The 72,089-nt window shown below is 38.8% G+C and overlaps 1 long non-coding RNA gene across 1 annotated transcript; it reads right to left on the bottom strand.

Moving 5' to 3' along the window:
* Positions 1–12,897: 12,897 nt before the first annotated feature.
* LOC121072319 lies at positions 12,898–25,742 on the bottom strand. The gene is made up of 3 exons (XR_005821120.1): positions 25,541–25,742; positions 18,568–18,731; positions 12,898–13,757 (listed from the first exon to the last, which is right to left on the bottom strand). It is a non-coding gene; the product is annotated as an uncharacterized LOC121072319 (long non-coding RNA).
* Between the last annotated feature and the right edge of the window lie 46,347 nt (positions 25,743–72,089).

Raw genomic sequence — 72,089 nt, forward strand, 5'->3', positions numbered from 1 at the left:
AGAAATTGATATATATATATTTTTTTTAACCTACTCTGTATACTCAAGAATTTTTTTTGTATAACCGATTTCCCAACACAAGAAATCTGTCGGGAGGTTCCCAAGATAACAGCACTAGAAATGTAACTGATATTCAGCTATGTATACACAAATAAATACACACACTTAAGCACAAGAGAGCACTGAAGCATCTCTGAGGGTAGAAGTCCATGGGCTAACTCAAAAGCACTTTTTCCTCTAGTGTTTAGAGAGAGAGAAGCTCTTTGAAGCCTGCAGAAGGTAGCATACAAGGAGGTGCCTCCAGTGCTGCGGACCCAGCACTGGAGGCAGCCCCGCAGTGCCCTTCCCTGCCCTTGGGCAGGGTCTGGCCCTGCCTCGGATGGGTTTCATCGCACTTTCCGAGGAGAGAAAAGTAAAGTTACACTGAGTGCCTGCAGTGACTCTGCTCCTCCCTTCCCCTGCTCGCCAAGTTTATCAGTAAGTGTCATTGCAGCAAGTTTTTCAAGAAAGATCCTATCTTTTTCTCCTGCAGACCATATTGATTTTTTTCTAAATTCTCATTAAAAATACATTTGTAATGGAAGCTGCAATAAATCTATAAGCATGAAATATAGTTTGATACCATCATTTTGGCTAGTTTTGAATTCCTCATTTGTTACTTTAAAAAAATAAATAAATAAAAAATCACACAATATTTTCCAGAACTTTTTTTGAAGCAAGTTTAGAAGTGTAGTTCAAATGATAGGTCCATCTGGCTCCAAGTTTACTACTCCAGGACAACAGTTTTAATACAAATATCATAGGGGAAAAGGCAAAGAAACGTGAATTACTGGTGTTCAGAGGGAACCAGACCATCTGCTCTTCTCATGATGGCAATACAGTATCATTTGCATGCAGTGGCATATGGACAAAGGGTACTAAGAACTACACAAATTTCTTAATCACCTTTCACTGTATATATACACACACACACATACACATGCACAGAAAGTCTGAAATCTTAAAACTTGGATTCTGCCACAGGCAGGATGCTGCCTGATGACACCACTGGGATGAAGAATAGTGCGTGTGGTCTATGGTTGTTTTAGTCTACTAACACATGCAGCGATTGAAAAAGGAGACAGATGTGTCTATTCATACAATAACAAGGTTTCCACTTTGTTTTCATGCATTCCCATTTTCTTAATATATATAGATAGGTAGATAGATAATTACAAAGAAACTAGAAACTTTCAGCTATTGTCTATAGTATTTTTTGTAAACTTCATGACTTGGCTCACATGTCTAGCTTCAGATGTGAAAAAAAGCTCAATTCCAATTGTGTGAATGTGATCAGAAGCAAAAAAAAAAACTAATACAAGCTCCAGTGAATGTTGTGTTTATACAAGTAATAAAGAAAGAAATCCTTGACAAGAGAAATCGAACATAAACAATATCTCCTGTTCAGCTGGGACAGAACAGGTAGGTTAAACGCCAGCATGGAATTTCCTTTGCATAACAGGAAAGCTTTCTTACACAAAATCCAATTCACATTTCACCAATTCACATTTCCAATATACTCTAGACATAGTAGAAAAGAAAGTTTGATTGTTTCCGACTCAATATACTCTGAATGAGATGATCTTGTTTCATGTAGAGAAATAACATTTTAGGACTTTTTTTCATCTCTGAATTACTTACAAAAGTTATTTTTGAAGGGTCTAGGATGTTGTCAGTTCCCTACTTCAGGAAGTAACCAAATCTTATTCTCCAGCTGAGTAACATAAATTTTCTATTAGAGATTTCCCTGCTAGCAGGAGCATGGCATTCAGAAATCGAAGACCCAGAAAGACAGTCCACATTGCCAATACTACAAAACCACAAAAATGTGGATTCCAGAAAATTTCCAGTTAGCATCGAAGCAGAAACAGGTGGTTTTGTTGTTGTTTTTTTTAAGTACATGACTGAAATTCAAAATTGGACTACAACGTAAAATTGTGGTGGAATCAAAGACAAACTTAAGAAAAAGAAAGAGCAATCCTAACAGAAGGGCACTCACTAAAAAATGACAAATTATAATGTTGCTTTGCGAAACAGGACAGAAAAGCACAAAGCAACGTCTATGATTCAAACACATGGAAAGCAAGAGTCAGACCTCCCAGCAACGCACTGAAGTCAACCACGAAAAACCAGCCCTTCTGCAAGTGCCTCTCAACCCAACGCGCTGACGTGGTGTTCACCCCTTCAGTGCAACCATAGCTATTGACACCACAGACATGCAGAAACCCTGAAAAAGGGTCACTTGCTAAACTATTTACAAACACCTGGCAAGTAGCAAGGCAATGAAGAGCTGGCCAGGTTTGAGAACAGGCCAGGCCTGAAAAAGTGGAAAAAAAGATTCCAAACCAAAGCAAGAAAAGTTAAATGAAGACACACTTAGAGTAAAATGCTTAGAAAATAAAAGGCCTATACAGAGATACAAAACGGAAAATAAAATTACTGACCAAAAGGGACTAAAAATTATCATTGATCACAAACTCATTGACAAATGGTTGAAAAAGAGTGCCTGGCAAAATTCACATAGATGGCCAATGCCCATTTTTTTGGTAGTAGTTTCTAAGCAGATTTCTTATTGAGTTCAGAGGATCAAGAAAAGGAAAAGTTGGAAAACACAATTTGAAGAAGAGCTGAAGGAAAGCAGCTTTCTGTCAAAGAGGAGACGGTGAATGTTACATGGCTTTCAAAGACAACAAGGGCTGCTGATTGCTGAGGACAGCAATCATTTTCCTTTTCCACTGGAAGAAAGGACCAATTAGCTCAATTTGGACACAAATAAAAAATAAAAAAATCATGTAAACTGTCAGAAACTGTGCCAAACGTGAAGGACTTAAAAGACCCCTGCAGTTACCTGCTGACTTGTGGAATTCCCTTCATCAGACTTCTTCAAAGCATTTTACATCTATCAGAAACGTCTGGGCACATTTAACACCCCCCTCAGAGACACGAGATGGATTAGGTGATCCTTTGAAGTCCCTTCTGGCTGTCCCTTGCAGTGATGTCTCGGAAATCCAGTGCAGACTTCAGTACCATGACTGATTTTGTGTGGAAGGTGCTAGCAATACAATCGCAGCAATGTAATGTGCTGATAGAAAGAGATTCATTAATTCACTTTCTGTACCTGCAGGGCTGTTTAGCTTGCTCAAATGATCTGCAAAATGATATTTTTAATATAAATGAATCCAGGTGATATATGAAAGAAACAATTAGCAAATAATATGACAGGTTCATGGGTATTTTTAAGCCTGCTGCAACTACATGAGCATAGTTATGAAGCACTGAAGATTATTTTCCTCCAGAATGTTACAGCTCAATCTGGAAACCTCTTCTTCTGATGCTAGATATTCTGCCTTTAAAACTAATGAATTAATATGAAGGAAAACCCCACATAGTCACTCTAGGGAATGCTTAATGGGGATGCATGGATTAAATTGTAAGTATCGAGAGGAAAACAACCTACAAACAAGGCCATGGGCTTGCACTTCAGCAATTGATACAAAACTACTTATAAAATGAGTTATGCAAACAGCAGCTTAAGAACAGGGAGGATAAAAATCTGCATTAAGGAAACATAATGCCAAGAAACAGCCTGTTTAGAATAGTCTGTCTGATTATGTGGGTGAGTATAAAGGAAGCAGTTTATTGAAAGAACCTGTTCGAAATCACCATTTCCCCTGCATGGAAGAGTTCAGCACTTTTTTATTTCTACAGCCTTTGGGGAACATAATAACCAGTAAGACTGGTGGGATAGTGCTGCTTTATAAGCTCCCAAGCGAAAGAGAGAGAGTTTGAGGCCCTGTGCTGCCCCTGTCTCTGGTCCAAAAGTTAAACCCACATCTGTACCTCTATGTTCACAGGTAGGGTGATGTGCTCAGCACATAACTACTCCATGAGATGGTTACTGCTGAGGGCTTTGGGGCAGGTGGGAGGGAAAGAAGAATGACACCGGGTGACTCCTAGTGCCGGGGGCCGAGCTGAATGCCCGACGGCAGTTGAAGGGCACTGGGGGCTCCCAGAGCACACTTCCCAGCTTTGTGCCACACAGAGAATTTAGGTTTTTTGGTTTAAACCAGTTTGGGTGCTCTGAGGGCACTGTGCTGCCTGTGAGGGATTGTAAAATTCATTGCACAAGCACCCTCCTGCTGCAGACACCTCCCCAGTCTGCCTCCCCAGTCTGCCTCCAGATACACAGCAGTGATCAAGCTCTACCTTAACCAGCTTTGGGAATCAAAGAAAGAAGAAAAAAAAATCAGCACCGCTCTATTATATTTGCTACAATGTTTGGGTAATTTCCTTTCATATTAAAAATCCTATTAAAACACAAATTGTGCAATAAAAGTTCTGCCAGCTATTTTTATTTTTAATGGCAACTGCTAATCATACACTATGTTATTACAACTTAGAAAATAGCATTGTTCTGGCCTGGAATTGATGGAAACCAATTTGTTTCCTTTCTGATCAGGAAATAATGGGAGCTAGGGGGTGCCCTAGTAATATACACTTCAAGACGCAGTGATTCAAATTCAGAATATTTTTTGCATTCAAAAGACAGTAAATGAGTCTTATTCATAAGGTTTATACACTACCTTTATACATCCATTGTCTTCTATATTTTCAAGAAGAAAGCAGACTCCAATATCTTCAGATTGATTTACTTGAACAATAAACTGGAAATACACATACAGGATTATATTTTTCTGTACAGCCAGGATGAGCTCAGTGAAACTCTCTTTGATAGGATGGAGAACCCAATAGTGAGGGAAAAATTATCTAAACCACATCTCTTACACCTAACTCATCAAAAGTAAATAACAATAGGCTTTTACAAAGATCTTTTGCTGTTCCTTATTTTACAAATTCTTTATTTTCTTCCCTTTCACTTTTAATGGCATGTCAGCACTAGATTAAATTTACATTTACAAGCCCAGGGGGCTCTCTGAGAAAAAGAAAACAAAATGAGTACTTGATAACCCTGCCTGCTCAGTGAATGCCAGGCAAACTGAGAAATGCATTAGCCAGATGTCATGTTGAATGCTCCCCCCTAGAAACAGGCAGCATTATGCAGAGGAGTCTTTTTGGTGATCTCAGCTGATCCAACAGCAGAAGAAAATATCTTGTCAATAAAAGCACTTTGTTTCCCTTCAAGTTGTAAATAGTAATAAATAATATATTTTTATACATCTTTATATATATTAATATATATTAATATTATAATAATATTATAATAAATAAATATATGAATATATTTATATATAAATATATAAATAATAAAATTAATAAAATGATATAAGTTAAAAAAAATGGGAGCATCTTTATAAGCAATATACCTTCTTGCAGGGATTTTGTACAATTTTCACTTGGGGATCTTTTGGTATTAAGGCTGCTAGTGGAAGGCTGCTCAGCTCTGCTCAGCAGCTCAGGTTTTGTGTGTGAAACTGCTGGAAGTGTTGATCAACAGAGATGTTGGAAGTTTCTCTTGAAGCACTGATCATCAAAGAAATTACTATTAGCCTGTTGGTTCTCCAGCCACATCAGTCATTTGGGGAGGATTTAAACAATGAAGCAGAACTGGTCACTTTGCTAGAGTGAAAATTTTAAAAGAAACACGTGTCAACCTTCTCACTACCACAAAGGTTTTAATATTCCCAATCTGGGGCATACATTTTTGGGGTGACAGTGGATGTTACTTCTCATCAAAAACATTGTTAAAAGGATATGTTCCACTTTTAGAAATGAATTTATCCTAAAAATGCTCATAAATTTTATCTGATTTGTAATTAGAGGAAAAAATGCCCTAATACTTTAAAACAAATTCAATTTGAAAACCCTTAAGATCATCTCTTTCATGAAACCGAGGAAGGGATTCTTTCTTTGACTACCTATATCAAAGAGGAAATTGCCAAGTAATCTAAAAGTTGTATAGTTATCAGGCAGACAGCAAGTCCGTCAATACAGAAGAAACACCCATTTCGCACAGCAGGTGTAAGGTCGTCAATAATTTTCTGTTGAGTAATTCTGTTACTGTGTTTGCTGTAGTAAGTGTATCTATTTATAATCATAAAAGTTGACTGGAGAAAACCTAAGCTGATCACTTTTCTTCTTACAAGCTTTCTGCTTCCCTCTGGATTGCTCAAATTCTTCTCCACACATTTCCCTTGCTGCTGCCCACAGCACAGCTGCCCTGTGTGTAGCTATGGTGTTCCAGTACCAGCCTGTCCCAAAGACACTAAATTCAACATCAGACCATTCCTTTGCACAACCTAGGGAGTGGAGAAAACCCCATGCAACTCCCACTCCAGTGATGGCAGGAGACATCCACTGGCCCTGGCGCACCCCCTGCATGGGCTGTGCACTGCAGCGCTGGCAGCAGGGTGCCAAGGATAGGTGAAAGGTGGATGTAAATGTAAATAATATACCTGAAAACACTTCTGGAGAAAATAAAAAATGAACACTTTTGGTGGAAAATCCTAACCTCTTCCTTGAGCTTAGCTTTTAATCTTATAATTTTCTGCCTTCTCAGTAGCAGTTAACTGAGAGGTGAATCTAGATTAGCAGCACCAAAACTTGTGGGATCAGGTCATACAGAAATAAAATCTGCCTTGCTGGAAGGATTCTAGCCCCAGGCAAGCTCTGGTAAGGTTTTTAAGAGCAGGCTGCACCAGCCTCCAGCAGCGGCTCCTCACCCATCTCGGCTTCCTGGTGGTTGTACATTGCAAGAGTTGCAGTGTTCCGGTCTCAATGCCTCTGGTCCTTAAACAATGAATAATTTTGCACCCATGTTGAACCCAAATGAAGATATTTTACATCAAGTGAAAGGGGAAAAAAAAGACCAAAGAGGACAGGGTTTTCAGAGGAAATGCAAGAGTCACTTCACTTCCATCTAAATGTAAAAACAAACAAAAAAAACTAACAACCTCCTTTAAGAAGAATATTATTTTTTAAAACCTCCCATCAAAACTGTAGAGCGCCCTTTCTATCTTGAATTAAGCATTAGGATATATGGATTAAAGTGTTCCTATTATTTTGCTAGGCAAATTACTTGTATTACTTTATGTTTATTAACTGCTACTTCTTCAAATTAACAAGGCTAGATTATGCCTGTAAATCTATTACTGGCTTTGTGACAGCACATACGCTATAAATATCATACATAACACAGGAACTATTGTGGTTCCTACACTGCTGAAAACAAATCTTCTCTCAGCTGCCCCCTTGTACCAACTTCTCACTCCATGCCAGAGAGACTCACAATAACAGGAATTACTGGAGCAGCCAAAAACTGTTTTGTGGATTTGCATCATCCTATGCATTCAAAGTTAGTCACTGTATTACAAATACTTAAAAATTGATGCCTGATTAGTTACCTCTAGGAAAATAAGATTTTTTTTTTTTTTTTATTTTTGTATTTTGGGTTTAATTGCAGACTGAAATTGCTACATGGGAAGCACTTGAAAATGTTGAGAAGTTTGGAATACAAGCAAATGAAAAACTGAAGTCATTAACAAACCGTTTGTTGTACCTTATTCTGATTGTTCCGTGGTGAAGGATTTTAAGTTACTTTTGTAGTATAGTTTGGAAGTTTACAGAGGAGCTGATCTGATTCTGGCATGCCTTACTATCTAGAGTCAGATTTTAGGTATTTTATACTTGACTTACTTTCAGTGTCAAACTGATGGCTCATGTTAATACCCTCCAAAACCAGCAAAGGCCCTACATAAATACTGTTATGGGAAAGACAAGAAAAACACCAAAGAGAAAACATCTTCAGCCTTGCTTCTCTACTTTAGCGCAAATCCCTGTCACCCATGTAAACTACAGCAAAACAGGTTTGCCAGTCCAGAAAATAATTATTTTCTGGAAGTAACAGTGCCAGCAGTCACTCAGGATGTGATTTCAATGGTATTTCAGTGGCAGAGCAAACAAGTTTGGTCATTCTTGGATAGGAACTGTGTACATGCTTAAATCTGAGTAAGTCCACTGAATTTTTAGACTGGGGGGCCGTGCACTTGAAAAGCTTCTGCACCATAATAAGTAGCTAGAGGTAAGTAATAGCACAATCTGAACTCTGATTCAGTTCAGAAGGACACAGGTGGCAGCAGAGATTAATACAGGGTACTGCACCAAAGCACTTTCTTTCCTCACCTGACTGTAAGCGCTCAGGCTTTTAGCTTTCCTTCCACAACACTGCTGGTTCCTGGTAGTGTCTTTATCTTTAGATCAACACTTACCAGTAACTTTTTTTCCTGCATTTATTTTTAAAAACACCTTAAAATTCACTTGCAAACCTTTTTCTCCAAGAAAACAGATTTAAAAAAATAAAAAATAAAAGAGACAGAGAGAAATTGCTTGTACATAAATTTGCTGAGAGTAGCCAGAGACAAGCTAGGAGCTTTTTGTCACTTTCTCAAGATGCCTGCCTGCCATTTTCTCTTGCTCTGTAGCAATCAATGAAAGTTAAAAATAAATTCAAGGGTAAAATACAGAGCAGGAAGGAAGGCTTTTTTAATTATTATTATTAACAAAACAAAAACAAGCAAAAACAAGAGAAAGTTAACCAAAACAGGTTAGGAGTTTATTGCTTAGAGTAACCCTAACAGCTCTGACAGCCATCAGCTGTTCCAGGGCCTCTGCGATTAACCTGGGGAGACTCACAATATTTCACTCCTGCAGCCAACTTGTTACTGAAGTGAAAGCTCAAACAAAGATTTTAGCTTGTGCTTCTTTACTTTTAGGTCCTATGGCAGTGCTGCATGTACATACTGATATCTTTGTCCTTATTCAGCTAAATGCAAATTAGTCATGACCTGTAGTGATCTAAACCATCACAGTGAGCAATGCAAAAAATAAAAAGCATGTTTTCAGTATTGGACTTGAAAGCCTTAATGCTGACAATTGTTTCATGGCTGTGCAAGTGCATTCATATAAACAAAACATTTGAAATCTAATTTGTGGGCTTCTCCTAAGAGCACATGAGATTCTTCCTTTAAAACAAAACTGATTGAACCATGATTTCTGAAAGTGATTGCTAACTAAATGTGGTTGGGTGCAAGAGGTGGACACAGTGCTACAGAAGTGTTCAGGTGACATCAAGGCAGCAAAGAGGCCAAAGAGGATTTTTTTTTTCTTTTTTTCTTTTCCCCCAGATTTTCCACTGAAGCCCAAAGAATCAGATTCAAGATTCACATTCTTGATCCAAACCAAGGCATCTTAACTCAGTCAGGGAACAAAGCTATGACACTAAATCAATATTGCTCTGTTATGTTTGCTAGACCTGTGCTATTGGTAGGAACTTAGTAGTTAGCCTAAAACAATCACAGTCAATTCATTTAGGATATCAGTGACTTAACTGGAGTATTACAGACATTCAGAGCACATCTATACTGCATTAATTCCAGCCGTGAACAAATCAGAAGAAATCACTATCTGACATGCATTCCTAAGAAGTAAATCCAATTTATATTAGTATGCATTGCAATAACATGCATTTACTATGTATTAATAGTACAGTATATAGTGCTGTGTATATATAAGAAGTTCTAAATATCATGCTTGAAGGTATCAGATCTTCATGAACAACACATACGCAGATAGAAAGTTAAGTTAATACTAAGTTTCCCCTGCACTTGTCAGTGACAAACAAACAAAAAGAAAAAGAAAAAGAAAAAAAATCTCCAGCCTGGCAAACCTTGGCTGTGTTTTGATTCTATGACTTTAAAAGGTGAACTAATTTCAGTAGGTGGGCTGTGTTTTTATTTATTTATTTATCGACAATTTTTTTTTTTGGTGTGCTGTAAATAACTGTTGGAAATAGCCACAACAATAGGTGACACATTAACAGTGAATCAATTTGCTGCTGAGAACCAGTGAACAAGAGTTTGTAAAACTGCCCAGAGCGATACGAAAATGTTTTCAATTAATATTCAGTTGTCTGAGGACAAGTTTTTCTTACAAAATCTTGGATGCTGTAGCACACGTTTAGATCATAGGAATGCTCATGGATATGTGTTGCCTTGCACCAACACAACTTTTATGCAAGGACTGAACCTCAAATCAAAATTTCATGTCAGTAGTGACATTTGCATATGAAGGTTAATTTTAACTTGAACCATCGTGTCAACATTTGCATCAGAGTGTTAACAAAAGCCTTTTCAAAAGTTGATCAAGAAAAGATTGTTCGTTGTTTATTCTTGTTAAAACAAAGGGAATTATGTTTACAGGGCTATAAATACCAGCAGTCTGGAGAGTTCACTGTAAAGTTTAAATAATTACAGCATAGGAATGTGATGGGGAAAAGTTTATTTCCCAAAACAGATGGCAAAATAATATATTCTATACATTTAGCACATTCTAAGGCTCTCTGGGAATTAGTTCAAACAAACTTGGAAAACAAGAACGTAAGTGCAGCCAGGGAGAGGAGGTATAACGTTGCCCTAATTTGGGAAAAAGGATTGATTGGATAAGAGATCTGGGTCAGTATTACCTACTGCAAAGACCAGAGAAGTGAAAGAAATTAGAAACGCACGGAGAACTTTGCTAACCTGTAGTATACATACTGCTGTAAGAGGCAGAGGCTCTCTCTTCATCAGAAAGGATTCATGTTTGACAGTGCAAACATAACTAGTATTTTGTTCTAAACATTATCTTCTCTCCCTCTTTGGTGGGGAGAGGTTAGGAAAAATTTAAGTGGAGATATAAATACTTTGGCATTTTAAATCCATTTTGAGGCCTCCTAAGATGCACAAAGGAATTAACCCTGTCATAAACAGTTTTCTTCATACATATTTATATAGCATACGAAAAGCTGCTTCAAAGCTTCTCTGCTATATGTGGGCAAAACTGAATTTTCCTGCATAAAGATAAGTGGAAAACAACTTAGAATCACTGCACAGCCCCGTTCAGAAGGGACCTCTACAGATTATCAGGTCCAACCTGATGAAAGCAAAGGGAGTCTAGATGAGGTTATCTCGCACCCTTTCCAACTGCACCTTGAAAACCTCCAGCATCACGGCGATTATTCATTCACAGTCCCCATTTCTCTCATTGTTTTCCTTTTTTAGCTGGTGCTGGTCTGCTAGAATCTGGGTAGAGAGGTGTCTTCTGTACCATGCTCAATGGCTGAGAGGACAGCAGGTAGTCCAAGTGCCAGTTTATTCAAAATCCAGAGGATGAGAAGAGCAGCTCTTCCCAGGCACAGTAGTTGACCCTGAATTTATAGTTATTCAGGAGAACAGAAAGCTCTGAATGAAGACCTGGATGTTCCCCCAAAATGAAAAATTAATAGAAGAAGGAAGGGGTTGCATCTTTTCTTTTCCCTTTACAATCTGAGTTTGAGATGTTTGGCAAAATCTGATGGCTGTTATTTTAGCTCAATTTATACTTGTTCTCTTTTTGCAGTTCCCTGTCAGTTACTGCAGTAAATGCTCTTTTAATTTGCAGAAGCAAATGTCTCTCCCCAGCAGCACAACCCTGCTTTTTCTTCTTTTTTTGAAAACACTATAATGTCCAAACACTTCAGCCTTAGAACAAGTAACTCAGCAAACTCAGTTTCATCTTTGCCATCTCCAGATCCAGAAATACAAAAAAAAAAAAAGTTTCATTTTCTGGGGGGGAGGAAACTTGGCCTTGTAGCCAGAAACATCCCAAAAGACCCATTTTTACTGATTTTGCCTTATGCTCAAAATCCTTTTTCTTGACAAGTTAACCATGTCATTTGAATTGTGTACATAGCACATGAGACATGTTCCTTTACTTCCAGAACTGTGTTATAACTGCTGCCAACCAAACATCTGTGGAATAATTGTCTAGTTCATCAACTAGTTCGATTTTCTTTTATGAAATAAAATTTGGACATACGAGTGATTCTGCTCCAGCACCACATTCACAAGTTTTATGCTTCCTAAAGTAGGATGCCATGACTTACAAGCTAGTCTTTTTTTTTTTTCTTCTGCAGTGACAGCTGTTGCATAATTATTCATGTTCCTTTCTGATTTGTCCCCAAGTCAAAATTAAGTTGTCAAGGAGTAGTGGATTTGACTTACCAGTCCAGCTCTGGGCAGGAAAGCAGCTCCAGCAAGCCTGACCTACTATTAAATGTTTGTGGCCAAGAGCCAAAAGGTATGATTCTCTGAAAGTTAATCACGAGGTGTTGTTTTTCCTCCCAACAAATTGCTCAGCAGCTCTTCCCCCCCAGGATCACTTAAATAGCAGGCTCAGTTCATGCAGAGATGAAATTTCGTTTCCCTGTGCAAGAGCTGCTCCTTTGGAAGATGAGATTCACCCTATTCCTGTCCAAGAGAAGCATTAAAGGTTTGTATCATCAACAACCCAGGGATTACAGGTTTTCAGAAGACGTGTGGTGAGTTGCTAATCCTACAGGACAGATTAGGGCCTAGGCAGTCACAGAAAACAGCAAAGTCCATCTTTTTCCCCTGTTCAGTGGCAAGCTTAACTACTTTTCCCCTGGAATTTCAAAGAAAAATCAAAGCCAATCCAAAATCCCAGCTGATCAAGATATGGTTTCACTTGGTAACTTGTTCCCACCGAAAGAAGGGTGCTCTCCTCTTTTCTTTCTTTTCTGCAGGTCCTGTGCCTTGCTGTACTGACCCTGGCTCCTACAGAGACAAGTCGGTTCACTTCAATTCACCACACTATGACAGTCCTGCGAAGGGAGGAATACAGAGCTAGAAGCAGGAGAAAGATGGAAAGAGTCTGAACTCCAGCACAAAATACACATGCATGTGGCTCCAAAACCAACTGATGCGTTATTTCTAAATGGTCATTGTGAAGTTGCTCATAAAACATAAAAACTCCATTTAAGGATTTTCCTTAGAAGCTCCAAAGCCAAGGAATTATTTCCTCTTATTCCATGTAAAACATCTACTATGATTTCCTCTGGAAGTTTTAATAAAATTAAACAGATCAAGGCAGCCATACAAATCACAGCAAGTAGCTTTGGTGTGTGTATAGCTTTCCCAAACTGGCTTGCAGACCACTGCAGATTCACAGAGAGCAGATGACCGAATTATCTCAGGCTACCCCAACTTTAAAAGAAAAAAAAGAAAAGATTTTTCTGCCCCTCTACCGGTCCCAACTCATTCAATCTTCTTGGACCCCATCTTGCTTTGCAAGTTCCAGTAACATGTGGTAGCACATTAACAGGGTTTGGGAAGAGATCTGCTCAGCACGTCTTTTTCAGGTCTGCTTTTCTTTCCCTTAGATGGTGAAAGGTAGATTGATTTGTGCTGGTACTTTGGCCAGTCCCTGGCTTCCCATTTGCTTCTTCACAGATTTTATGAAGGACACGAACTGTGTGGCTGCCAGACTTTTATGACTTCATCTGTAACATTTACCGTGTGCCTTCCCCAGTTTGAGCTTGTTTACTGCAGTGTCAGTCTCCGCCAGAAAAGGTGAAGGTTATTTTATGACTATGCAGACGATTGCCTTGCTCTCAGTACTGTCTGTAATGTTCCCTGATTTGCCACACAGCTTCCCGAAATACACTTTCCAGGGACTCCTGATGACTTCCCATGCTGTTCGCACTTTGCCATCTGCTGCCCTGATACCACTGTCACAAGGCATGGGTCTTTTGGAGAGATGGAGCGAGAAAGTCCTTTTTTGCATTCAGTATCCCCGTTGTCTGCCTCTGAAGCCATCATTTTTCATGTTCTGGAGCCTTTCAGAGGGTGCGATGCAGAAAATAGCTCCTGTGTCTACAGTGGATGCTGCCCAAGTTGTAATATTGTGTCCAGCTCACAGAAAAGAAAAAAAAAAAAAAAAAAAAAAAAAAGCATGACAAGAATCCAGGCAAGAACGTGAGATAAGAAACATCCCCCTGTACGCTCTATCATGACATCAGTAACTTTGCAATAAAGACTGGGGTATATAGCAGGAGGCAGCAGCACTTGCAGCAGAAGAGAGCCTTTTGATGCAAGGAGCCACCAGGACCAATGAGGTGGAAAAACAGTTACTAACCTAAGCAATTTGGATGGATTTCAATGACTGCAAAACAATAATTTGCAGAGCATCACGGAGACCGCGGCTCCTCGAAATTTCCTTGGTATTTTAATTAAACTGAATGTGATAGTTCCCTCTCCTAACACCCCACCTGAGTTGCTTTTTCAGAGAAAAAAAATCCTTCAGCATTTCAGAGAAATGATGTGCGGGTCCGTTAGAAATGCCCCGAAGGGCTTATAATTCATTTGGAAATAAATATGGCCTCCAGATCCTAGGGTAGGACATTAAGCAAAAACATACTTAAATTTGTTAATTGTTTCATACAGTATTGAAGTGCGTGGGAGAATACTGGAGTTTTCCAGACATTATTTAAGCCTGCATCCCCACTGCTCTTTGAAAGTGATTATCAACTTATTTCTCCCAAAACTGTTATCATTGTCACAGCTTCCTTGTCACACGCTGCTCAAATCTGACATGAATGGAAAGATATTGTTTGCAAAGTGGAACATTTTAACCTCAAAATAGTGTGCATGTATTACACGTTAGCATATGTATTTAGAAGCACATCAAAAAAAATCTGGCATAATATGCTATATTATTTCCTACGCATCCTGTACAATTGAGTAGAAGAAGTTTGTCCAAATCTCATATTTTAGGGGTTATTAAATAGGGAGTCAAAAAACACTGAACATTTATGACCAACCATTCTCAGAAATAGTTCAAGGAAAGTAATTGCCAAAGGATATGAACAAAGTATTTTCTGATGTGCAGTCCTGCCTGCTTTCAAGTGTATTGTATTTCTTCCCTCACCTGTTGCTGAGCCACACCTTTATCATCTCAACTGTTTGATTTCATGACTGTTATAAAAATATATAGCAAATTAGTGGACTTGACTGCTATCTGTGAGGAAATTGCAGCTGCTCGACAAAATACCATCTTTATGATTAAATTTTGTCCAATTCTTTTGTAAAAAAAAAAAAAGGAAGTCACATCAAGAAGAGACAACACCTTTGCTTGTGGGCATATACTGAGGTGAGCGGTCTTGGGATTTCTTCAGTAACCTTTGGGTGAGGATCATCATTTATACGACACTTGCAAATTCCATAAACAATTTTATAGCTAGAATGGTTTTTCCAGCAGTACTTTAATACCATTAAAATGCAGCTATCTTCAGTGCTTTTCTGTTCCCCCTGCAATAAGCCCCAGTACACCTCTGAAAGAGACCCCAGTATATTCTTTTCTATGCACCCCATGCCTGAGCAGTAATATCTTTTGTTATAACCTATTACCTCTGGAAGGAGTTTCATCTTTCTCCCTTCATACGACAATGACGAAGAGGGAATGACAATTCCCACTTCCTCCTGATGAGTATCATGTTACAGGAATCTATCCCAGAGACCTAACAAACCAGAAATATATGATTTTTGAAAGTTTTTTGGGCTAAATTGGAGAATTTATTAAGCCCATACCTAAACTAAGTAAAGAAAACATTTTATACACAGAAATTTGATTTTTATGCCTGGCAAGTTGCTTTTTGCTTCTCTTTCTATGTATTTTGAAGTACGTGGAACCGATCTTAAATTTCAAAATAAAAAACATTGCTACTCCACTACATACAACAACCTCAGTGTTACTGTCCAGCTATCAGTGAATATTTAACTTTTTTTTTTTTAATTTTAATAGAAAACTAATGCTTCAAGATCAAATGGGGAAGAAACCTACACCAAGTTTCCAAGAAACAGAGAGTAAATATTTCTGTCATGACTGAACATGAAAACTGTCTCAATATTGTTTTCAAGCACTCAAGAGTAATGGACACAGACTCTGAACTACTTTCTCTTTTCTGAAGAGCAGCCCATTAGGAGAGACCCTTGATGGGGAACTTTTTAAAGTTTTAATGAACATGGCTTTCCCCTTGGAGCAAAGAGAAGGAAGGAAAGCAATTTAAAAGAATGAATGCAAAGCATAAAACCAGAGAAGGAGCATCTTTCAAGTTAACCCTCACTCACATTAACACTGGTCCATCCACCTCCTATTCTCATATTAAGAGGAAACCTGGCGAGGGCAGAGTTTTGCTGTCAGACATTCCTGACAGCACTACAAAAGTGCACAGGCAGCCCCAGGAGCTGCCCAAGCCAGCAGAGGATGCTTAACCATCCTCTTCAATAAAATAAGGACAGAAATGTGACCACTTGCGATAGAAAAACATGGAAGCATGAATGCCTGCAGGCTCAGGTGTTTAACACATGAAAATGTTGATTTTGATTGTATGCAGGTAAGTCTCCGTATCATTGGCTAGAACTGCCTGTCGTCTTCAGCAAGAATCACTCGACACTGGCTGTCCCTACAAAACCAGTATAATTTGTGAAAGCTATAAAATGTGTATTTTTTTTTTTTTATCTTCCCTCACTCTCTGGAATGAGATTTTAGTATTTGTTATGAAATCATTATTACCAGGAAAAAGATATATAACACCTTCTCCTCTCATAATAATTGATAGCATAATAACTGTCATCGTTGTGAATGGCAGAAATAGGAGTGACAGACAAATAGGATTTGCACCTGGAAATTCTTTCTTGAGCATGTTACAGCTACTCCTCTCACAACAGGGGTGGAAAGCACAGTGGAAGAAGTATAGCTGTATGTGTGTGCACTGCACAAAGCTCAGTGCTGAGGATCTTTGGTACCTCGAAGCACAGGGGTTCCTGTGTTAACAATTCTGACATCAGATACTTACCTTTTGTTGAGAGCATCAGATAGCTAAAGAGGAAAGGGTTGTTTTGTACTGGAAAACATGAACTCTGGTATTTATTCCTGTTACAAGTTTCCTGTATCATTCGGGAAATACACCATTTAATGTCCATCTCATTTCCTGGCCTGGGAAATGGATACCGACATTTGGCTATGGCTGTAGTTTTTATGTGCCCACGAGTACATTTCAGTTCATTTATGAAATATGTAGTTAAGTGATCACTGAATAACAGCTCAAATACACAAAAATCAAGCTTTGCTAATACAGCAATTGCGAATACATAATGTCGCCTGAAAAAAATCATCTGGAAATCTACAGAGCTGATTCCACTGAGAACAACTAGGGCTTCCCCTCTGCTTTCAGCTTCTGAAGGACTTCTCGTCAGCGTCATAGAAAAGCTCTCATGGTTTCAATGTGTTTACTTCCCTTCTCACTTTAGTATTTAGTCAGCCATTTTCAGAGAAGTCATGGACAACTGAATCAGGTATTTGTGTATTTTAACTTTTCTCCAAAGCCTGGAGAGGACTAAATAAAATTAAAAATGGAATACAAGAAAGGTCCATGTGAGCATTCCAGTATACATTGCCTGAGATTATCACCTAAGGAAATGACATTTTTAAATCACGCTGCTTGCACAGGTTGGAAATATTTCAGAACAAAACCGCTTACTCAAATTATACTACCTTTCTTTGAAGTTTTAGCTTAGAAATAAGAGTTCTTGCAGTTGATAATACATCCTTAAACTCATGCATAAACATTTAGCTAATTCCTGGAGTCGTATGTGAAGACAGGATAGTTTGCAGCTGTGAATTGTGAATGCTTTAAAAAAAATTCAGTATTTCCTCAGATCAAACCCTAAATTGACTTGTTATGCTCTACTGTGGTGCATATACAGCTGTTAAATTCATTACTACATTTGGTGCAGTTTCATTATAGCAGCAACAATTTAACACCCCATAGTGGCAACTCTAAACAGAAAATTAAATTCAGCATTTGCTTAGTTCAAGCTATGAAAACTATCTGTATATGCACAAACATAAAATCTCTTTGAATAATAAGTTTACATTGATATGATTTTTTTTCCCACAGGTATTAAAACAGATCAACTAGAGCAAGGCAAAAGAGGGAGGGAGAAAAGTCATGTACTGTGCAGTTATTGAACCTGATAGGTAAAGTACTGTCCAAGGGCAATTGTATGAACAACAGGAGTGATTAAGGAAATGGAGAACTGCAGTGAAAAGACTCAAACAGCTCCTGATTGATTACTTCAGAGATGAGGTTGATTGCTTCAGAAAGGAGATTTGAGAGAGCTGTGTTGAAAACATACAAAATAATGAGCAGAACATGGGGAACGGGTTGTAGGTTTCCATCCTCCTTTGCTCTCCAAGCAGGGACAAGGGGAAGGAGCAATGCTATGCTGCAGGGCTGGGGGGCACAGTGGCCCCCCACTGCCCCTGTGGGGCCTGAGCCTCCACAGCCCCCAGCTGCAGCCCGGGGCATGGGGTAGGCAACCCCAGAGAGCCTGATTACATGCCTGAAGGATGGCCTCCACCTGCTGCATGCTTTCTTGCGCCTTGCTCAAAAATTTGTATGAGCTGGAAGCATCCTTCTGGAGACAAATACTTAAAATGGTGGCAACAAGTTTGATTCTGTGTGATTATTCCCATCTACTGACAGATAAAAGCAGCAAGAATATATGGCTCTCTCCTACTTGAGACAAAAGAAATAGAGTAGCAATTAAACATGGCACAGCACGGAGCAATGCAGACAGCAAAGCCAGGCAGTCCCAAAGCCCTCCCCAGACTTGCTGTGAAGAGGTCACTCACCTCTCCCGGGTGGTGCGGCTGCTTTCATTCCACTGCATCCTTAATTATACTCATGTTTGTAGGGCAACGGCAGGGACTTCAGGCTTCATCTCCACTCAACCACAGCCAGCAGGGGTTGCATTAATACCACTGGTGCCAAGGTCTTTTAAAGATAGAAGACCCCACTGCAAGTCAAGAAAGGATTTTATTTTAGGGAAAAAAAAATCCTTTGGATGGCTTCTAACCCATAGAATGAGATAGGGCTCAAATTCTGCAGCTGGAGTTTTTATCCAGTTTAACAAAAGTTACCAATAGCATGTCACAGAGGGAGCAAAATATTATTTAATTTGGTATTCTTTCTAATGCAAAAGCATAAACAAAGAGACCTTTTTAGCAATCGATCACGCAGTAAAAGCAGCAAGTGTGCTCATGGTAATACTTCCCTGGCATCATGCTATGATGTTTACAACAATCTTCATCAAGCTCTTCCAAATCACTCTCAAAATGAGGCTAACAGATACCCTGGCAGGTTAATAGGACAGCTCTGCTTTCAGATGCTCATGCCAAAATAGGTCATTCATGGATATTAACAGCTAAGAACAGCGCTATTAGATTAAATTGCATATTTACCAGAAACATATTAAACATCTTGCCCTTAGTAACGTGTTTTTTTCCTCTTCTCTCTCTCTTAAAAAGGACAATTATTTTATAAAACATTTATGGGAACTCAGAAACTAAAGTCAAAGAGGTTGTTAGGCTGCTTGTGAGCATGCCTTTTCCTGGATCTTGTTCTGAGCATTTGATTAAGGACAATGACTGAAATTACAGGAATAAGACATTTCCCTATGCTGGTGAGACTCACAGATCTTTCACGACAGGAGGGAAAATTGCATTATTTTATCTAACCTCCTGTTAAATGCAACTAAAAGAATACTGGTCTAATCCTGAAGCTTCTGAACAAAACTGATCACCTCCTGGTGTTCAGGGTGGAAGTCGCAGGACAAAGCACTGCTGTGCAAAAGCAGGGGGACTTCTGCAAAGAGCAGGAGATGCAGTAGCGCAGTGGTCCTCAGCTCAGCAGGATGGAGCACTCTGCTTCCCTCGCAGACACAGGGAGACAGCAAGGAGGCCACCTCCCTTAATGCTGCTGGCATGGAGTTGAGACAGAGCATCGCAGGGTACCAAGACATACACATTCACAGAGGAAAACAAGACGAGCATTGCTTCCTTCCTCTGCAAGTCCAAAACGGACAGCAGCCACGTCTATCCTAACATGTCATCTCGAGTCCTGACTGAACCGAGCCCCTTTTCCACACCATTTTAGTTGAATGGTGGTTTCTGATTAAACAAAGGAGGAAAACAGTGGAGCTAAAAATAAAAGTCAGCATTTACTGGCCTAAAGACCTGCTTCCAAGCTTGTGGCAAACATCCAGCTGGGCTCCTATGTGGCAAAGCTGAGGCATGTGAGCACTATAAAAAAATTGAGCAGTGACATTTTTATGCTTCTCCTAAACATTCCCCCCTCTCAATATTGTTACTGCAGAATAGCAGCCGAGGTAAAAAGTTATGGGCAATCTTATGCGTATGGAGCCTCACCCTATACTGAACTCTGCGTGAATGCCACGAACATGTGCAGAACTTCACTGATTTCTACAGGCATGTGGGATAGTAAGAAATAAAATACCTATTAAAGATATGAATAGATGGTGGTGGCATGTCGCTCTTTGCAATGCACAGAAGTGCACACGCGCAATGCATGTTCTTTATGGCAAACAGGCTTGCAGGTGGGGTAACGTGGAGGTGGAAGACAGAAGAAGGGAGAGCCTCAGTGCTGCCAAGCTTTTCACATGCCACTACAGAATTAGTAAGGCTGGGAAAAAAAAAGAGCCATAGGTGAGGAAATATCTAGATATCGACTCCACTAACAACCTGCCTATTCTCGCACTTTAGGCCTCTTCAAGACAATACTCAAGAAGAAATTAACTCTGGATGACTCAACCACCCGCCTAAGTGCTGCTCTACATAATAGCCGTTCTGCCTGACGTGGGCAGCAGTTCAAAAAAGTAACAGGGAAATGATTCTGTATCTGCAAATACAAAGACTTGATGCTATTACTTCAGAAGTGCTTACTTCCCCTTGCCCATCACAGTGTAAAACATCACAAAAGCCATTTTGCCCTCAAGAAACAAACTTTAAAAATCAGAATTTGTCACAGGCAATTTATTTGAAACAGCTGAAAGAAAAGCTATGTGGGAGATGGTAAATGATCTTGTTAAGAGCCTCTGGAAAAGTACTGGAAGACGCTTGTGTCTGCACGAAAGAAAATTCTCATCAGGTGCAAGTTTACTTCCCAAAAAGTCAAGCTGAAAGCTTATCGGATTGGCAAAGGATTACCTTACTTACAGCCATGTAAGTAATTTAGTGACACAGTGTTGAAATAAGATAAGACTGGGAGTAATTAGATACTTATTTAACAGACAAAACAGCAGAATACTGTGCGAACACAGACTTCCCACCATCTGCTGCAGGCCCTTTAAAGGTCGTCTAGATCACCTGAAGTGCACTTGTGCCTGGTAAGCTTAATTAAGAGCTCAGTGTAGAGTTTCACAAAGAAACAAATTACTAATCCTCCAGTCAAAAACAGGCAAATACATATGAGTTTAGAGTAATGCTTTGCAAAGCTGCTCCTGACCAGAGCATTTTGCCTTGTTATGTTTGTGCAAAAGAGTTTGCACACTGGAATATGCCAGGGCATTACCTCTGTCTGCAGGTATTGGGAAAAAAATTAAGTCAGCACTCTGAGATCTCAGTTAATATTTCTGGAAATCTCTTCTCTTTGAGAGAAAAAAGCTTGCATATTTCTAATAGTGTTTCCTGTAAAATCTGGATTGACTGCCACTATGCCAACAAAAGCATGTTCCTGGTCTGTGTTTTAGCAGGTTTTGTTAATTCATTTTCCTCTGACCTCCAGCAGCCCTTCCTTTCTACACCAAGAACATAGAGCAGGTTATCGAACCAAACCAGTAAAATGCCTCCCTTCCGCTCGATGCCTTTTAGGAAAGTAGCCTCCTCCTGCCTGCAGAAGCATTGGCAGCTTTGGGAAGCAAAGTCAAATTCTTGCATTCAAACCAGAAGTGAACTGTATCAATTTGGCCAAGCCTGAAGAAAAAGAGCCCACACCACCCACCCAGCTGTAGAGCAACTACTCTTGGACAAGGTGGCACGGGGCCAGCCCTGCTCCTACTGCAGTGGTGCTGATGAGGCACCTTGGCTGCAGGCTACATATTATGTGAAACCTTAGTGCAGCAACCTGCTGGACCTCAGCCCTTTGGAAATAAGTAAACACACCTCTTCTCACGGATGACTTTGTCCCTCGATGCACAACTGAGAAGGGGGAAGCACAAGTCTGTGCTCTGTGGAGCCATCAGCACATCTCCCGTTGGTGGCAAAGGTCAGAGACATACAAGACAACTGGAAAACACTGCTGTTCTGCCAAGTATATTTCCACCAACACAAAGAGGATATCATCATCTAACATTATCAGCTTCTGATATTTCCTTCTCTTTTTCCAGTTAATCTTTCCACAGGCATTGCCAAGTAGAAATAATTTTAGGTTCTGTTAGTGCCAGTGAAGCTTCTCTGAATTCCCTCTCTGCAATACACCTATCTGATGAAGGAATTGTTTGTTTGCCAACTTTTTCAGTGAGCGTGGAGCTCAGGTCCTCCTATACTGTGTGAAATACGAATGTGTGTCACATTGTGTTACTATCATTGCAGTCACTAACAGAAGTGGAAAAAAAAATCACATCCAGTTCAAACATTTATTCTTCAAAATAGCCCCTTCTCAGTAAATTTCAAAGTTGGTTCAAAATAGCATTTGTCTAAATTCCAGAGGCAGAATTAACACCATATACTGCATGCAGCTGGACAGAGTAACATGCTCAGAAACGAAGAATCCATCCGCATCTCCCTCAAACAAGAGGAGAGCCACTGGAATGTACTGGAATCATTTTTCTACTTCCCTGAGTCATAGAAAAGTTTTTCCAATTTCTCTCCTTATGAAGTCTCAGAAGTGACCAAGCATTCTTCTTAAAACTTAAAACTATACACATATATTTAAGAATTTGCTTGAATTTATGACATTTTAAAGTACTCAAATTACAGTGTACCAATATTAAAATATAAGACGTTAAAAAATTTCAAAATAAGCAAAAGGTATCAATGATGTTTCTAGTAGAGAGAAATGGCCTTAATCAATATAAAACTAACACCTAACATTATTCTTTCAGATCCTTCTTGACTTTAAAGCAAACATGAAGTTACTTTTGGGATTGAGCCTGAGGTAGCTTGAGATCTGTCACCGTGACAGGAAGAATAGCTGGTAAATTAAGAAAAACAATTCTCCTGTTGAAGTAGGTAAATGTTCTGTATCTGAAAGCAGTAACCAGCTCTAAATAAAAGGGCAAAAAAGCTTTTTGTAACCATGCAAAGCAGACATGCAAAAACTGATTGCAACAACTGTAGTGTGTCACAGCATCTATAACTAACAAGGCTAAGCTACCTGGTACAGATCTGTGCATGCCATGAAATACTGTAGCAAAGTAGGGGTTTTATTCTGTACCTTCTTCTTCTTTTCTACTTCTACCTTCGGTTTTGTAACTTGATAAACATTACCTCCCCACACAGCAATCAGCACTTTCATAAAGTGGGGAGAAAGGAATCAGATTCATCCCCTTTCATTGTATATAAAAAGGTTTATCTTTAAAAAATATCTTTTTAACTTAGTCCAGTTTTTCTTTTGTCATCCCCAATAGCTTTTACAGCATATTACATACATTGTGTACACTAACTCTTAGAGAGAGATCATTGTGTTTTATTCTTTGCTGTAGGGTAACGTTCAAGTATCCTCTCCGGGTATTAATAGCCAGAATAGTTGTTAATGAAATTACATCTTGTGTTCATTGTGTTAGATAAATGAGAACTTACCTATGATGTTACTGGGTTTTAAGAGACTCTTGTGAGTGCTTTCACACACAGGCTTGTTCTAGACTATAATACTGCTTATGGTTTTAGATACTTATTTTATTAATGGAAATATTCAGGTTAATAAAATAAGCCCCCAAAGATTTCCACTTCCTACAGTTCAGGACAAGCTACGCATCAAAGAAATGCACGCCTTCAATTTGCTCTTAGCCTGCTTTCAGTGCCAGACATTTCTCTATGCAACCTGTCGTTATGCTATGTTGTTCCAAAAGATGCAGAAAAGCATTGACTGACTCATTTGTTTTACACTGTAAAGTATGCAAGCTGCAAACATAGAGCAAACGATGAACCATAAATGCAAATCCCTTGCTCAAAAGGAAAGTCAAACCAAGGGATCTTAAGAGACAGAACTCATCTCTTTCACTAGATGTTAAGCATGAAACCCATATGAAGAAAGTTATGCCAAAATTCTCTTGAAAGAGTTACTAATAACATTTACATATGAGCAGATATACCTTTGGATTCAGCCAGCAAACACAGGGTTATCCACAGTATTACGCTATGGGCAGCAAAATACTGATGCTCATGTGCTCAGGATGCGTGAGCACGTAAGAGCCTGTCCTTACAGGGCCTTCTGGTGAGAAGAAACCTTCACACAGTGCCCAGGGACAACAACAAAGCAAAACGTGCATACAAGACAGCCTAAACGGGCTGATATCTGAAAAGCCCTGGCACTGAAAATTTGCATTTTATAAAGTGATTTAGCTTTTTAAGATACGTAAAAAGACATACACAGTTGTAGGTTATGACAGTTTGTGGGCCAGATAGGACTTCTTTCCTCTTTTCTGAATAGCTATTTAATAGGTTCAATATTCAAGTTATTGAATCAAAAAGAACGAAACAAACACACACCAAAACAAGAGACACACCACAAACCACCTGAAGACTCTGATAGCTATGACACAGAAAATGTTGTCTACAGCACACTCCTGACAAGCTACAAATGAGCATTTGCAGTATGTTTTGGAATATACCCCACCTCCTTCAGAGATGCTTGTCAAGTTCTTCCCTACTGTTGATGGTATGTAAAGGCATAAAGCACTTCACATGCCAAAATAAAGTAGTTTATTTTGGTTTTACTACATAAGTAAAACTATCCAAGAAAGATTTATAAAAATAGTTAGGAAAATCTTCAGCCTACCAAATTATGTCCTTGCTACATTTAGAAAGCTAGAATCCAGCTCTTCCAAAAGCTTTTAAGAAGGCTCTCTTGTATGCCTTGAGAACGAGCTGCAAAGAGACTCTTTTCATAAAGAAAGGGCTTTCATCACCCAAGCAATGACATAGAGGTATTCAAAGCAAATTACCATTTGCATTAAATGGAAACAAGTTTTACTAGGGAAAAACAACCAAAAATAACTAATTAAAGCTAGCATTGAGAGTGTCCTCAGAGCTCTCACCACAAAGTCAAAGCAATATATCTGTAAAGATGGGATGAAATTACAGCCCCTCTGCAGGCAGGAACAGACTGGCTGTTCATGAGCCGAAGCTGCTAACAAGACAGCAGCAGTACCACAAAAGTGCCGAGACAAGGAAAGGAAGACAGCGGCTAATTCGAAGTCTAGCCAAGCTTGAAAGAGATGTTTTCCCCCGCCCTCTAAGAAGTTATGGAAAGAGGGATTAATAAAAGCACTTTGAATTGTTCAGGCATCTCTCTCCGCTCCCTTCGGTTTTATGGCACTCATCACAGCTTTTTTTTTACACCCTTGCAGGCTCAAGTTGCCGCAGACAGCAATGAAGGAACAGACCAGTGCTTCTGCAAAACTGAAAACACCACTCAGATGTTGCAGGTCAAAGGAATCAGAGAATCTCTTTTCTTTGGCTATTTTAAGGATAATGAAATGCTATTGTAGTGTAAGATTACAGTTTCTCCTATTAATTGCCTGACTGTTCAGCCTATGTATTCTTGCAGAAGGTCACATAGGTTTAAACTGAGAAATAGAGCACTTACATTTTGATCAAAGACAAAGAATTACAGTCACCTCTTCGCAGCTTCTGGAAAAATTCTTGGTACCTCCTCTTTCTCCAGAGAAAGAGCCATCTTCCTGAAGGCAGGATCACTCAGTTTTGTGTTGCCACTGAAAGCTGCTAACAAATAGTGGAAGAATCAGGTTTGAAGGAAAGGTGGTCTGTTCTGGTTGTGGTTTTGTTTGTTTTTCTTCAAGGATATAAATAATAAAAGAGTTAGTAGCAATATTTTGTCTTTTTGTCTTAGTCGTAGCATCTCCATGATAAAGAACCTCAGGTAAACTGGAAAAACCCGTGTAAAACATTCATTGCTATTTTAACTTGGTCTTTTCTACACCTGGTAAATGATGGGGGAAAGCTGTAGCAAATTCATCTCAGTATTTATAGCTTAATACTTTTCTAAAATTAACATTTTCTGAAACAAAGGATAAATTCCTAATATATCTGTACGTAAAATAAATAAATCATGTAATTGTAACCCTCCAAGTTTACAGAATTGTTTTTCGCATCTATTGTCTTTGCTGATGCTATCAACACAGTTTTTGCTTACAAAGAATGCCTGCAACAATGATCAGCCTTTTTTCCCCTCTTATTAATTACAATTAAAACATTCCTCCAAAAATGTTTCTTGAACAAACAGAGCAATTTATCATTTGTGCATGGTTAGAAATTCAGATTCAAAAATGTTTGTTCCAGCAGGCAACACTTAGTCAAGGAAAACTAAAAAATAATAAAAAATAATAAAAAATGGGCAAACAGGAGGTCAGTCTCCACAGAGATTCAGCTGGAATGATAAATGAAGCTCACACACTTCACGCCTGGACTATTTGGAAAACAAAATTACCTGCTGGCACTTGTTTCCTTTTCAGCCCTGCTGTCCATAAAACACAAAAAGCAGTACAAGTCCCACAAAGTTCTTGACAGCCGTACGTGCATTAGGCATGGACTTATTTGCTTCATGAAGCCGCTGCGAGATTTTTCAGCTCCCACTGTGGACCAGACCAGAAACAAAAGTGAGATGTAAACTGTGAGAAGGCCCCAGACACCGAGCAGCCATCCCAGCTCTGCCGAGTGCCATTCAACTGACGTGAGAGTGGTTCGTCTCCCATGTTGTCAGTCACAGCAGGTGAAGCATCACTCATTAGCAAGGCTGTAAGCAAGTAACAGCGAGTTCTCCTTAGCTTCTCCACCTGCTCCAACAGAGGCCCATCCTGGTGCTTCCAAGGCCTGAGGACATCCTTCTCCTCCCTGCCACGTCTGGTGGAGCCCGGAGATGGGAACTGGGGCCTGTCCACACTCCCCTCCTGCTCCCAAACAGTTGCCCGATTCACCACTCATGGAGCCACCACATTAGGAGAGATGGGGTCAAAGTCCAGAAAGAAGAAGCCTGGGAGGAAGTACAGGACCTCAGCAGGGAAAAGCAGGAGAAAATAATGGCAGGGAGTAGGAAAAAGGTGGTGGAAAAAGGAAGGTTGCACAGGAGGAAAGCAAGCAGCTAAAAGGACTTGGAAAGACTGGAGATGGAATCCAGTTGCTTAGCACTGTGGTTAAGATCTGGACAGCAGGATTCCTCACTTTTGGTACTATCTTCCCTGCATTTCCCTACGTACTCTTGAAAAAAAAAACGATATGGGTCCCTCTTAAAAGATGCTTAACAATATTGTCTGAGGAAGGCAAAGACATCTAAAGCAAGACAGCATTAAAATTAAAAAAAAAAAAAAAGTTTTAAGAAACTGGTGATATTTTATGGATGCAAAATGGTGCTATTTTCAGCTACTTAACCCTACACACAATACTTCCTTTGCAGAACTGAATACAAATAATCTCTTTTGATTTTTAAAAGCACATTAAAAAAGAGGAAACATAAAACCAGGAAATGACTTTCCCCAGCATTTATTCTTCTTAAATTTACCAAGTGATATATTAGACAAGTATTTTGGGTCACAGTCGTACTGCTACAGCTTCAAGGCCAACCTTGTGGCACAGCTGCAAGAATTTACTATCTTCTCAAAGCAACCTGGTGACAAAAGCAGATGACTACAGCAGACTGGTTAGGACCCCCTTGCCCCATCACTGGCACTGGAGGGAACTCTGGCGAGCCCTCTGGCTGCTGGCTGCTGGCGCCCATCCCATAGCACTCAACACCACAGAACTTTTATGTGGCTTCTGCTGCCACCATAAATCTTTCTGATAGTTTATTGTGCAAGATATCAGCCCCAGTAAATGCCAGTTCTGTTTTACGATACAAGAAGGAAAAAAAAAAGTCTGTAATGATCTGCCTAATGATTGCATCTCATGAGAAATTTTATATTACAACAATAAAGCGCCTGTTTGTTTTAATCTTTTATTACTCTCTAAGGCCTCATTGACACTGTACTGCACAGAATTCACACATACCCTATGAAGGTTTCATATCTGATGGCCCTAAATTATTATTTAATAGATTTTTCTTTTAAAAAGTACTTTGTAGATTGAATTTTTCCCCTTTTTCCCATGATACTGTGCAACAGTGTTAAAAACCCCAGGCAAAAGAAGAGAGACATCTTTTACACTCAAATATCAAGGGGATGAAGTTCCAAGCAGCAGCATCCATTATCTGCAGATAAGATGCTTTTCAGTCTTGGCTAACACAGGCAGTGGAAGTGGTTACTTGTACCTCAGTTTGAAATGATCAAAGTGAGGAAAAAGGATTAGATGTCAAAATACTTGAAGTGTATCCCTTTGATCAGGATCAAAAATCAAGGCTGAACTTTGAATATAATGTGCTAGTACATTTCAGTGGTCCTTTGAAGAGGAAAAACCCTAAATTCATGAACGTGTAATACCGTTGCTATGAATGGGATTATAGAGCTGATGTCTTACTCTCTTTTCTTAATTTGGTAAACCCACCATGCTTACGACTTTCAGCTCTTGCTTGGGAAGCTGAATTCCTGCTTTGTAACAGGGTCGCATCACACACATGCTCCTCATAACCGGCGGTGCTGGGACTGGCACCTGATTCCTCACCGCCACATGTCTATCAGAAATGAATTCAATGACACAGGTAAAAAAGCATGGTTTTCTTTTACTTTTATCCATTGCTTAAGGTAGACTCCACTCTGTATCATGCTCCACTGTCTTAGATGTTATAAAAATATATTAGGACAATGTCCTTTCCCCTTGAGGTGCGTATTGGGCCTTGAAACCACTTACACAAGAGTACTGTTAAAGGACTGAGACAATGGGATTGTACAGCAACGTAAGTTTGCTGTGAACTATTTGATTACACAAGTAGTAATGGCTTTAAACTAAAAGAGGGTAGGTTTAGACTAGATATAAGGAAGAAATTCTTTACTCTGAGGGTGGTGAGACACTGGCACAGGTTGCCCAGAGAACTTATGGATGTCCCATCCCTGGTAGTGCCCAAGGCCAGGCTGGATGGGACTTTGAGCAACCTGGTCTGGTGGGAGGTGTCCCTGCCCATGGCAGGGGGTCTGGAACTAGGTGGTCTTTAAGGCCCTTTCTAACCCGAACCATTCAGTGATTCTGTGATTCTATCATTACCACCAAAAAAGCATTCAAAACAAAGTGACAAAATAAAATGAGCAATCCCTGCTACCTCCCATTTACCAGGTCACTAATATGGTGAAAAGTGCAGCAGAGGAATTTGAAATTCAGAAGGAAGACGTAGAAGGAAGAAGGGTTCCTGAAGGCCAGTTTCCATACAAGAAGTCTGGCACGGAAACCATTAGCAGATTGGAATCTCCACTCAGGCCTGACATGTAGAAGCCATGATGAGGTAAACGAGGTAAGAAAAGGTCTGAAGGTATCTAAGCGGTCCCACTACTTCGCAAGCTAAGAATGAACAAACATAAAGAAAGCAATTGCAAAACTGACTAATGCACAAGGTCGCATCAGACTAGGTCAAATCTAAGCATCAAGGTTGCTACACAGATTCTCGAGATAGCTGTAAAAATTAATAAATTAGTAGCATAAACAGACTTACATAAAGAAGACAGGAAAGTCAGCACGTAGTAATAAATGGGACCAGGAGTGCTTTTAGTCCTGTATCACCTCTACTACGAAACAACCTTTTTCAGGAAAAATTACAAGTTCAAGTTGTCATTGGCAACTTCATAGTAACTTAAATTCAAAGCCTGGATTGAAGTGTGCTATTTAAACAAAAAAACACCTCACTTTGTTGTTGATAAAGATTTTACAGAGAGTTCACTCACAATACTCACAAATGCAAAAAGGTAAATGACTGGACTTTTATGTGAAATGACAGCTTTGGCTAGAAAATAAGAGAAGAGGCCAAGAACAGAGACACAGGCAATGACTACCAAAATTATTCTGCTACAGTTTAAAAGCAAAACAGTATGGAAGAATATTATAGCATGCCCAAGTCAAAAATAATGCAGGTAGTCAGCAATACACTATCTGTTTTGCATTACTATTTGGTCCCTCCTATGTTTTGGAGCCTGTTTGTTTGCTTCAGTTTTGAGGGATAAAGTGTCATCTTTTTAAAACAATGTCTGTTTGCCACATACTAGGAGTTTGCATTCTGCGCTCATGTCACTGAGTTGCTTTTTGACCAACAAGATAAAATGCAGCTGATCACTGTACAAAATCTTTTTGTACTCAAAAGTACGCCACCTCTCACATTAACATACAATGTGCAAAATAAGGCTGGCTACTGAAGCTGCCTCACATTCACTTTTCCACTGTTCAAAAAAAAGTTGCTTTTAATTTCTATTCCTGTAGTACAAAAATGATACAGGCTCAGAAATACCAGAGAAGAACCCTAACTGTCACCAACAGGTGTTTTTGTTTGTTTGTTTGTTTGTTTAATTTCTTGGAACAAAGACAAGTTTTGAGAACTTTTATCTAATAAAAGTTTTCTTAGACTAAGATACATTGTGATCAAGCACCTACAGTTCAAAAGAAGCTTGCTTGCACCTTGAGGAACACCAACTGGGAAAAAACAAAACCTAACATTGGTTTTAAAAATTTCCTGTTGATTCTGGTACCAACTCCATTGTCAATAAAGATGAATGGCACAATCACATGCTAAGGAACTAGGAGCCGCTCTGAACTGACAAACGTGAACAACAACTAGTTTCCTTGTGAAGTTATAAAATTTATTCTGGAATTGTTCTGTTCACGGATGTTTGGAAAGCTTTAGAAAGATTAAAGCTTTGCAGTATATTATGCCCTTCCAGTTGTACTTTACCTCTACACCAACAAAAGAAAACAGAAGAAAATGTAATGGAAAACGTTTTTCATATAACTCCTAATAGTATAGTTTAGTATGTTACATATATAGTTATATAGTATATATAAGTTTTGTATAGTTATATATAGCATAGTTTTTCTATGACATGTTTAAGATATAGTTGGTTATTATATTTAGGCAATGACCAATGTGCTTAGTTCTCTGGGAGTGAACAGCGCAAAAAACAGTGGTGATTTGGGAAATCATGATGACAGACATTCATTCAGGTTTGAAATAATGACACTATGAAATAAGCACTCTGGGACTGAAGAGCTGCTTTCAACAGTTTGAAATTATCACACATCAAAGGTTCAGCCGAAATTAACCTCTAATACAGTCCTAATTTATCTAATGAAAAGTACTATGTATCTCACTCACACATAAGTACATTTAGTGATTTTGTGTGTTCTTCTAGTAAGAACTTCCTTCCCATAATGATGGAAAGTTTCAAGCTTGTAAAAGCAGCAATTTGTTCCCTGGTTTGCCATGAATAGTTCTTTGCTAGGGAAAAAAAAAAAAAAAAAAAGGACTTAGCCATGTGACAAAGACTCAGACAATGAAGTCAGCAGCGAAAGAAATGACTATGTTCTGCATTGTTAATTCCCATAATTATATAAATTTAATCCTCAAAGTTTGCTTTAGTCATAGCATTTTGTCAAAATGGGCTTTTGATTGAGACTGTGATTTTTTCCCTTCCTGTCCACAGCATTATAATGCTTTTCTCATCCACTTCTAAATAACCAGAAGAAACGCTATCAACAGTGAGATTAGGTCGTGCCCAAAGGTCACGCCAAACCTTATTCAAGGCAAAATACCACCTGCAGATAACCTTGAGCCTTCCCCCCCCTTGCCAGGTCTCCCCCATGTGCACCCAAACACTTCTTGCTCTCCACAGCACCCGCCGGCTCAGAGCCAGGCGAGGTGACATGGAAAGCCGCCTGGTCTCACATGCTGCCCAAGCGCCCCGCTGCTGGGTGTGTGGGAGCAGGACGCATCCCGCGCCCCAGCTGCTGCCGTTTGCTATCGAGCAGCAAGAGACTCATGTTCCGAGAGAGCTCCTCCAGAAGTTTCACTGCTTGTAAGCCATTGCATTGCCAAACAACATAGAAGGTAGCTATTGCAGAGACAGAACATGCAACAGATACATCGGCAGACTATTTTTTTTTCTTTTTTTAAATTAACAACAACCCCCATGTTCTTAAATAAGGGATGAAATTGAGCTACAAATCAACAAAATTAATCCCCCAGCTAAAAATTATGTAACAGCATATGAATATTAACTTTAAATCATAGATTAAAAGAACCAAAAAATAAGGTTAACTGAAGTAGTAAGAAGAAACCAGAGGGGAATAATTTATAGGATGATGTGGATCAGAACAAGTAATGCTGTTTTAAAGAGACTCAAGCTTGCTAAAACATATATAGTCAATAACGTAATACTGAAACTCTTCAGAGCATTCCAGTAACACGTGAATAATTAGCATTTGCATCCACATTTGAGTCCACTTGGGCTTAGCACTTAATCATGACCACAGTGAAATTAAACAAGTCAGACAAGATAAAGGAAACAGCCTTGAAGAGTGGAAGTCAGGTTTCAAGATCTTCTCCTTGTAATCAAGTGTTTTAATTTTTGAAGTAATAAAGTTGTTTCCTTAGGAGTATATATTTTCCCCTTTCTTCTAATCTTAATTGAACATGCATAAATCATGTTAAAAATGTTAACGTATTAACTGGAAACCTAAATATAGAACAGTTCTCGCAGTCTGAGAATAAGACTAATTTTGCTGTTAGACCCATGGACAAGATTTCTGGGAAGTTTTTATCACCTCATATAATCTCCCAAAGCAATCAAATAATGTAAATAAAGTTGATTTCAATATTAGCTACTCAAAAATATTTTTTATATTCTTAAAATATTCACAAAATGCATAAGTACATAAAACACCATGTCATAGTATCACAAATGGGATATTATATGGTTAAAATCAAATGTAGGACATAAAAATTACTAATTAGTAGTTCAGAATATTAGATTTCTTAGTGTAAAAGCATGTCTGAAACTATTATTTGATGTTGCTAACTGTTCCATTGTGAAGAAAAACTGAATACGGCACAAGCTGAGAGAAAGCAATTTTAGAACATTGCAGCAGCAGATCAGCACCTTGGTACCAGAATAAAACTGGGCAAGAAGCTCAGGATTCTCACTGAGGATATGCACAACTTACTACGAATGAGGACTAGAGTGAAGGTGTGCACCCTGCCTGCTAGACCCAGATTCTGGGAGACAGAGAGGAATACACAAGACAGTTGTAGTTCAGAAACATAAATGAAAATAAAGAATAGAAAAATTTTCTCTGCATTAGAGAAAAACACATGAAAGTGTAGGTGTGAAGTACTGGGGAATATTCAAGATACAAAACAACCTCCAAAACTTCATTTCCCATATCCCATCACTAAAGGAAAAAAAAATAAAAAATAAAAAATAAAACAACCCTAATGCTAAAATTGTAGGATGTTTCTCATTAGTTATAGGCAATAATTCATACCATGTTCAGAATTATCGCCTATTGCCTATAGCTTTAGAAAATACCAATTATTACTAATTATTATATTACTAATAATAATGGCATGTGTTTTTCCTTCTGGAGCAGAAGGTCTTATTCTTGGCTGAATTTCCCCCCCTCCACACACCAAGTTGAGAACCATGAGCCCCAAACACTTGTCTTCATATGTGAAATTCAGTTTAATTTTCATAATCCTGAAGTGTTAGACCAAGCATGACATATCAGAGGGCAGCTAACAGGCTTTCTAAATCTACCTACGTTCTTGGACCAAAATTCCTTTACTGAAAATATTAACCTGACCTAATTTTGTTGGTATTCCACTCTCCTATTTAAGAACGCATGTTCCAGGAAAAGGAAATGCTTCAGCTAGATAAGAAGCAGGCATCCAATATCATCAAATTTATTTAGAGGAATGTCTTTCAGTACTACAGATTTCAAAGCGTAAAAAGTGAAAGAAATGTATCATTATTGTTGATGTTACTATTACAAATGATCCAAATCAAAATGGTTTGACCTTGAATCACCATAATGCATTTTAAAAAAAATGAATTTTACAGATCTTTCTCTCCTGTTCTGCCCTCCACCTCTGCAAGGTTACATTTTCCCAGAACTGTCAGGGTTCTCCTTTGCTAACACAGTTTTATTTTAGCAGAGGTTCTAATAAACAGAGTTTATTTTTCCAGGTATGCTCTTAAGAGAATAAAATCTGTTTGAATAGAACCTTTTTGAATAAACTGGAACAACAATTTAAGGCTTTCTAAAGTGAAAAAATGTAGCATCTTGAGAAACTAAGTGACATCTCAGCATGAGCCCAGGAATAGCTAATACAGATTTTATTGAAAACACCAAGTGGACACCTTCAAGCATTCAACGAGACATTCACATGGTGGGAATCTGACAAAAGGAACAGAGATGTCTAATAGGAACACTCTTCTGGGAGTGCTTTGCCAAAGCAAAGGATGGGGCTAAGCACTGTGAAGTCATCCTGACTCACAGAATAAACTGAAATTAGTACTATGTCAAAGGAAAAATCCTCACGTTATTCCAAGACAAACATCACCTCCAATATACTTTGTGTAGGGTTTTACCTGACACATGCTGCATAGGTGAGACCTCACAAGTCCCTGGTCTAAGGGCATGTGTTGCTTGTACTGTGCTCTAAAACCATGCAATCTGCTATCTCTTTTGCTATGTTGGAAGATGGAAAACAAGCTGAATGTTACAGGTGCTATCACTCCCCAGAACCGAGAAGTCTTCCTGAAAATTAAAGCCCTCTATAAACTGTTTTGGAGAGAACCTCTCCAGGGACCATCCAGCCCAGAAACAAAGATATGAATTAAGCCACTGTTTTCCTACAAACACATGCTAGAGCTAAAGCACCATTTAAACACTTTAATCTTGCTACAGAAATTGGGCTTATTGAGCAGCAGTGAGGGTGCACACAGAAATTTCAGCTTTAAACTTCTCCCAGCTATAGAGGACAAAGTGAATAGTATGCTTTAGTGCTCTGTGTGCTGAAGTGGTCAGTATATAACACAAAATTTTGAACAGCTGGTCATACGCATTATTCTTCCTTACAGCAACTACTTCTTTGACTGAGAGAAAGCTCCAGATGTTTGTTGCAGGGCTGCCCAAAGGAAAGCTCAACAGATGTGTCCACTGCCATAGTCACATTCAGGTAATGGGTCTTTGTCAGGTGAGGGTTATTCTCAACGCATAGATGTTGGACCTCAACCCTTCCATAGCCATAACCGCGATGTGATCGTGGTGCTTTGGGCAGGAGCAACACAATGCCTGAAACCCGAGGCTATGGGGACGGCTCTGGATTTTATGATGTAGAATTAACGCCTTAAAATATCACACACCAAAAAGTTTAAGAACAGTTACAGTAAATATGCAAGTCCCCGCTTGAGTACTTAATAAGGAAGAAGTAAAAGAAAAGGGATAACTGGCTGCTGCTCTCCTTCTCTGCAGTGCCTGGGGTGGCAGGAGTCCACAACAGAGAGGAACTGCTCAAATTAGCACCTCTTCAACACCTTTTCAGAACTGTGTAATTAAAAACTAATGAGGGCAAACTAAGGGAGAGTGTTTTTCTTTCCTGGTAATTTGGCGGCAGTTGTTTGTCAGCAGGCTACAGACCAGGGCAGGGAGCTGGCTGTATTGAACGTCCACCTGCACCCGTGGCCCTCGCCATGCTTTTCCATCACAAGTGGCCTTCTGTCTGTCTGTCCGTCCTGCTGACCCCCGGCCCCACCAGTACATAAATTTTAACTCCATTTCATCTTATCCAAATTAAAACATTTGTGCCCTGGCCCTCAAATGTTAAAAAGTATGGTCTTTGGTGAAATTCTATTAATTTATAGTGACTGCCTGATGGATTTAATGATTATGCCTCCCAAACTGCTGACTGTTATCCCCCACGGAAAGTAAGCTCATTCCAACCTCCAAAAACTAAGGCTTCACCCTTGCAATCCTTTTCATTTTCTGGTGCCCAGTGCACATCTCTGGCAGTAAAACCAGTGATAGGCACTTCTTAATTTAATGTTCTGGTCACAGTCAGAAAAGGTGATAGAATTGAGTTAATCTGAGAATTGAGGATTTACTGTTAATCTGAGTTAATCTGTTAATCTGGATCATTTTAACAAAGATGCATAGGTCCTATCTCATATTTAAACCAGAAGGCATTTTATGTTTACCTTCCTTTGTAGGTCAGACATACATCCTGATAATCTTAGTTGCAATGTGCATAAAGGCCTTTTAAGAATACTTTGGTACCTGCATTTAAGGAAAAAGCTGAGCCTTAAAAATGGGCGGAGTTAAAAATGGAAACTCATTCTGCCCAAAGTTGATGGATACTATGCCTCAGGTTGGCTGCCAAACCAAAGAATGAGAAATTCAGATAAGGTTAGTGTGGTATTAGGTACTGAAACACATCTGAAGTAACGTGGGACTTCAGCAGTTTGGAGCAGAGAACTGGGACACAGCGGCAGCAGCCACAATTCTTTACCATGAGCTGCAAAGTTATGAGAACTTGGGAATAAAACCAAAACTCCAGCCATGTTGCAACTGAAGCAAAATTAATCTTCATTTTGATAAGTTTTGATTTATGAAGATATGCATATTTCACTTGCTTGGAAAATAAATCACGTGTTTGCAAGACTGAGGCCTTTGCTTCAGTAAAAATACAATTACTGTGGTTAAATCTATAAATCATGTTCAAATCAGACTGCATATATGTGCAAATGATCAAAGGATGTAAAAATAATTTTTGAAAAAAGTTATATTACAAAGAAATGCAAAAAGTGAAAAGAAAATCAGATGTATTCTCTCTCTATTTCTTCATGTAAACATGACCATCTAGATTTGTGATTTTTTTATTTCATAATTTTATGCTTTATTAACGGATTTCAAGTCAATTGCAATGTTTTTTTTTGATCAGTGAAAGACTTTCTTAGGTCAACAAGGCTTCCCAAAATTTAACCTCCAATTGACACATTGCTCTCTGTACTCCTGCAAAGATGCAGAAACTTTCCCTATGTCCTCAGATTAATTATTTTTTAATTTTTTTTTAAGCTGTAATTCAGCTGAGCTGCGAATCTTGACTCCCCTTTGCCTGCGCAATGCAGGACCATCTTGATGTAAGGTTGTTGTATATGTAGCTTACAGAGCAAACGACTAGGTGAGGTGAAGGCATAAGAGAATTAGGTTCTAAGACAGCATGCCATAAGTTTTGTTTCATAGGACCGTATAATTTGGGTCACTAGAGTTACCTTGGTATAAATCAAATGAGATAGAAAAGCAAACAGTGGTTCAGTTTTGAAGTACTTCAGTCCCTTGAACAGGTAAGGAAAGTGTCTCTAAAATTCGTTGGCCAAAATGTCCTCCTCTATGCACAAAAGCTGACCTCCACACATACAAAGCAAATATTTTCCCCCAGCCACACACATTTCTTGTATGCGGAGGTATTTGTTGTTCCACCATATCACTGTGGGAACAGCTCTTGTGCAATGTGCCCCGTTCCTCCTTCCCACTAATGAGATTCTGCTTTGCAACAGATCTTGTCAGAAGCTAATTATAACAAATGTTTGGAAATATTTGCTCCAGAATAACCTTTGGCTCTAAGACGGCTCACTCGTGTGAGGCAGGTCCCCTTGCTGGAGCCCAGGAGATCAAGTTCAGCTTCAGAACAACGTCTAAAATTCAATAACGGTGCTGTGTGCTCACCTGACCAAGTTTGGCAGCTCCTGATTGATTTCTTTTCCTCTTCAAACCTTGCTTGTTACGATCGGCTAATTAAAAGTGCAGTAATCTGATATAATCTGTTTCCCAGTTGGTGCAGCAGTTGGCTACCTAACTGAAATAATTGATTTGTAAACTGCCAAACCTCAGACATTTAGACTTGCATTGTCTCCTCTGAACCATGTCTAACAGGCAAAATTTGTCTCTTGATACATCAAATGACCCACACAACAAAATTAATCCAGACTTCGCTACTATGGAAAATCAATCAGAATAGAAATAGATAAATTCTAAAATATAATAAGTCTGGAGGAAAAGCAAATAAACATGGACACAGCATGCTTCTGCGAAGTCAGCAGTGTGTCAGCATTTGTCTTCCCTACCTTTTTCTGCTGCTGATATTAAAGTAGTGATAGGTACTTTGTCACTGCAGAGGACAGCATCCTTACATTTCAAACAGTTATTTTTGTTTTTCTCCTCCAAATACAGGTCAAACCCCTGAGTGTGTGTGTGGCTTCCAGTGGCTGGTGACCCATGCAGTAAATTCTTTCAGCCAAGGAACAACAGCATCTTCTTTTTTTTTATTTTTTTTTTATTTTTCTTTTTCTAACATTGAGGATACTTCCACGCTATTAAGAGTAGTATATTCTTCCTTCAGAGTCCATAAAGCAGGACAATACCTCCATCTTGTAGGACACAGCAACCTGAGTTAGAAGAGGTGCAAGTATCTCACAAAAAGGACGGCAACAGGATTGGGACAGGTACTGAAATCATTGTTATACACTAAATCTTCCAGCAGAGATGTTTGCTGCCTTGTGAAGTTCGGTTCTTCATTTTCCGACCTGACAATGAGCATAAGAGTCTGCTTTTCTCTAAGTTTATAAATGAAGCAAGAGTAAATCAAGCATGGAAGTGTTTTATGGATCAGGCTATCACAGTTCTTGGAAGGCCATCTGCTCATAAAATCATCTTAACACACATCTGAAAGCAGTCAATTTTTGAGTAATAAAGCTGGGGTTTGCACCTCAGAAAGGAAATGTGCTAAAAAACCTGTCACTATATCTAAAACAAGAGTAATAAATCTGTTGTTTTTTTTTGGGGGGGGGGGGGGATTGCCCTTTTTTGTTCACTTGAAAATAATTTCTTTTATGAATTTAGGCTCACTAATAACCCATCATTTTAAAATAACTTTATACTGAAATGAGAAGGAATGTGTTCCTTCGTAAGGACACCCTGAGCCCTGCCACCAAGCAGTACAGCACGACAGCCCCAAGCCATCATTTTCAAAGCAGGGTGTGCAGCATTTTAGGGCAGAGTAACGATACGGCAGCTTCAAACTCTGCTTAGCCATGTCCTAAACAAGCTTACTTTCCTCCTCATGGCTCTTGTATCAGGAGGGTCAGATCACCCCAGGCTGCAGCACTGGCATCTGTGTTTGAGCTAGTAACAAGTCTCATGTGCTGTGTTTGCTCTCCTTGGTTCCTGTCTGAAGTAAACAGTGTACTAATCTGTGCTGCTCGAAGTCCCTGACTTCTTTCTGTCCCCTTAAAAACACACAGACACTCACGTGCAAATACATAAATGTATGTTTAGTTTGAATATTTACACCTATACATATAATATACATAGACAAAGCGTGTGTAAATATTTAAACCAAATATACACATTTATGTATTTGCATGCAAGCATATATAAGCATTACATGTATCTATTTCTGTTAATACACAGATAGTGTAATGTGCGCTCATACATACACACTGTGAATTTCAACCATATTGCTATCTAAAACCCAGAATCCTATGCACAGCAGTTGTTTCTTTACCTATTTATATCCCATACCCTTGTTTTTTTTGGGAGTTTTCTCTAGTTATGTGTATGATAGTGGTTAAAGCCCTACAAGCAGTATTTTAAGTCTAACCAAATGTTACAAATGAAATGGTTCACCTCCTAAGGGATTTGAATCTAAGAGATTCACAACATTAAAAGTTTTAACTCTAATCTAGTAGACTCGAATGTCCAACTTGCCTTTTAAATGTAATGAAAAAATGGGTAAGTGAAGCTTGTGGATGATTTTGAGATGTTCAGATTTACATCTTTAACAAGACATATTTTGTACTATATGCAAGGCATATGCAAACAAGTATTTCAGGTAAATAGCTAAGAAATCTCAGCAAGATTTCCCCCAAAGATGTCCTTTCTCCCTAAATGTTTGCATGAAATCTCAAGTTCCAGATTAAATTAATGGCAAAACCCTAGAGATTTTAACATAGCATTTGATGTTTTCCCCCTTTTGCAGTCAGGTGTCTACTTCAGATACAGATTTTATTTCATTACCTTTTTCCTTTTACATTTTATGACTTTCCATCAAATAGCAATTTCCAGTTTCAGGGATCTGAGCCTGACACTGCCCCAGTTTTTTCAGGTCCCTGACCCCAGGCTGGGAAGGTAAGATAAACCTTGGGGAAGTTTTGGGGCAGAGCTGGTGGCTTGGCTCTGGCTGGGTGCTGCCAGAGAGCCATAGCCTCAGCAGCAGCTCCCCAGGCTCATGAGGATCACCTCCTCCAAGCCGCCCCACCACTGGTCATGGCTCTCAGCTCTCGGAAGATCCTGGAGAAGGAAGGCCCAAAGTCACTGAACATGGCAGGTCTCATCTGGTAGCTGTAGCTGGGCCTCGTTGGCAAAACAGTCAGGACAAGGCCCAAATCAGGTGAGATTAGGAGAATGTCTGTAAAATCCAACATGTTTCCAGCAAAACTGAATGGGCCTAAAAACATTCCCAGATGAAAAAATAGAAACCACCTCCAGGAACAGCAACTCCACCGACGTGTCTGGGGCAGCCCATTCCAATGCCTTACCACCCTTCCTGTGAATAAAGTCTTCCTTATATCAAATCTAAACTTCCCTTGGTGCAACCTGAGGCCGGTTCCTCGCATTCTGTCACTTGTCACCTGAGAAAAGAGGCCAGCACACTCCTTGCTGCAACCTCCTCTCAGGCAGTTGTAGAGAGCAATGAGGCCTCCCCCCTCAGTCTCCTCTTCTACAGACTAAACAGCCCCAGTTCCCTCAGCTGCTCCTTATACGTCTTGTTTTCTAGAAATTGGGATATTTTTGGTTAAAGAATCACAAATTGGGAAAATCAACTAGTAAGAACAACTCTTCTCAGATTTCTCGTTATTCTATATTTCTGACTGTAGGTACATTATCTTCCAGACTAAATGAATTAGCCTGTTGTCCCACCCTGAGAGATCTGTAATGGTCACTTTCTCCATTTTATCCCACAATCGGATTTATTTCAGTAAAAAAAAAAAAAAAAGATTTCCATTTTAATGTACATAACTGAGTCGTAAAGTATCAAAACCTGAATAAAGTTCTAAGAAAAATCAAAATATAGAACTACACCAGAAATAAAAAAGCATAAATGAGCCATAATTGTCATATGTCCTTCTCACTGTAGTTATTTCCAGCACAGCCTAAATTATATTCCTGAGTCAAACCAAATGACATTGAGGAATTAATTACTGAGGCATTCAAAGTGACTACACAAAGATTTCCTGAAGGACTAGTATGGATTAATCATGACATCTCAAGGTGCTACCCTTAATAGGATTTCCAAAGATTTGATCTATGAGTAAATTTTGAGCTCATGAATATCATGTGAATCCAGATATATCTTCCCTTTACAGCCATAACTACAGAGATTCACCTAGTTTTTACATTGTTAGGGGGTATGAATGTCTGCTGATAATTTTAAAGAACTACCATTTATTCAATAAATACTGAAGTTTTTCACCCTGAAAGCTGAAATTATACCAACTGGAGATTTCTACATAGATATAAACCATATATAATAGGACGTGCTTTTCTGAGTGAACGAATGAAGTTGTATGATGATTTACTGCTCTGGAAAATAAGTCTCCCTAACAACAGGTTATCAGGTTGTTATTCAGGTACATAATTATTTTATCAATACAGTTTGCATAAATAATCAGTGCTATATATAATCTGTGGAAATTGAGCCATGTGATAGAAAGGAAAAAGGTATTTTCAAAACTTTATTGTGGCTTCCTTTTAAGGAAAAAGTGTACTCCACTGCATAATGAAACCATTTTATCTGGTACAGGCACTACTGTGAAATCAGATACTTCAAAGAGGCATAACATTTTCCAAAAATTCATCCATGAACTGCAGACTACTGTATTCTTGCAAGTGCCTGAGCTGCCTTCACTGCCCTTCATTTTAGATCCTGATGTGCATCTCTGCACTAAATAATGAAGAAACTTCTAATGTAAACCAACCTTCTATCATCCTTGTACAGTTATGAGGGTGACAAGGACCTGACAAAGCCCTTCCAGTTTCTCTTGGCTTGATTCGACCAGATGAGGACATTTGGCCTCACTTTAACAAAATATTTACTGATGTTTAATGTTGATTATGTGGTTTGTGCCAAGGATTGAAGTATTGATTCACACTCCAATTAAATACACTCTTCAGAAAATCGTTGGATCAGAACCACATGGCTCAGTTCTTTGCAAGATCAAACCATTACTGGCTAATTATTCAAATATCTGTAAAATTTTCAGCTTTAAAATATACTTTGTTGTAAAAGATGGAGAAAACACCTAACAGTTGCTTACTTTGGTATATTAAGATCTGATGGTTTTAATGTTCTGGTTGTCAAACTTTGAGTCCATTTCTACACACTGATCTGTGGCTAGATATATGCTTTTATTTTATTCTTTTTGTTCCTTAAAAGAAAGATTCCTACCGGGGGGGATAGAAAGAAGGCATATTATGCTCATATGGTAACTAAAAGAGCTACATCATAAATTTTGTGAACTGCACTTGATATTTCGCATCCCATCGCTCCATGTGGGGGTTCTGTTTTGTCTGGTCTTTCTCTGTGTTTCATTGATTAGGTGGGTGCAGAAGCAGAACTTCTTTGTCACTTCACTGGAAGCTGTCTGGATGGCTGCAAAGTGTATCATAAATCAATTCTGCTCGGAGGACTGCTTGCAACAAAGTCAATAACAGAGCAGGAAAGCACACATGCTATCAGAGAAGCCAGAAAGAAAGAAGGAAAAAAAAAACAATCACTACTTGACGTAAAAAAAAAAAAAAAAAAAAAAAAAAAAAAGAGCCGCAGCCAAGTTTTGTCAAATATACAGTACAAGGCCACATTATTTTCTCTCTTCTGCATCATCTCTTTAATGCTCAGGCATTTAACATACCACCATCTCAAGGATACATACTAAAGCAACAGGCTCTTGTCAGCAGCTGAAACATGAAAGGTGTAGCTCAACCTTCACAGCTAATTTTCTAATTTAACCCTGAGGCAAACTCTCACCAAACTTGTAGGATTTATAACTGAGTTATACACCTTTGTAAAATTTGTGTTTCTCTTGCCTTATTCAGGTCCTCATTTGTAGTTGTATAGAGCAACAAGGTCTCCCTTGAGCCTCCTCTTCTCCAGACTAAACAACCCCAGCTCCCTCAGCTGCTCCTCACAGGACCTGTGTTCCAGACCCCTCACCAGCTTCGTAGCCCTTCTCTGAACACGCTCCAGGGCCTCAATGTCCTTCTTGTAGTGAGAGGCCCAAAGCTGAACACAATACTTGAGGTGCAGCCTCACCAGAGCTGAGTAAAAGGGGATGATCACCTCCCTGCTCCTGCTGGCCACATTATTCTGGATACAAGCCAGGAGGCTGCTGGCCTTCTTGGGCACACTGCTAGCTCTGACTCCCATTAATATAAGCAGATATGAAGATATGGAGGAAGGAAGAGAAAAGAAATCTGTACAAGTGGATGATGTTCTGTAAAAGTTATTGCAAACTATAATTTGTTTCTAAATGTCTATATCAAAACAAGTAACATTAAGCAAAGTATTTAATACTTCAGAGAAACTCTTGATTTAAACACCAACAATTTCCCTCCAGTTTAGAGACCATGTACTGAAATCATTAACATAATTTGCTAATCTTTCTGAAATTCCTAACAAAAATCCTCTGGGGTCAACACAGATTTAAATTCTCTTTCAGTTTGTTTTAATGATGAATGTTAATACCCTGTGTGTTTCCCAGTTTCAAGTTGCTTATTTTTGATTTTGTTCTCTAATAGAAAGGTTGGTTTTCAAAGGAAGCTTGGTGCTTTTTCTCTGGTCCCTTTGTTCAAAACTTTAAGGATTTGTAAGCAATTCCTCTGAGAGTCATTAGCCTTAACTTAAGGCAAATATGAAAGTTAATTAAAAGTTTAGCTCATTGACAGATAAAATAAAACTTCACACTTACTCTGGAAAATAATGAGCAGGACTAGATACTACCTAATAAGCAAAGACTGTGATTAAAAAAAAACTTTTCATCAGTGTGGTCAGAAACTGTACATTTCAGGTTCTGTTTTCATCTCTATCTTCGCTTATTAGCTGTTACTTCTGCTTAGCCATTTCCACACCTCCCTACTTGATTATCAAGTCCAAACATACTTCCAGAAGTGGCTACAAAACAACAGGAGCTCATATCATTAACGGCAGTTTTCTGGTAGAAGCAAGAAAGGTGAGGAGGTCTGTGAAGGTGTGACTTTCCCCTGCTGCAGCAGCCAAAGGAAGAGGATTCACTTTTTACTCTCCGTAGAGAGTTCTTCTCCCACATGGCCTGGAGGGAATTTAATTTTTTTGTCTAACAAGCAGAGCTCTTTGCAGACTGATTTTTTTGCCTGTGCAATTCTACCAATTCTGCCTGTAAGAATCAACTCAGAATTTGATAACTGCTCCAAGGATGGTCTGACCACACAACTTACACCTACGAGATTACACCACACAGTCTTTTTCAGTACTTTGACTTCTAGGTCAAATAAGGAAGGACAGAGGCAAAGGCTGCTGCTTTCATCTCTCTTTAACTCTAGCATCTCTTTCCTGAGGGCAGGAGTTCAGCTTCCTATTAGAAACAGACCTGGGAAAACCATGGACAGTGTTGTACTTTCCACCGCGCTGTAAGCCTTGGCAAGTTTCTTCCATCCTTTCTGCCTCAGCTGAGTGGTAACCAGCAGTATCTGCTCTTCTCTAAACACTCTTCTTTCTCATCTTATTGCTTATGCCTGATGAAGAGAGCATGAATTTTGAATGCAGCAATTATCATTCAATAGATAGGTTTAAATGCTCTAAATGCCACTTAAATTCACAGAGGAAAACTTTTTTTCATACTGGTGAGAAAAAAAGCCATTGAAATAAAGTGAAATCAGTTTTTATAGAATTATGTCTCTTAAATTGCTATCGGGGTTTGAATCTCACTACTTCTTTTATTATAATTCAAGGTAAAATCCCTTAAAGCCAAAGAGGTCTCTTTTTATAATTGTTTCAGCTAAAAATGGATGTCCCACATATGATCCTACATCTGATGTTGACCAATGGACAGAGTTAAACAAATACATATGGATTAAAAATGTCCCTGACTTCACTGTAAGTATGTAGCTCAAACCGTAGCCTGGGTTATCAAGAGATTCTACTAAACTCCAGAATTGAATTAATGTCTTCAAATATGTAATTCTTTCTGAATGTATAATGAGTTAGGAAATTTCATCTGAGAGCTAGTTTTCCTCATCAGTTTGCCTCTGAATGCATGCTATGATATAAAGTATATTTTGAATGGAGGCTTTGCATGGAGTGATGCATTTTACATCAGGTGAGGCCAGAAAAACTTGCTTATCTTTATGGCTTCTGTTATACACTAAGAATTCTTGCAGAGCTTGCAGACGTTTACCAAACTATAGTTTGGTCATTTCATATGGAAAATAATCATTTCTCGAATCTTTTCATATAAAGTCATAGTGCTGGAAGAAAGCAAAGCTGTGACCCCATGAGAGACATTGGTCCTCTGCTGTACTTGTACAGCATGACTGGTGGGCACACCGGGGCCTACTAGGCCTCCATGCACACGCCCAAGGGCTGTTTAACACAGAGAAGGTGAACACCAGCCAAATACTGACCTACATGTGTACACAAAAGGATCTCTTTCTGCACAGTGATTCTCAAAACACCCATTGGTGTTCGTATTTTGAGAGTTTTTTTTTTTTTTTTTTTTTGGGGGGGGGCATACTATCACAACAAGCAATAGGGAGAAGCTTCAAGCCTATTAGAGAAAATGGACCACAGTGAGTCAACATTCAATAGCTCATGATTTAGAAAAGTATTCACCTTGAAACAGTCAATATGTACATTACACATGGATATTTAACAGAATACCTCACCCATGGTTTAATTAACTGTGCAAACAATTAACAGTACTCAAGTGCAAAGACAGCAAATTCTCTGCACAGCTCAAATGAAAATGTTGTCGTTCCCAGAAATGACGCTGTGACATGGCTAGCTACACGGATCATGAAGTGATCCTTACAAATGTCTGGGGCCCCCACTCTCATGATGCTTATTCATTGATCCGTGAAAAATTTCCAAAGGAAGGAATGTATAACAACCTGTAATAACAACCAATGCTCAAGTTTCAGATGCAGACTATCCCACTCGTTTTCTGGAAAGCAAATGAGGTGCAAATTAAAGACGAGTCTTCTTTGCTACTAAGATAAGTGTTCTGTGGCCATCTCTGCTGAAAACGAAACACCTGATACACTATTCACCAAAAACTACAGTATTGATTTTTGTTTTCTAATTCTCTTCTGGAAGCTGGTAGCTATATTTTGCTACCTTTCTAGTCCCAGGCTGCCCAAGCAAAGGAGCAAGGTGTGTGAGGTGAAGGCTTCCCCAGACCTGTTGGATCCCCGGGATCAGAGGGCTCCTTTAGGGCTCCCCTCGCTGGAGGGAGCACTGCTGCTTTGCCTTATCCCCTGTGCCCATCCGCCTCTTCCCTGGGCTTGAAGGCATACGCCTGATCTTCCCTCATGAGCCATCTGCTATCCACGGACAATTCCAGAGCAGGAAATTCCTGGGTAACTGGCTGGGAAGCTGCTGCATACTTTTGGATTCATGTCCCCAATAAACACTGATCAGAAAACATCAGTAACAATTCAACAGGTTGTTATACAGGTCCAGAATGATGTGAGGCAATCTCCTAGGAAGAAGATATTGGAGAAGTGGTACAGGAAAGTGGACTCTTACTCAGAAAACGTTAGGGTGAAAAAAAGAGAGGGAGCACTATAGAAATATTGAGCAAACGGGAACATTTCTGCACTTTCTTTGTGATACAAAAGGCTCCAGGTGCAGCATGTTTCCAGTCAGATCAGCAGATCTGCGACAAACACTGAAATATTACCTTGCACCAGTGGTTTTCAATTCTTATTTTTATTTGAGAGTCCTTGATTATTTTCATGAGGTACATACAGTAAATGCAAACCTACTGTCAGTCAGCTTTAGTGGACCTTATGGTCAATTTAGCCTTCAGGGTCTGTACATCAGAGGTGAAAAGCCCTGCCCTCACACCCTTTTGAAAAATTGGTTTGGTAAAGCTTGCCACTGTAAGGAATGGACTGCCTGCCACAACCGTAAGGGTGCCTTTGGGTTTCATTACACTTCTCCTATTTAAATCTGCGGTTAGACTGGCTGGGCCCAGCTGATGAGCAGAATTCAATCTGTACAATACCAGGTGGGGTTAGGACGGCTGTCATAAGAGTATCCCAGTGGGCAACGATGGGTCTCTTTCAAGGCAAATGTTGTGTATCAGGGAGTTCAGATACTGCTGGTGAAGAGCACAGAATGGGAAGATGAAGGAACTTGAAATCAAAAATACTGTCAGTCACTAGAAAGCCTAGGTAAATACTCTCATAGCAGCTGATCTGTGGGAAAAGCAACAGACTCTTGGATACAACAGTGAGCCTGGTTCAATCTTTTAACCTTAACCAAGAAGTTCTCTCCAAGTTTAACTGCATCTGTCCATCTGCTGGGCCCTACAAAGACAACACATCAAGTGCTGACATAGGTTCTGCACAGGCAAGAGCAGAAGGTTTCCAAAGTCACTCACTGGGACATATAAGGTTTTCTTTTCTCTCCCTGGCCCTGAGGAAAATCTGAGGAAGGATGTTTTCCACTAGAAACCACCTTCCTCCTGTAGCAACCTCAGCCACACAGAAATATACTTATGGCCCTGCTTGAAAGCACCTGTGGTATCTAATTACAAAGGCAGACAGGCGTTAAACTTGTCCTAGGAAGGCATGTAAAGGAAAGAGGGATGCTAAGCTGAGAGGACCCCGAGCCACCGGGTGCCAGGGCAGCCCTGCCCCGAGGCTCCGCCTCCAGCCTTGAAAACAAAATGGCGGCCATCACCTCAGTCCTTACGTGTAGTGAGGTGAAAATGGACAACATCTGAGAACAAAAAGAAGAGAACGAGGCTACTTTATGCTAACAAATGAGCTGATAAGCTGTTTCCCTTTCTCTATGAAACGTCAGCCTTCTTTCAAAACAAGAGTAGCGAAAATCCAGGACAAACACCCGACGACCTGCTCCTCCCCCTCCCTTGCCCCTCTGAGGCCGGCAGCAGCCGGGACACGCCGACGAGATGGCGGCTGCCCGAAGGCAAAGGGCCCAAGCGCTTCCCACCAACACCCCCTGTGCACCAATTTCTGTTTGCCTTTTTCTTACCAGAGAAGAATTGTGTTTGTTTAATGTTACAGTTCATTAGCTAACTTTAATTGCCGTATCATTTTGAGTTGAATTTTGACAGGGACGGTTTTATCCGGCTTTGGTTCTGGTGATAAGTAAAACACCGCGTGATCTGACACAGCCATGGATGATAATAGGAGAACTGCCCTGCTAGGTACGTCAGTGGCAAAAGCTACGCGAAGAAGAGCATGGCAGATTTAACATAACTTCACAGGCTACTCACTTTGTGTTCAGAGCCAGTCAGCCATAACAATATTAAACAAAGATTAATGCTTTATGAGACTTCTCATATAAACACTGATTTTGTTCTGTTCCTATAGCTGAGCGACAACGTTGAAAAAAAAAATCCAAAGAAAAAAGTATCTAGGAGCTGTAATTCAGTTTATGAATTTATGAATAAAATATTTTATTAGAATGCACAGACTTTGTGGCTGCCTCTCCTGCTGAGGCTGTCAGTCTGGGCACAGTGACCGACCTCCCTGAGGCCGTTCACAGCTGTGGGGGGACATGAGCCGGACCCTGCTCAGCAGCACCCAGCAGAGGTGGCACCGAAGGGGACGGCCGTGGGCTGCTCTTGAGCATGAGCTCCTTGGTGCTTGCCCATTTGCTCAGTTATCTCAAACCTTCTGGTATATGCTCTATTGCTGATGACTTTCAGTATGAATAACACCTAGTAAAGAGATTTTAAGTAACTTCGGGGAAAAAAAAGAAAAAAGGAAAAATAAACAGTGTAAACTAGCACATCATTGACCTCTCTGCTAACAAATGGAAACCTCCCACTTCTGTCATCTCCCTGGCAGAGATTCCAAGGCGCCTTGTAAACTTCTGACAGCCCTGTGCACACTGGAGATGCTAGTTCCTATCTAGGGCACCACACAGTCCAGAAGATCATTGCAAGATTTAAGTCTTACAAAGTCCCAAATTTCAGCAAACCGAAACATTTATTAGAAAAGTACTAAAGAGCTTGGATAGATCACAGATGTTGAGACACAGACTAAAGCATAGTGTAGGGAGGCGGTTTTCTTCACTAGGCTAAATTATCTGAACAGAACTCTCACATATACACACTTGTAAGCTTATACATCTACACCAGTGAACCAGAAGTACAAGACCTTGAGAGGATTTTTGTTTATGAATTTCTTGCTTTGTACAGTCTTTTTTAGGCTCCGATACACTGAATAGTTTTGCTCGTTTCTCGTGAGAGCCCTCTCTTTCAAAAAGTTTCAAATCTTCCTTCCTCCAATTTCAAAGGTACGGAAAGAATATTGGTACCATCATTACCAAGAAGCAATCATGCATCTGGGATTTTCTCAAAGGTCAGAAGACCTCCCGAGCACACCACCACCTTTCTTTCTGAGGCTCTGCGCTCTTGTTTCATGGGGCTGTTTGTGATAGATTCCTGTTGTCCCATGAGAGGTCTGGGTTTGCCTACAAGGCACCATCACTGCAGCCTTACCAGCTCACTCTGCAGGCGCACCACATACAGTGTAGGCAGTGTTTGAGAAAGAAAAAAAAAAAGGAAGGAAAGGCTGAAAGAGAAAGTGTGGAAGAGAAAGAAAACAGATTGAGTGTACTGAACAGCTTCACATAGAAATCCTTTCATTTAGCGAGTTTGGGAAGCACAAAGTTCAAATTCAGAGTTTGATTGCCATTATTACATTTTACCTTGGGTCACTTCAGTATTACTTGGTGCTGGTGTGATTTGTCTCAGAGGGGTGAGGAAGACTCTGTGCATCTCAGGAAACGCAACTCAGCAGAGTAGCCCTGGCCACCTGCTCAACCACCAACTGTTCACACATTTCCCCCCCTATTTTTTTTTTTTTTATTTAAGCAAATGTGCCAAAGGATATCAAAACACATTTATCAGAACACTAAAGTAATAAACTAGAACAAGGTGTCAGTTTAAATAGAAAACATGGTGGAAAGATATATTAAAAACAGTTGAAAAACATTCCACTCTCAGTGCTGTCCTTGATGGGTGAGTTTGTCCCTCCAGTATTATTTTCTAGTTCGGCAGCTTCCTGGGTTGAGCGGCACCAGAGGCGCACAAAGTCTCCCCTCTCCTGTCACCTTGAGCCCCCAGCAGTGGCTGTGCTCCTGGACGTGCTCTTCCCTCCCCTGCTCTGGCACCGTCACAGCCTCCGCCACCTTCCTCATGCTGGGCACCTCCACCAGAGAGAAGCTGATTCCTTCCCTCCACAGCAGCCATCCCGGACGCATACACCAGGCGGTCTGTTGCCCCATCTCAGGAGTTATCCCCACCACTCATACGCAGTCATTGTACACCAACAGCAACACACCACTCTTTTTATCGCTACATTTTAAAGGAAGGCAGCTTCCTTTGTGCAGACCTATAGGTGTTAGATATCTGAATTGGAGTTTTCTGTTCTACAGAAGTAATTGCATTCCTGGTATTTTTACAATTTTAATTCAGGGTGAAAATCAGAAAATATTGCAATTTTTAACCTGATAGAAAATCCAGTTTTGCCTATTTATAATTCAGAGTACATGGCTGCTTTATCGCATACAGAAAATATGCTGTAATATTTTAAATATACTTTTAAAATCAAAATACAGATTATTTCAGAGACCAAAGCATCCTATTTTAAAAATATCTGTTTGGTTCAATCAATTTCTCTTACAGCTATTGTTATAAGAGCTTCACTAATTTAAATTCAATTCAAGAGAGATACAAAGCAAAATGCTTTCAACAAAATAGATTTTTTTTTTGTTATTTTAGAAACGAAAACCTTATTATAAACAATGCATCTAATACTCTTGATGAAATAAATTTATACATTAGGTTAAAGGTTTTTAGAAGTGTTAGCTGTGTTTGGCTACTTGATTTTTCACTATGAGCAATCAACATTTTCAAAAATTAGTCCTTAAATTGGACACCTGTAAACACTAGGCATTCTAGTCCTCCTTGTCTTTTTCCTCTTTTTTTTTTTTTTTTTAACTTTTTCATTTTTAAGGTGATAAAAGTTTTATTCAAGGCATCTTTAGACACCCAGCACTTCTAGGAGAGATCGAAGTGAACAAAAGCCGCATGTTTACTATAGTACCATAGATGTAACTTTCCTATCTTGATATCGTATCAAAGACTTACAAGAGGTGGGGAAAACATTCTTGCAAATATTAAGCAGGGAAACATTACTTTCTCTAGTAAAGACTTAAATAAAATCAGCACATGCCAGAACACTGTAAACTCCCTGGATTTCCTTGTGTTGTTAGAGGAGGGTCCCCCCCGCTGCATTTGCTGGCAAAGGCCCCCAGTAATCCCCACGTTGCCTCACACTGGAGCAACAGAAACCTCTAGGAGCTAGGGCAGGATGAAGCTCAGCAATTTCCTAGTTTTAAATTTTAAGTAGAGAAATCAGCCTGAGGCCAACTGTGCTGCACTCCAGTTGATACCAGACCAGTGATGGCTTCAATTATTTCTTTTTGGAGATGTAAAATTCACTTGCAGAGAATCTCCAGTTGTTTTAAAACCTCTTCTTTCTGTGTGAAAGTACAATCTATGCCTGCCTCATTCGGCTAAAACATTTCATGGCTATGCAAACATCCCCCGTCCTAATGGGCACAGTCAGCAATCCGTAGTTTTAAACAGAGCCTGTGTGAAGTTGTTGAAGCACAACTATTTTTTTTTTTATTTATTTTTTTAATAGTGATGCAAATGAAAATGCCCTTGCAGTTATATGTCATTATCCTCATCGCTTCCTCCTACCTGCCAAGTTGCTCACGTGGATGCTTCCTAATCTGCTTTGGAGTTTGGAGTTTATTGTAATCAAGTCAAAGTAAATTGGGTTAACAAAGACCTATCTGTTAGATTCCTATGTAAACCTGTTTGATTTTGAACCTGGCAAAGAGCTCAGTGAGAGGACAGAAAGTTTAATATGTAGAAGAGGGAAAAAATGTCAGGCAGCTAAGGAAATATGAAACACCATAACCTCTCCATTTGGCACGGGCAGAAGATGTCTGTGTCAGGGGTGGATGCCATCAGCTTTCCCACAATGTCTCTCTACCTTGTCATTCCAAGAAGTTAAGTATGTGTTTGCAGGCAATACTTATTATTCTCCCCTCCTTTTCATCCTCACACCACACTTTTCTTGCACCTATATCTAGGTACTTCTGTGTATGTAATGAACAAAAGAGGCCAAGAGAAAGCAGAGATGCTCCTACAAATCTCAGATTTCTGCGGTTTGCAGTCCCTGAATTCTCAATACCAACCCCCATAACTTGTTTGAACAAAGGTGGTAAAAACCACCCTAAACCTGGAAATAACAGTGCACAGAAGTTACAGCAACAGTCCAGCTGTTTCTTTTACTTGAAAAATTGTCCAATTATTTACTTGAAACTGTGCAAATTCTAGCATGGTCCTAGGCCTTTCTGGCATTCATCTGTCACACTGTCTGTCATATAAAACCGCCCAGAATTAAAATCCACATCCCTTTAGCATCTCAGCAAAGAGTTGTCGGCCAAGGCTCTCATTCTGATGGATGATACTAATGACAGCTGCCAGAAAACACAGCTAAATTGCTCAACAGATACCTTGAAGACATATGCAGCAATACATATTACCTAAAAAGAACCAATATATATCTTTCTGTTCATCAGTTTGTACTTGTACACTTTATTCTTTAATCCCAACCTCCTAAATCCAATTTCTCTGGAGTTACTTATTCAGACATCACCGGTATGATTAATAAAAACAGAACTGGAATTGACAATGGCTAGATTAAAATGCCAAGCCCAACCATCAGAAACTATAAATTGGAATAGATCTATTGACAGAAGCATGCCAAGGCTTTGGTCACTCTTCTTTATATAGACATTATTTTGTTATCATGTATCTACCAACACCTGGTAAGCCTGACTAGTGAGTGACACAAGCCCTTTTTTTTTTCTTTTTTTTTAAATTGAGTTGATTTAGATGTCTTAATTCACCACCTCCCCACCTGCCCCCCCAGTTAGCCAGCTGGATGTACTTAAGTTGTCTTCAAATTAATTTGTCCTTAATTTTTAAAGTAGACCCAGCTTGTGCAAAGCATAAATGGATCTATGAATGTTTCAGCCAAGGGTTCCTGTATCCAGAGGTGGCTTGTCAGGAGTAAGTGGATTTGGGAAGTACAGCTTCCAGTTCCCTGGGGATTTCTATTTGTCATTATTTGACCAGACTGGTTATTTATTTTCATTGCATTTGGCTCATTTTGAATGAAATTATTCTGACTAGAACTTTTTTTTTTTTAATAATTCATTCTATCAAGACATTGTTTTCTGCAAAAGTTGGTTAAAAAAATAACGTCAGTGTCTCTTTCTCAAAATTCAAGCTTACCATCAACAACCTTCAGCTCTGCATAGGCTTCCAAGAAGCTTCCAAGAACTAACAATCCAAAAAAAGGAAAAAACACAGAAGAAAACAGTATTAAAAAAAAAAAAAAAAGTAGTAGAAACACAGGGTTGAAATAGCAAAGGTCAGACTTCAGGTCAGCAGAAAAGGTATGAAGGGAGCACAGGTCTCCTGACTCCTAGCCTGGTGCCTGCTGCTGGCCAGCAATGGCTCTAATTAGCAGTGTAGATATCCACTTTATTTATGTCAATGATATTTACCTACTTAAAGCTGTGACCACAGAGAGTCACATTGAAAATCCAGGTTGTTATTTTATAATTAGCATAGTATATGTACATACAGGACAAGGCTGTCTCAGCAATAGATTTAATTTGGCAGCTGAGCCTTAGTAGTCAGGGTATGTTTTAAATACTCTAAAGCTGTTTATTTAGTCCCTGATAATTTTAGCAGCGAAGAAGCTGACCACACAGTTGTTTCATGGTACTGCTGTACTTCCAACAGGTTCTGCTTTTTCTTGTTTATCAACATATTTAGTGTCAATTAATTTAAGTGTCTTTTTTTTTCCTTCCAGTTCTATGAATAAACCAGAAATAATATACCTGCAGTCAATGCAGTGTATACATCAAAAATTAAATTACTTCCATCTCTTAAGGTTTCTGACAAAAATATGGAGGTGTTAGAAAATGCAAAACCATTTCAACATAAACTGTGCCATTTCACATTCATACAGAAGTACTCATATAACTATCTTTTTTTTTCCCTCCCAGATAAAATATCATTTAATGGATTTCTATTTCTGTTATTTAAATAACCGCAGAGCAATCAGACAAAATAATACTGTTACTGTTGTAAACACTTTATAGACAATAACAAAAATAACATTTAGGCATTCATTTTCTGAGAAAATATACAAAAGATGTATTTCTCCCCAAGAAAAAATTCCCTAAAAGATATTCAAAGAAACAAATGATTCAGAGGAAACAGAGTACAGATTTGGTGCAATTCTTTTCTTTTTTTTGGAATCCCAGCTCCACAATTTTGCATGTAAATGTACACATTTTCCACATGCAGTCACAACGCTGTAGTCTCTAGCTATCATAAAGCAATGCTTTCATAACACTTGCATACCCCACAGCCCTTTTACCTTCTAGGACAGCAATTGCAAAAGAGTTAGGTTCAGCTAGCCCTTGACCTGGTCAAGTCGCTATGGACCAGCTATGATGAGTGGAAAATGTTGTAGGGAGCACGTCCTCCTTGTTCAAAGCCTCTGTGGATTGCCACAAGATGGTATTGGTTCCTAGCAAATGAAGCTCAAAACTGTTAAGCACCTGCCTACGTGGTGTTGATACACAGAAAAAGGAAAGTAAGATGAATAGGAGTACAAAATCAGATAGAGAAGAGGAAGTAGCTGCTTGCATAAATGCCTGAATGCAGCACACCAGAAAGCAGTATCCAGGAAGGAAGGAAGCAAGGACAAGAAGACAACAACTGAAAGGTCTGAATGCCAACCTAGGAAGTGTGGAGGGCAGAAGTGAAACACAAGAGCCGTTGGTGCAAATGTAAAAAACAGCTATCAAAGGAATAAATGAAACCACAGTAAGGAGTTCTTATTTCTGGACTCAAAGGCATGCACTCGCCAGGAAAGTTAGGAATTGTGGTTTAACCCTGACCAGGCAGCTCAGCATCACCCAGCTGCTCGCTCACTCTCCCCCAGTGGGGTTGGGGTGAGAACTGGAAAGCTAAAAGTAAGAAAACTCACGGGGTGAGATGGCAGCAGTGAGATAGGGGTAAAGCAAAAGCTGTGCTCACAAGCAAAGCACAGCATGCAATTCATTCACTGCTTCCCATCAGCAGGCAGATGTGCAACCATTTCTAGCAAAGCAGGGCCCAGCACACTAACAATTACTGGGACAGCAGACGTCATCACTGCAAATGTCCTAACACTGCAAATGTCCCTAATACTAAACTGGTTTAGGACTAAATCTATCAGTGTAGAAGTGGTTTGTAGTAAGGATCTATTCTTGGTCTGCACGCTTGGTTATAGATATACATGAAGATCTCTGCCAAAAATACTCCTACAAGAGAGAAAAGGTACTGTGAACTATGTCGTATTGAGAGTCTATACATAAGACAATTTGGACTGTATACCCCGACAGTATAACACCACACTGGAAGACTAAACTTTGCCCTTACTTTTTTTTAATAACTAAAATGTATTTGCTGCTTCAAACTTTGGGAGTCTACACTAACTCACATTTCTGTCTGATAAAATTAAAGCATAGGCTTTTGACAAATTAATATCCGTCAGTGATTTTGGAAAAAAAAATAATAAGAAAATATTATGAAGTGATGGAACTAAATTTGAAAAAAGTTACAGATTTTACAGTACCAAAGCAATAAAATAGAGGAAAAAAGATAACTGTTGTGAGGTGGACTTAGTTGCTTTGCAAAATTTATATTTTACATCACCATTTCATAAAACACTTATAAATATTAAAAGATGCATACGATGTTTTTCAGCAGCTTGTTTTAGAAATTGTGCAGCTTAACATTTATTGTTTGAACGTGAAATTGTGGGCTTCAAATATAGTTTAGCTTGGCTTTTATTTCTTTCTAGGAAAGGCCAAAAACTTACTCTAATATTTGATTTTTATTTCCTTCACATAGAATATTCATAAACATACAGTGCGTTTCTGCATTGAAACTAGGGGTACTGGTGTTTACGCCAGGGTATACATATGCATATAAGAACAAAGGCAGAAATTTGCCTGGGTAATTTTCAAGTGAGACAAGGTAAAGCATTTCTTGTAATAATTTAATCCTCTTAAATTAGATGGTAGGTTAAAACAAGAAATTAATAAAAAGTAGATCCTTAATTTTTTAATAAATTTATTGACAATCAAATGGTACTAAACAGCTGGGCTTAAGTTTGGATTCTCCTCAAGTTAGTCCATGAAAGACAGATGAAACAGCCCCGGAAGAAAAGCTGCAGCGTTATGAATATGATCATTAGCTTTTTTTTTTTTTTTTTTTAACCCAGCTATGTAGCAGGAAGAATATAAAAAAATTAACAGAAAGTACATTTTAATGTTTAAAATTATTGAAAATTGAGCACCAACATATGTTCTACAGCCCTCCTCTCCCCCAAGCTATTTTCTTTAATTGTATGTAGACTGTTCTGCAATTCTCTTATAAAACAATTTACACATTTTCATTTCAAATTATGGTAGACTGGAATAAACTTCTTGTTCAACATTGTTATGCATATTGCTGTTGCAGATATAAAACTTTTGGTTTTAAGGCTTAAGAATTCTTTTGACAAAATAAATGTTCCTGCCATGTATGGATTTGGCTTATAGTCATATTACATGACTACTAAAACCAGTTTGTTTTGTTTTGTTTTGTTTTGTTTTTTGTTTGTTTTTAATACTTCAGGAGCTCAAAACTCAAGCCTACACTCAAAGTCAACAGGAAAGGGAAATGTTAAACTAGTTATCAAAGAAAAGAACTGAGTACAACAACACAAGACCAAGGTGAAATCTCAGCCTCTGAGTTCAGTGACAAAACACAGTGAGGACCAGGGAGGACTTCTGACTTGTTTTATACAACTTGAGCACATGGACACACTTCCTAAGACTCTTCTCTAAAGCTCTGCTGGAAAGACAATTAAATGCACCAGACAGTGATCTAATTACATATTTCACAGATAGAACCCTGCATAAAGAAATGTTTACATTCTTCAACATGATGTGAGGAAACTGAAATTAATTTCCTTAGCCAGGGAGTCTGACTATAGAAGCATGAAATGTAGCTTAAGCAGCTCAAAAAGAGAGACTAATTTTCCCCAGTAGCAGCTATTCCTACCTGTAGGTTGAAATCTCTGTTGGAAGCCCAGAGCCAGGTTACGCTACATTTAGCATTGCTGCATGGAGACACTTAAGGTTGTTTTGGAAGTGAACAAGCTAGCTCAATACAGTACTGCAACTATTCTAGTTACTTAATCCAAAAAGGGTAGAGTACCTTACCCCAGGTGGACACAACTTTGGCACCCAAGCACCTGCTTCACATGGTGACAGACGTTTTCTGCAGAAAGCTCTACTTCTGTACTTACATCAGGACTTTTCAGATGGGACTGAGACTAATTTTTAGTGTCATTGAAAAGGAGATACAGAAACCCAGAAATAGAAAGAAGTCAGTATCTAGATCAGCCCGTTGTCCCAAAGTCAGATCATCTATTCCCAAGTCTTCTCTGACAGATGTTTGTCAAGAGCCTTCTTAAAAACGCGCGATGAGGGAGCCTTCGCAACATCCCCAGGCAATCTATTACTTAGTGCATGACATCTGAAAACAAGCTCAAAGGTACAGAATGTAAATTAAAAATCTGCTGAGAAACCTCAAACAAGTGCTTTGGGGAAATCCCAGTCTGCTTTAACACTTGGAGAATACTGTTTCTTATTCATAAACTCTGTACGTTTCATGTACATAAACTAAACAAAAAAGTAATATGCCAAGTACAATTGACTGGAATTGCAGATTAATCAGGTCTAGTCCTGAGTTTCCTATACTATCTGGTCTACATAGACAAAAGGACTACCTTTGTCCCCAGGAAATTGTACTCAATGTATAAAAGAGGCAGCCCATTGGCAGACTGATCTAGAAATACCAAAGGTGTAAGACAGCTCTGGTGAGCAGATAGGCAGCATTTTGGATTTCAAACTTTCATGAAGTTTCTGTAAGCTTTTAATGGAACCATGGAAAGGAAGGGTGAGAGATAACTTTGCACTTATTTGAAGATAACTCCCTGCAGGTACAAGAAGCATCACAAAAGGCAGAAAGATTGTTTTAATGTGAATCCAGCAATACAGAAGAAGGTTGATGGCATGGACTGGTTGAGAGCCAGACAACTGGCTTCCCTGTAATGAATAGGAGATTACTTAAGAAATGATAGAGCAGTCGTAAGAAAATGGGAATGGACTCAGCAGCTTCAAAATTGATGGCTAGCAGCTTCTATTTGATTAGATTAACAGAAAGAGAACCACAGAGAAATGCTTACAGAGAACTTAAAAATGAAGTAGTACCAGAAACAAATCTTCAAAATATTTTGCTGAGAGATTTGGAGGGGCAGGGCAGAGAACTGGGAAAGATTACATTTTTCAGGGTTGGGCAAAAGAATTCTTTAGGTGATGTAAGTACAAAAAAGGCTAGATGAAAATTTCAGCTGTATACTTTGATATAAAGTGCATGTTTTAGTTACGTTACTCAGAAAAAATCTGCGAAACTAGTATGTTGGAAACACAAAAAGGTCTGAACTGAGGTTATCACTTGCAGAATACTAGTATCATGATAGTGATATTTTCTGCAGCAATTAGGACAATAGATAGTAAGACGAGTTTTGAGAATCAAGATTAAAAGCTTCATCTATCAATCGTGTGTTGCAATCTTAAACCAAAGGAAGATATCTGAGGCACAGTACAAGATTTTAAGGTGGGGAAAAAAATGATCTAGATTTTAGTTGTAGATTTGTGTGGAAAACAGCCAGGGGAAAAGTTGGTGTTTGCTGATGAGGCTTATAGATGGGAACTTAAAGAATAAAAACTTTTATTAGCTTTAGTGTGTGGTATTTTAGGATTTTGCAATGCCAAAGCTTCCTGTTAGGAGATGTACAAAGACACTGCTTTGGATCATTATTATATTCACACAGTGTAATTACAGTGATTAGCAAAGATCAAAGTAACTTTTTGAAGTTTCATCAACCTTCAAGATGTGCAGATTTACAGTTCCATCTACAGGAACATGTTGCTGGCAAAAGCTGCATTTTCAGCTTGTTACTTCAGAAAATATTAAAGGTACACTTAGATGAATAAATTTTGTGATGATATTAGGTAAATGTCAGTATGACAAAGGGGCCCTTTAATTCCAACTCACAAGAAAATAGCAGAAATTGTGGTGATATGAAAAGGTGATATTATTAAAGCATTGATATTGTATTTCTCTAACATTATTGAAGCAATTTAGTCAGTATGCAAAGAAGAACTCAAAGCTTATGCTGAGGAAGTTCTCAGTAGATATTTCCATAGCAAGAAAGTATACATAAGAGGAACTAATTCTGGAGAGGTTTCATTGCACAAGAGAACTCTGTAAATCTCCTAAATGGTCCATGAGCGCCGTAAGAGTTTATTCAGTACAAAGACCATTGTCACAAATCCAACATTTTCATTTCAATTTAACTGCTTTAGTCTGTAGAATTATTTGCAAGTCTATAATTCTAACATTCCTTGAAGCCTGGAAAAATTGTGCAGTGATAAATAATTTTGGTCCCTTCATAAAACAAGAAATTAATTCTCTGGTGGAGAGATGCTCTGGTGAGCATTTTTCCTGAAGTCTTAAAAACTGACCCATAAAAATTAGGCTTTACTACTACTATTAAGGTACTAAGCATTGCCTGTTGAAATAGCAACACCTTTACATCGTGAAACAGAAAATAAGTGTCCTCACCCATCTGTATTTCATGGGGGTATGACCACAACCTGTTAAGTCAATGCAGAAGTGGTACATAGCATACAATGGCTAACTGTCTCCTCAGCTCCTGGTTTTGGCTTTACCTGGATGTAAAGAGTGCCTTATAATGGGAAGCTGCATTACTACTCCATGTATAGGCTCCTTGTAGAACTGGGCCTTCATAAAAGAAGTGCTTTGAGAAATGTATTCAAGTTTAACTAGGCTTGATAACCTTTTATAAAGTTGTGGGTTTTTTTGTAGGACCCTTACAGAGCTATCTTAGTGAAAACTGTAGTCATTTTTTAGCTCGAAGATAAGTAAGGTTCAGTGATTTTACTATGAAGAAAAAAAATTGTATTTTTTCTCCCCAGGTGTAAGTCTCATGACTTTGGCCTCATATTGTGCAAGAGGCTGAAAGATGCATATAAGCACTGTGCAATCCATATCACCTCAGTTGTTTAATGACTCGCATGGTCGCCAGTTCCCAGATCCTACTTTGTACATAGTTGTATCAGTAGAGGTTAATTACAGCTACCCATAAAGCTTCATTACAGAGAGTAAAACGAATGTGAACTATTTCAGCTATTTTACATTCTGAAGCATCTGAACTATTTCACAAGTATAAAAGCTTAAGACTATATAAACAAAAAATATATTCACTAAGAAGCTAATGTTACAGGGTTTTAAGTGTAATCAGGAATTTTACATCAGTCTATAAAATTACCTGATTTATCTAGATGCAGGTACGCAGGTACTGTGCCAAGGCTTTACCATCAAAAGGAGCAATTCTGTCTTCTTATAGGAAGACTGAAGTTTAAATCTCATTCTTCACTACAAACTATCACCACAACAAATCCAGAATATCCTATACCCTGGTCCCTGGAATATAGGGAGTAAGCAGAAACATACAGGAGCAGCAGAGAATTATCTTATTTAAAAAGGGAAAATTATTACAGCACTAAAATCCAGTCTCCCTTCCAGCTTCCCATTGTATCTGTCATCAACACCAGTAACTTTAAACTCTATATTTCAAAAAATATACTGATACAGAGAAAATAATTTTGAAATTGAGAAAAAGGGGAACATTCTTCAGATGTGCTGTCAGATAGCCATCATTTATGCATATATCACTGCATTTTGTCTTGGGGAGTGATTTAAGTAGAGGACAAATAATGAAGAAATTTCATTGTGAAACACTGAAGTAGACTTTTGTGAAACATACTGAAATAGAAATATGAAGTAGAAATAGAAATACAGAATGAGCAGTCACTATCTACATAAGTTTTGTTAAGCATTGTATAAATAATGCAGATTTAACAGCAGTATATAGCTTGATGGTTGTTAGGAGGAATATTCAATACCTTTATACTGTCCGCATTTGGTGAAACTTTCTAGAAATTAGATCGTGCTGCAAGGATGTTAAAGAAGTGACCTGTAGAATTCCTAAGAAAACACAATTGATTTGTCTGCATCTATTAGATCACATCTTTGATATACCTAGATTACACAGGAAAGTTTTCCATAAATTCAGAATTTACTGCTGACAATGAAATTGCTGCAAAATACTCAACATGCTTCTTTGAAAAGTGTTTGCAAAGTTATTTTGTCACTTTAAGAAAAATGGTTAACAGCATACAATTACTCCCCTATCTAGACTGCTTCTTAAACCTTTTTTTTGAAGATATTGATGAAGAAAAGCTAGATTCTTTCTTCCCTTTATGAAGGCTAGTCCCTGCCTCAAGCCTGAGTGAGCACATTTGACATGGGTATTGCCAAGAGAGGAAGGGAACGCTACTGGGCCCTGGTTTTCTGCCTACTTATCCCACCAAAAAGGTCTGCAACTTATCCTCCCATACAGGTGCTGAGTAACAGAATGACAAGGCTCTTTCTTTTCTTTTTCTTTTTTTTTTTTTTTCCCCCTCAATTCCACAAGAGGAATAGATCTGGTTGATATACAGCTCCAGACTTGATTCTGGAGGAGAATCTGGAGGAGAGCTGGACGAAGTTAGTTTTTTATAATGATGACATTTCTGCTGGTTGGCTAAAACAATACCTTTTCACATGAAAATATTGGTTTATATGCTAAGAAAATCTTGAAAAAAGGTATGTTACATTTAAAAGTTACAGAAATTACGTATTTTTTATTCATAGGTTTTGATGGGGCCCAGAAGGGAGAATGCTTAATAGTTAACCAGAACAGATTTTTTTCTTCTACAAGATAAAGATGGAATAGGGAGTGTTATGGTATCCCACTTTCCATGATGGGAAACAACAGTCTCCTTGTTCTCCAGCCAACATTTTATTCCTCCCACATTATTCTAATCCACTGGAGTTTATTTGCAGGGAATGGCAGGTTTATTCCGTGGCATTTGGAATTTAACTTGTTATTAACTGGCAAAATCGGCACATTGTATAAGGCACAGAAGCAATTAAGAAAACTGTTAATGATTGCTGAGAATACTCATAGTGTGAGATTTACCCCACTTCATTTTTGTCCCATCATGATAAAATGAGCTTTGTTTTATAGTGTCCATTTGTTATTTTGGCTTATATGTGTTATTTATGTACTTTTGTACAGCATGTCTACTACCTTGACCTTCTGCTTAATATACTATGTAGAAAATTTTACAAACCATATTTCAAAGAATAACTTTCCACTATGAGAATGATGCTTCCAGTTGTCAGTGACGCACTTGAAATCAATTATCCGTTGCTAATAAAAAAAAGTAAAGCGGTAAAAAGTAAGACAAAAGAACAGCAAAAACCCATACTCCAAAGAAAGCTTTGACAGCAGAAGACAAAAGTAGCAGAGCTCCATGACACTTGCTTGGGACTTCAGTATCACTTTTGGCTAAATGGAAGGAATCCAGATAACAAGGTGAACAGAGGCAACCTAAAATCCTGAAGTGAATTAGGTAAGATTAAGTTAGATGGCTCCAAATAATTTCTAATACAAATCAAAGGGGAATTGTAGCAATGATTCTTTTTGCAAAGAAATGGAAAACTTATCAGGTGTATTTTTTAAATGAAGAAAAGTAGCCTGTCAAATTGTTCTAGCACCCTAAACTTTACCCCTAAATTTAAATTGTGTTGTCTAAGGTATTCAAGCACTGCAAAGAAGAGCACAGGATTTTAGGCATGGATAACCCCAGTCCTTTCAATGGGTCTTAAAGGTGTGCTTGGCTTAGATATCTGCTTGGCTTACAGCCCTAATGACTTAGTTAAACAATTCATTGTGGATGCAGTTCAGAAAAGGACAAAAGCAGGTATTAAACCTTGGCTTTAAAGAAATTAAGGTCAAATGCAGTGCTTAAAATCTTCAGTATAGAGCCATGCGAAATGCAAAATCAGTCAATTAAGTATGTGGATATGTCCACATTTCCTTTTGAGGGTCACCCCAGACACCTGTAGCCCAGAGCTTTTAGAGGCAGCTCCTGCCAAGGCCACTGCAGGTACAGGTGGGGCTGCGTGTGCCAGGACAGCCCAAACCCATTTGCTTAGGTAGGCTGCTCAGTGAAGCAGGCATTCAGATGGGGAAGAAGCAGAGCATGGAGCACACAACGCTCCCTGGAGCACTGGAGGCACATTCACCAAGGCAGATTTATAATAAGCCAGATGGACACATGTTATAGACAATATGGCATGGAAGTCACACTCAACCATCATCAGTTGCTAACTTACCTAACTGAGTAACTAACTACCCTACACCTCCATCAACAGATGTAAATATTTCTTTCCCACTTCCCCCATTTATGCAGCTTTTACTGGTTTCTATCGTGTTTTTTTTTTTTTCTTTTATATAATATTGTGTTTTAAAAAAAATAGTTCTCTTACCAAACACACACACACAGAAGGTAAACCCTATGGGCATTTTGGTAATAAAATTGAAATGAATCTAAATAGAACTTAATTCTCCAAAATCAGTTTTGTTCCACTGCATTTAGCAGTGTGAAATAAAAGAAACCATGGAACTAATGGAAATTGAAAAAAAGCTAAATTTCCATTGAAATGGAAGCAAACAAGCTTCAGAGACATTAAAAATCACCTTTTATTGTCATTAAATAGCAAACATTTAATAGGGTGGCTTGGGGAATAACCCAAGATATTTGACATACAAATCAAAAATAAAAACATGCATGGCCTGCTGTGAGGAACGTGATAAAATTCTTTTCAGTGCCTGTCAGAATGGAGCTGTCTATAAACAAGCAATAATTTGTTTCAAATATTGTGTGCTGGATCATTAAGTGAGGAAAAAAGGCAACAAAAACAACCAAAAAGTTCTTAAATCATACATGAGTGTTTGTGAACAAAGACACATTTCTGGCGTTATGGAATGTACCCAGGATGTGAATCTGAAGGAAAGAAAGTAGCACACATTATATACGTGAGAGGACAGGAAAGCCATAGGAGCAGACACAAGCTGTTGTCACGCTTCAGTCAGCTGGGACTTCTCGACAATTCATTCTACCTATGCTTCAGGACTCCGCCAAAAAGCTTTTCATTCTTTCATCTCAGCAAGAGTACAGGCAGCTGTATTTTGATGCACGCTCTGAATAGATGTATTAGATACAGCTAACTCTCATCTTTTTGGTGTGGTCCTGGGTAAGCATTAACTGAGAGGTTTTAGAAAGGAAAAGGGGAAGCTGTACTGAAAACCAGTTGCCAATAAATCAGTGTCAGGTTTGTCACCCAGCAGTGAACGTATAGCTGCAGAAGCACGCTCTCGTGTGTCCTAGATGAACTGGTGAGGATCTCTTCTTGCTGGGACTTACCTGAGACATCCCCTCAGTGGGGGCTGGACCATGAGGCAGTCGGACTGCTCTCTAACAAGCAAAGGATCTTCCTTAAACTATATCCATACACCTGTATAAATTTTATCAAGTATAATAATCTTGTACTTAATCAAGTACCATAATCTTGGACCCCTAAAATGGATTCTACGTGGATCATTAAAAATATTTCTATTCTTTCAAGTGGATTTGTCATGGTCCTGGACAGCCATTTGTGTTTTGGTGCCAGTACTACCCACTCACTCCAGGTGTTTCAAGCCTGATCCAAAACTACTGACATTGGGAGAAACATCCCCTTGAATCCACAGATTTTTGGATCAGGTCTTTCCTGTTCATCATTTTTCTGTGTAAAAACATTACTATTTTACTATTCCTGAAGATATTGACCCTTTTTTGGCTTTTCACCCAAAACATCATTCCTTTATGAACCCATCTTAGAGGAAGAGCTATTAATTTTCCTGCAGGATACATAACACATTTTGCAGATGAACGTCATTGTGTAAAGAAGCCTTCAGCTTTAGATAAGCAATAATACATTCCAGCAGGATGATTTACAAGAAGAGTTTTCATTTTTCACTTTTCTGCTGGTCTAGCCCATTAAAGGCTCGGCTATGATGCCTGCCAACTCCCATTCACAGGATGAAATACAAGAGCAAGAATTCTCTGTGTTTGGCTTCATAGAACAGAAATGCTCATTTATAGGAAGAGTTTCTTGTGTTCCCCTCCCTCCCCCCCCCGCCCCCCAAATTTCCTACATGCTCTGAGGTAGGAGACTTGCGGCCTGTGAACTTCGTGTTCCCAAGCATTAAGATTTAAGATACCACAAAATGAGGTTTATGACAAATTATGGAACAGCAAGGCTGTGCAGCTCTTTTCTGTGCCTCTTAAGAGCCCCACAGGAGGTCACTGAGATCATACCCTACAGCTTCGGCATCATCTCCCTTCATTTACATTTTATCTAATTTTCTCTCGTCTGTCTTGGTACTTATCACCATAATTGCCTTGCAATGAGTTTTGACAACTACTGCGCAGGCGGGGGAATACAGGCAGGAGAGCAGCTGCCACAGGCCTAAAATCTCAGAGGCTGCCACAGTGAAATATTGTGTGAACAACAGCAGGAACCCTCAAGTTTGCAGTGGAGAACCCCAAATCAGCAGGTGGTTTTTCTGTCAAACTGCTTTTTTTCCCCCACCCTGGGGTTGTTTGTCATCCCACATTATTTATATTCAGCTTGATGAACAGTACAGAATTACAGTTCAAATTTGCCTGCTGGAAAGTTAAGGCATGTGGTCTGTGACATCTTCCTGGGGAAACAGTGGAATTAAATGAAAAGTGATGCAAGCCTTTTAATAGCATTTAATTGGTAATTGGATGCTTTAGGAGTAAACAACTGTTAAATAATATTGATGAAAGGTCTGTCGAAAGATGAATACATTGTCTGGTAAGCAACTGTGTGGGCAAATATTTCAATTGCTCCAGTCTAGCCAGACAGTGTCTGAGTAATTCCTGAACCTGGTCTTTTAAATTGAGCTGGGCTGGCTTCCAGACAAGAGCAAATCTATCCTCTGGGCTGTATGGCTAAAGACCTCAGTGCAGAGCTATGATCGTTGTTCCTTCTGTGATTTCCCATTCTTTCAATTCCTGACATTTTATATTACAACATTGCTTTCGTTACTATTGCTTTAATCCCCTAGACACTGCTAGGTTTAAAAAAGCAGTACGAATAACTAAACTACTGTACAAGGGTTTGCTTCATCATTACAGGTTAGGACTCTAGCTCTCTAAAGATTCATATGTATGGGATAAGTCTTTACAGGACTTGGGAGTTTTTCTTTAAGCATTTGCAGGATTTAGTCACAGAAAATTTAACTGAAATTTTAATTTGCTGGTAAATTGAAATAGTTGTGATGATCTGCACATTGAATGGAGAAAAAAACAGGGGAAAAGCTTCCATAACAATCCCTTTGATTCCAAAGTTTGTTACAGGCATTGCCACACTGTGTGCATGGACTTAGGCTGTATGTACAAAAAAGTCCTGCTAGTTCAACCTCAGCAGGAACAAGACATCATGTATCTACTGGGAATACTTAAGTAGACTTGATCATATATTCTTTGTATAAAAGATATATCCCACAGCTGAAAAAATGTTAATGATGGTCATACAAGTATGATCAGTGTCATTTTAAAGAGTCTACATTGATGATTAAGGCATCTTTGCACTATTAAAACCAAATATTCCTTCCTCCCCCCAGGTTACGAACCGCAACTGAATAAAGGAAAATATAACTTCTGAACCTCACTCATCACTCTTTATACATGGAGGCCAGCTATGAGTATTGTTCACATAGTGATGATACTTGAAACTTAAAGGAGTTATGCCTTGAAATTTGTCAGACATTTTAAAACATCAGATTTTGAAAATAAAAAGGGCAGTAAGAATGTCATAGCACCCATTCACTTTCACCACCTAAACCAGCATATTATTTGAATAAACTCTGCATTACAATTTAAAAATATTTAATATTGCTGCCAGTAGTTTTTGGCAGATTTTTAAGATGAAGAAAACTTTTATACACTCAAATTCTCTTCAAGTAATAATGCTTTTTTCTCGACAAAATTACCAGAGTTAGTAAATGACAATATAAGAATAAACACATGCTTAGTCCAGATTCCTAAATATACGTATCCTTCAGAGGTGTTGCATGACCTGAATGGTTTAGCCTCCACTCTTAGAAATGCTTTAGATGCTTAGGGCTCCACATGCCACAGAGTTTTAATAAGAGTTCATTGGCTAAAAAAAAAAATAATAAAAAAAATACAAGATATTCTAGTATTTCCTTTATCACAGAGGTAGCTCTACATTGTAGCAACATGCCAGTAAGACAGCATCCAGCTGGGATGCAAACTAATCTTTCCTTCCCCTTATTTCCAAGATTGGAATTAATCCCTGCATTAGATACTGACAGAATTTGTTTTAGGGATTAAATTTGCTCAAAGCCATTGTTCATAGGAAATGCAGCATGTGATACACAGATGACTAAGCATTATCATAAGCTAATAAAAGACAGAGATAAGGACCAAATCAGTAGAAACAAAATTTCAGAGGTAAAATATTCCCTCTGCCTGCAAGTTTTTTCCTTCTCTTTTGAACCCTGTTTTACTTTTGGATTCAAACTCATTTCTTCACTATGTTATTTTATGGAGTTGATGAAAACCTGATAACCCCCCTTTGCTAAGGAGGCAGAAGAACTAATTGCTTTTTGTTCACTATCTTGGCTGATGGGTGAGAAGCTAAAACCCAATTTATCCAGTAATTGCTACGTTCATGAAAAACAGTATCAAAGCCTTGATGCGTTTTACTGTTGTCTCTTGGGAAGGCTCATGTCTAATTCTTATGCTGATATGGCTCATAATATAGTCCTCTGACTCTCCTATTTGCTCTTGCAATTACAAGGTTTCTTATTCTGTTGTGCATATTCCTCTGAACTAAGATTAGCTTAACTGAGCTTCCTTTGAAAACTTGCCTACCCATCAAATGCATCAGGCCTAATGCATTCTGTAGCCACACAAAATCAATGAACAGCACAATTTTCTGCTTCCTGCAATGATCAATAGGATTCACATAATGGGTGGAAAATTTTTAATCATGACAGCCCAGCATCTAGCAGGCATAAATCTTCCCTGCATTATAACCTCTCCATTTCCCACTAGTACAAATTTGCAGGTATTGAATAATATTTATGTAGAAGATACATTATGAAAAGCAATACAATTAGAACTTCACACTTCAGTGATGATGGGTTGAGACCCCAGAGGCCTGTTTCCCAGACAATGTACTGGCTTCCGTATTCCAAATGCAAAATCCTTTCTTCCTCCAGGAATGTCTTTTGCTGAAACTATACTTCCTCTGGATCAGATCTGACAAAGCTCAGGAAAATGTGACTTCAGGCAGACCATAGCTAAATAAGTACATTTAAATGAGTATGTCTGATGGAGCCTGCTCTCCCACCGCTGCCCTGGCTCAGTTTGTGGAGATGCAAGGTCTCATGCCAGGCCCTTCCTCCTCTCAAACACTGCAACGGAAGAGAAGGTGCCCTCTGACAGGGCAACCTGAGGCACATTCACATTCTTTTAGAAGTGCACAGTTGTTTACCACAGGTATTTCAAAGGGCACATGTCCTCTGAAACAAGAGCTGCTACAAGAGGAGTAACTCCCTTTTTCTGTATTTCTTTAATGAGAGTTTAGAAATAGTAGAAGACAGAAGTGTAATCCAAATTGTTTCCTCTAATGTCCCAAATTCTGTCTATATTCAGAATTGCTCTTTTCACTTATAAAATAATAGAGAGAAAATAATTAACTACACAGTTAATAAAAACAGTTAAAGATCCATAAAGATCAATAGGGCAACCTCTAAAGGAACATCGCTCCACCCAAGTTTTCAGTCTAACTGTGGACAAGATTTTGAAGAATAAATTGTGGGGTTTGATGTCTCAGTTTTTGAAAGGGTCTTTTAAGTGACAGTTTTGGAAAACTTGGAGTACCTGCTTGCTGCTTTGTTAAAACCCAGTGCAATGTTCGCTGCTTCTGAAGTTACTCTGCATAGTGGAATGCTAACAGGAGTCACCTCATTCTGAATTCACAACCATCCTCCTGCTGCCTTAGGGCTTGGATCAAATGCTCAAACGAAGCCTGAGCTTCCTAAAATGAGTATAGGACAGACTTGCCAGGTCAAATTGAGTGTCTTTTCCACAGTTTTTATTTGTTTTTAATTGAAAGCAGATCACACCTTCAACATGTCTTCCAGAAATTAGCAAAAGAGAGAGAGCTCAGTTATTCCACACACTAAAATATACCAAATTAGCATAGCAGAATGAAGCTCTGGAATAACGTAATAGTCCAGATACTCTGTATTATTAGTCAGTGAATTTTAATCATAAAAAGAAACTTGGGCATCTTAAAATGTAATTAGACATTAAAATGAGGAATTTGTAGGTTTGACCAGCTGCTTTCATCTTTGTAAAACAGATATTTCTAGTACTTCCAACTGAAAATATTTCTAGATTTTTTTTTTCTATTTTAATTTGGTTTATTCTTCATAAGACAGTTTACATTTGTTAGAGATGTTAAAAGATGTTCTCAGGCCTGAAGGAGTACTATTGGTCAACTAGATACCAGAAAGTAGTGCAGCAAACCTGGTTTTCCCATCATAATTGGGATTATATATTGATATAATCCTATCCCTTACGCTATTTTAGTCTTCTATAGTGTTCTTACAGACCTGAATATTTAACAGAACAGTGTCAGATCAAATATGGCAAACCCTGGAGAAGAAACCACTCTTCAAAGAAACTTTGACATGTAATTTTGTAGTTTTTAACCTAATATATTCTGTGCAAGAAACAGGAAATGATTTGGCATAAGAAACTCAGCAGGAATATCAAGTTTGAGTATTGATGCAAAATTGTCCCAAAGTAGTGTGTGATGCAGTGAGAATTTCTTTAACCTAGTGCTTTTTCAGAAGCTCATCACTACAAAACCTAAGTGCTGTGAAAGTACAAAGGAAGACTTACATGCCTAAGAAAAGTTTAAGGATGAGCAGGAGCCTCCCTGTGTCAGGGTATGCCAATGTTTTTTGTCAGGATCTGGTCTTAAATGGGGAAGAGAAGGTCTGTGGTGCAACAGCTTAAAGAAATCAAATGGCAGCTGGCATGCAGGTGCCTGAGATACAACCTCCCCGTCTGCCTGGCTCATACCTCACAGGCACTGCTGCCAAACAAGAACAAGACCCTGTTACAGACTCCAGCTGTAAGTCTTTATAGACATATTCTAGGAATGGATTCTATTTTCATCATCTGCCATTATGTTATACTCGCAACCCTATACATGGCTTTAATGCTGAGCCCTTTCTTGTCCTTGCCAGACTGTCAGAGAACATCTTTCCAGCTCCTTATGCTCAGTAAATAAGCATGATTTGCTACGCCTTTGATCTTAGTGGAGAGTGGGTTTCACTGGGCACAAACACAAGTGCTAGCCAAATGTGAACCAGTGAAGACTCTGGTAAACAACATTCAAAAAGTCAATGAACTGTGTCACTGCTCAAGTCATATTTGCAGAGGTTTAGAAAGAAGATTCCTTTTCCTTATTTTTATAAGAATTTTCTAAAGGAGAAAGTATTAACTTGCAACTTGCAATGAAGACACACGAATGTAATCACTCGATACAGATAGAGGATTATAGCATGAGTTCATCAAATATCTACAGAGAGCATAAGGCTATTCTTACTATTTTTAACATTAATATGTGGAAAGAGACAAATTCAGTGTAAAATTCTTAGTGAATCTATCATTAGGAAGCTAATCAAATAAAACATTTAGTGGGGGGTTCTGCTGTTACTTCTCAGTCTCGGCTGGAATCTAGATTGAGAAATGAAAAGCCTCACAGCCTCATTAATCACAACATAAATCACAACTTCACAACCTCAAAGTCTTTCCCACAAGCAAAGACATGTGCTTCCTGGCCAATAGTCTATGTTTGAAACTGATAATTCAATGCTAGCTGTAGGCAGATAGCACAGAAAGCAATTTGAGCCATGTGCACAGACCAGGTACAGCTGAGTTACACAGCTGAGGGATTCCATAAGCAATTACATGTCATTATAAACAATGTAATTAAATTATATTCATATACGCTGTATTGACTGCTTGCCAATAGATATTTACACTATGATATATCCTTTCTTTAGATTAGGAAGATATATTTTGAGTTTTGCACTCGGCCTGTAAGAATGTGTGGTCCGAGTTAGACTTAACCTACAGGAAGGTCACAGGTTGCTGATATAAAACTTCACAAAAAGTAGCATCTAATGATTTTCCCTCCTTTGATTAGTGTTTCAATTTTGTTTGCTTTATTATAAGATATCACAATGAGCTTCTAAAGATCTAAATTAAGAAACAACCACAAAAGATGCACAGAATAGTAATTCAGCAGTGTAAACATACCCTTCCACCCAGCTCATCATACACACAAGTGCTGCACAGCATCACTCAGTTCCTCTTCATATAGGACATCCTACACAGACTCTCCTCAGGAAAGGCACTAACTTTTCTTGTATGTTAAAAAAAAAAAAAAAAAAAAAAAAAAAAAAAAAGTAAAGTCACAGTTCTATTTTATTACCAAGCAATATTTCTAACTTCATTATTAGTGTTAATATAGAAGGTGCAAAATGCCATTGTGTTAGCAGAT

The sequence above is a fragment of the Cygnus olor genome, chromosome 6 (assembly GCF_009769625.2).
Source record: "Cygnus olor isolate bCygOlo1 chromosome 6, bCygOlo1.pri.v2, whole genome shotgun sequence".
Classification (NCBI taxonomy): Eukaryota; Metazoa; Chordata; class Aves; order Anseriformes; family Anatidae; genus Cygnus; species Cygnus olor.